This window comes from Dasypus novemcinctus, chromosome X, assembly GCF_030445035.2.
Source record: "Dasypus novemcinctus isolate mDasNov1 chromosome X, mDasNov1.1.hap2, whole genome shotgun sequence".
NCBI classification, from domain to species: domain Eukaryota; kingdom Metazoa; phylum Chordata; class Mammalia; order Cingulata; family Dasypodidae; genus Dasypus; species Dasypus novemcinctus.
Window position 1 is genome coordinate 47,305,137 of NC_080704.1, and position 60,948 is coordinate 47,366,084.

At 43.9% G+C, this 60,948-nt stretch overlaps 1 protein-coding gene across 1 annotated transcript; it reads left to right on the top strand.

Moving 5' to 3' along the window:
- The first annotated feature begins 30,875 nt into the window (after nt 1-30,875).
- NYX (nyctalopin) lies at nt 30,876-48,654 on the top strand. The gene is made up of 3 exons (XM_004461030.5): nt 30,876-31,079; nt 44,083-44,297; nt 45,129-48,654. The coding sequence occupies exons 2-3, from the start codon at nt 44,219-44,221 to the stop codon at nt 46,508-46,510; spliced, it is 1,461 nt and encodes a 486-aa protein (XP_004461087.1). The 5' UTR covers nt 30,876-31,079; nt 44,083-44,218; the 3' UTR covers nt 46,511-48,654.
- Nucleotides 48,655-60,948: the final 12,294 nt, after the last annotated feature.

Here is a 60,948-nt window from a genome sequence, read left to right on the forward strand (position 1 = left end):
AAAGAAAAACGAAAATTAAAACAATTTCAGCCTGTCAAATGGTCAAAGATTTAAAAGTTAGATAAAAGCAGGACAAAGTGGAAATAGAAATTTTCATTCTCTTTTGTTTTGCATGCAAATTGGCAAGCCTTCAGGAGACAAATTAACAATACCTAGCAATTTGGCAATATTTACTATAGCTCAAAGCTCACAATCTCTCTGACCCAGCAATTCTATTTTAAAGAGTTTATCCTACAGATATACCGAAACCAGTGGGTAAAGATAAATGTAAAAGGATGCTCCTTGTAGCGTTGCTTGTATTATCCGATGATAGAAATTGGCTAAGAAATTTCCAGTACGTTATTGCGGTAGAATGAGGCAGATGCACATGTACTGATGTAGAACGATCTCTGTGATAATCATTAAGACTGTTCCCAAAGGTTCTGTCTCTCTTCTCCCTCCCCACACAGAGTAACGCTGCGTTTTTTCACCCCCTTTGAAGATAGGGGTGTTCATATGGCTTGTTATCCAATGAAATATAAGCAGAAGTGACATATGTTTGGGTGGATACCTTAAGTGCTGGTGCATGACTCCCTTTTCTCCCTGCCCCGGTGATTGTGGACACAAATGTTGAGCTGGAGCCTGGGTCTCTGAGTAGCTAGATGAGCTTTCTTATCTACCCAAGTTAGCGCATAGCATGAGTAGGAAATACACATTTGTAGTTTGAAACTACTGAGATTGCTTATGCTTTTTCATTACCTCAGCATAGTCTAGCCTATCCTGACTGACATAATCTCCAAGATACTTTGTTAAATGAAAAAACAACAACAACAAAAAAAAACACAAAAGTGCCCAAAGAATCATTCCCTCCCCACCCCCGTGTGTGTTTACGTGCCTAAGAAATTTCTGGAAAGAGTTGAAAGGAGGCAGATATCAGGAAGGCAGACGTTATGTTGTTGTTGTTGTTTAAACCATGATCATGGTAAGTTTGAATTTAAAACCAGTTACTGTTCCCACACAAAAGATTTTTACAAGAATGTTCATGGCAGTCTTATTCATGATAGCTGCAAACTGGAAACAGCCCAGATGTCCACCTATAGGAGAATGGCTAAGCAAATTGTGGTATATTCATGTGATGGAATAATTACTATCAGCAGTAGGAACGAGCAAACCACCATACGATATGGATAATCAGATAGAACTTTGAGCAAAAGAAGCCATGCACAAAACAATATGCATAGTTTATTCCGTTTATGTAAAGAATAGAAACTGGCAAAACTGACTTATGGTGTTAGAAGTCAGGATAGTGGCTCTTTAGGTAAGTGGGCGAGTATTGCCTGGGAAAGGTGGTCAAGGGGGGCTTCTGGAGTGAGGGTGTGTGCACATCCAGGCCATTGTATATTTTGTCATAGCCTACAAAATTGTGCGACAGTGTGTAAACTGTAATGTGAACTGTATCCACGTTTAGTAGCAAGGCTTCGGTATGTGCTCATCAATTGAAACAAATGTACCACACTAGGGATTTTGTTGATGTGGGAAAATGTGTGTGTGTGGGAGCGATGGGAATCCCTCATCTTTTTTATGTAACGTTTATATAATCTAAAACGTCTTGAAAAATAAAAAAAAATAGTAATAAAAATAAAAACATTAAAAAAATGAAAAAGCCACATCCAGCCGATGAAAACAAAGAGAAGGCCGGGAAACCCGACACTGCGGGGCGGAGCAAAGGCAGGCTGGCGGGGCGCCTGCGCAGCCCGCGATAAGGCGGGGCCCTCCTTTCCCTGCTCCCACTGCGCAGGCGTGGACACGTTTGCGTCCTGCCGGCCGTGGGATTTCAAAGCGCTGTGAAGAGCCCCTGAATAACCCCGAGCCAGCTGCATTCCCCGCCCACACATGACCTCAGCACCGCCTGCCTATCCTTCTGTTTAAAAACAAACCTGCGCTGACGTCCTCTGCAGCCCTGGGCGGTGACCAGGGCTTTCCAATGAGGACGGAGCCTCCTTGGCAACCAGGGCGGGAGCCTCGCTCTGTTGCTAACGAGATGCAGAAACGCAAGTTCTAACTGGAACTGGCCTCTTGGCAACAATGCTTAATTAGCTTCCTACAGGACTCTTTTTTTTTTTTTTTAACATTTAAATTTTTTTCTAATTTAAGCAATTTTATAGAACAAAGAATCTACTGAAATACACTCTTCTTATTTAATCCATTGCTATATAGTCGTGATTCTGAAGTATGGTTCATGAGCCCTTGGGGATTTCTGAGATATTTTCAGGGGTCTCGAAAGGCTATAACTTTTTTAATAATGATACTAGAACATCGTTTGCCTTTTAAACTCTCATTCTCTCACGAGTAGACAGTGGAATTTTCCAGAGGCTGCATTATGTTTGCTATCATGACAGACTGAAGGCAGAAGCAGATAGAGAATCTTTCCTTTGTCAGACAGGAGAGATTTTCAAATATGTGAAACGATGCCACCCTTCTCACTAATTCTGTTTTTCATAAATGTATACTATTGATGTTCATCTGTAATGGGTTATTCGTATTTTTTAATAAGTTAGTGAATACACATTTGAAAATTTTCTCAGCTTTGATTTTTTTAAAAAAGAAAAAAACATTTATTGAGCAGTTAAGATTTGTACCAATTATTTTCATATATGATTTCCTATTTTAAATCCTGTACAACCTGATAATGGAGTTACTCTTACTTCCTTTATACAGATGAGAATACTGAGCCTGTAAAAAGATTAAGTGATTTGCCCAAGGCCATACAGCTTCTAACTTGCAGAGCTAACACTGGAGCCCAAGGCTCATAGATGTAACAGAAAATAAGCTCCTTGCAGAGGGTACTTTGTTTCCCTTGCTCATGGTGTCATCTCCAAAGTCCAGGACTGGGCCTTCTATGTTATAGGGACTCAGTGATTGTTTACTGAATAAATGGTAACAAACAGAACAGTCAGTATCAGAGGAACTGTTAGATGGAACAGAATATACACTCAGAATGTTCTGTCCATCAATAGGTGCATAGATAAACAACATGTGGTGCATATATACAGTGAATTTTTTTCCATCATACAAGGAATGAAGTTATGGTACATATTACAATATGAATGAACCTTGAAGATACGAGGCTAAGTGAAATAAGCCAGACACAAAAGGACACATCTTTTATGATTCCACTTTTAGAAAATATCTAGAATATGCAAATCCATAGAGTCAAAGTAGATTAAAGGGAATAGAGGGAATGGGAATGGGAATTATTACTTAATGGGCACAGAGTTTCTGTTTGGTGTGATGAAAGAGTTTTGGTAACAGATGGTGGCACTGGGTGCTCCACACTGTAAATATAGCTAATACCATAGAATTGTACACTTAAAAATGGTTAAAATGGCAATTTTTATGTTATATATATATTATATTAAAAAATAAAGTTTTCTGCAACTGTTAAAAGAGTAAGCATTGCTTTTGTAATTAAAAGTGAGTAAATAAATCCACTACATGCAAACTCTCCCTTTGATAAGCATGTAAAAATATTTAAAATTCATGGACATATAGGGAGAAGACTGGAAGAGAACCCAGAAATTAAAATCTGTCATTTTAGGGTGATGGGATTATGAGGAATTTCTTTCTTAAAAATATTTTCTTTAATGTTTTTGCATAATAGAGTTCACAGCAACTAACGTTTTGGGGGAATATCGCTTAGGCTGATCAATGAATTAAACACAATTAAAACCAGAAAGAACTTCCAAATCTTTTGTTGCTTTATAAAGACATGGCCAGGGAGAGTGGACGTAGCTCAGTGGTTGAGTGCCTCCTTCCCACATACGAGCTCCCAGGTTCAATTCCCTGTACCTCGCTTTATGGATTACCACACTTGGCTGCACTAGTTTAGACCCCAGTCCTACCGCTCCCTGGCACTTCCTCAGGGCCCGCTTCTGTTCCGGTTCATCCGTGAATTTCACAAAACCATAGTCCTTAGACATGACTTGTCTGGTCCAAAACCACCTTGCTTCCCCGACAGGAGGGGTAAACTTTGACGAAGAATTCATACAGCATGCCATCGTCCACGTCTGGGGTCAGGTCCCCCACAAAGAGGGGGTACTCAGGGCTCTTATCTGGTTGCTTCCCATAAGTGGCATAGTTCAGTTTAAAATGTTTTGCAGGTGTGGCTCCTGGAAGGGGTTTCCCATTAATTTTAGGCAAACGTGTCGACTACGGCCAAATCGGCAAATTCTACAAAGCAGTAGCCAGCTGGGATCCCAGTGAGGAGGTTTCGGATCATTTTGGCGCTCATCACGCTCTCTCCCACAGTGGCGAAGGCTCTGGAGATGAAGTTCTCATCCATGTAGGGCTCCACGTTCCCCGTTCCCCGTCCGCAGGCTGGGGACGGGGGCGGGGAATTTACAGCAGCTTTAATTTTTAATACAGTAAATACCCATAGCTATAACTCACATAAACTAAAGTTCTTTGGGGTCCTCTATAATTTTTAAGAGTGTAAGGGAGTCTGGAGACCAAGATATTTGTGAACTGTTGCTCAGTTATATCATTGTTGGTTTTTTTGGTAACTTTTAATTTTGCAATGATTTTAGATTTACAGAAAAGGTGAAGATAGTACAGAGTTCCCGTATACCCATAGCCCAACTTCCCCTAATGTTAGCATCTTACATAACAATGGTATATTAGTCAAAATTAAGAAATCAACATTGGCACATTGCTATTAACTAAACTACAGACTTCATTTAGATTTCCCGTTTTTCCTGTAATGTCATTTTTCTGTTGCAGAATCCAATCTAGGATATTGTGTTGCATTTATTGCATAGAGTTTAAAATTTTTTATACTTCCCTTTTTATTCTTACTATTGAAGCATAACGTATGTTCAGAAAACTACACAAATCATAAGTGTAGAGCACAGTGAATGTTCACAAGCAGCATCCAGAACAAGAAACAGAATATTACTAGTTCCCCAGAAGCCCCCACATTCCTTATGTCAGACACTACCTCCCCAAATGTAACCACTAGTCTGACTTATAACAGAATAGAATACCTTTGCCTGTTTTTGTACTTTACATTAATAGAACTGCACAATATGCACTCTTTTTTTGCTCTGTTTGTGAGATTCATTCATTTGTTGCATGTAGTCGTAGTTCATTCATTTGCATTGCTGTATAACATGGGCCACAACCTTTTTCTGCAAAGGGCCAGATAGTAGTTTGGACTTGTGGGCCATAGTGTTTCAGTCGCAACTAAAACTCTGCCATTGTTGCATGAAAGCAGTCTTAAGACAATATGTAATGAGTGAGTGTGACTCGTGTTCTAGTACAACTTTCTTTACAAAAATAGCTGGTGGACAGGATTTGGCCTGCAGGCCATAGACTGCTGACCTCTGCGGTATAATATTCCATTGTGTGAATAGCCATGATGTATTGCTCCATTCTACTGCTTTTGTGCCCTTGAGTAGGCTCAAGTTTGGGGTTTTAGGCCTGGTGCTGCTGTGAACATTCTAGTACATGAATTTCCCTTGGGTGCATACCCAGGAGTGGAATAGGGTAAACCTATGTTCAGCTTTAATAAATCTGCCAAACAGTTTTCTGAACACAATTGTACCAGTTTAAACTCTATGGATAGAATCATGTCACACACACCCCCCCCCAAAGATACATTCAAGGTACAAGTCATAACCCTCGGCTCTGTGTAGGTAAACTCATTTGTAAATAGGCTCTTCGAAGATCCAATTAGTTAAGATAAGGCCAAACGGAATCAGTGTGGACCTTAATCCAAGAGGACCAGAGTCCCTAGAAGCTGAGGCAATTTGGATAAGGTAGAGTAGGAAACGGGAGAGTTATGAGTTATGGATTCCTGGCAGCCACCACTAGAAAGCTACTGACTCCTGCTGACACCTCGATTTTGAATTTCTAACCTCCAAAACTGAGGCAATAAATTCCTGTTGCTTAGATTCCTATTGTTAGAGTAGCTCTGGCAAACTAAGACACACTCCCCACAGGTGTGTATAAGAGTCCTGGTTACTCTACATCCTCTCCAGTTCTTGTTTTTGTTTTTTTATTTTATTTATTTTTTATTTATTTCTCTCCCCTCCTCTCCCCCCCAGTTGTCTGTTCTCTGTGTCCATCAGCTGTGTGTTCTTTTGTGACCGCTTCTATCCTTATCAGTGGCACCAGTGATCTGTTTCTTTTTGTTGCATCATCTTGCTGTGTCAGCTCTCCGTGTGTATGACACCATTCCTGGGCAGGCTGCACTTTCTTTCGCGCTGGGCGGCTCTCCTTATGGGGCACACTCCTTGCGTGTGGGGCTCTCCTACGCGGGGGACACCCCTGCGTGGCAGGGCACTCCTTGCGCACATCAGCACTGTGTGTGGGCCAGCTCCACACCCATCAAGGAGGCCTGGGCTTTGAACCGCAATTGGGCCAAGTCTGCTTCCCTCTTGTTATTTTTAATTTGATCCATTCTGGTGGGCATGCAGAGGTGTTGCATTATGGCTTTGATTTGCATTTCCTTAATGATCAGTGAAGTTGAGCAACTTTTCCTAGGCTGTTGGTCATTTGAATATCCAAGTGTTTCATGCCTGTATACTTATAATCAATGTGTGCCTTCTATTTCTCTTGCTTTTTTCTCTTTGTGTTATTTTATATTAACATCTTCAGGTTTTACATGGTCCAAATATGCCACTAAAATTGTCACTTACTTGTCACCCCTACAGCTTTAGGTTATGTTGTTTTCAGAACTCATTACTATCAATAACCTGCTATGCACACTTTTGTTCAATAGTTTTGTTTTTTTTAGTTTGCATGTTTTTTGGATTACACGCCCCAGAATAAAATTATTGGGTCAAAGAGCATGAATTCTTTGACAGTTCTTGTTACATATCATCATTGTATATGTTATATTTTGATGATTTAAAAAAGATTTTTTTACAAAGTTGTATTAGTTGACTCTTGTGTACAAGGCATAGAAATCTAACTCAAAACAGCTGAAGCCCCTTCGGGAAGTTCTTGGCTACAGCAACCGAGCTACCTCCAAGCATGGCTGAATCCAAGGGTCCAAGTGATGTCATCTGGACTCTGGCCCCCTCACTCCCACATCTGCCATATCTGTTTTTTTTGTGTGTGTGTTTTGATTTCAAGTGGACTCTCTCCACATGGCAACCAGATGGTCACCAGTGTCACTAGGATCATGTCTTCCTTAACCCTTAGAATCTTGGGAAAGGGTTCTGATTGACCTGCTTGGAGCACATGCCCATTCCTAGACAATCATTATGTCCAGGAGGAAGTTCCTCTGGCCACCCGGGTCATCTCCTCATCACAGATCCACAGGATTGACAATTCCACCCCAGTCATGGGTTGTGGGGGAGGGGAGGATCCTCAAAAAAGAAATGACTTCTGTTACCAGAAGAAAGGGGAGGAGGTGGAGCCAGGAGAAAACAACAGATATCCTTTCTAAAGCATCATTAAAGAGCACATTTAAATGTGATTGGAGTTTTGTTTTGTTTTGGTTATGAACATTTTTTTAATCATATTTTGGTTTGTCCACTTGGTGGATGGTATTTCTGTCTTTATGTGAATATCAAACAACCTAGTGTGTTGAATAAAGTTGTTAATATATGCTGAATTAATGAAGGAATGAGTCTTTGTGGTACAATATAGGATCATAGTTTTTTCTAGGTTTGTGGATGGTATGAGCTATGTACGTTTGAAAGGAGACTATATAACTTTGTCTCATCTTTAGTCTCTCCATGTGCTTGTTAAACCCATTGTTTATAGAATTGTCTTCTAGCATGTAGCACAGACCCTGGAATCCAGTGAGCCCTGAAAAATTATTATTGAATGACTATTTCAATCATTGAGTTTTCTATACTCTATTCTTTGTCTATCATTTTCTGAAATGGAATGTTGAGGTTTCCAATGAAAACATTATTTGTTTTTATTTGTTTTTGTATTTTTTGTCCACTTTCTTTAATGGACTTGTTGGTATGGTCGTGGTACCACATTCATTCATTATTTTTCTATTTTTGTAATTGAATATACATTTTACCATTATATAATGACCTTATTTATTTTACTGCCTTTTACTATGATATTTGCTTTATCTGTTACCAAAATAGGAATCCCAGTGTTTCTTCTGTTCACAAACAAATACCCTCTTATACTACTACTCTGTTTATAAATTTTTTGGATTGTGTGTTTCTAGGCAACAGACTATTAGATTTTGTTTTGTAATAGCAAGTGAGCTGTCTTCTTTTCATCGGAGAGATCAGCCTGTTTACATTTAATGTTCTAATTGATGAAATTTTACGATATCCTATTTTCTTTTGAGTGTACTCTAATTTTTATTTGTTGTCTCCCTTTCAATTTATGTAGTTTATGTAGAGTACTTTAAACTTTTTGTTTCCTTTTGAATTATATCAGAAGATAACCTTAACTTGTCTGTTTTCCTAACATTTTAAATTTATTAGGCTTTTAAACAACCATTTAGTTTGAGTATTTACTTCAATTATTAACTTATAATACCTTGAACTCTCATGAAGGGATGTTAGACATCTAGTTCTTAAAAACGTTATTCTCTCTTCTCTGTTCCCCCAGTCATTTGTGATTGCTAGATAGTCTTATGGAAATTCAACCCATATCAAATGTCTCTCAAAATATTTACTGATTTATTTTACTTTTGCTCATCAAGCTTGTCCTTTTTTTATGATAGAATGTACTTGTCTCCTATTAGCGTCTTGCTGTTTGCACCCTTCTATTGCTTCCAAATTCTACTTTTGGATTAAGTCAGATCATTGAAGAGCTATGTACCTGTACTGCACCACTGTAGGCATTTGTAGAATGTTGTTTATGGAAATTTGCTGTGGTACTGTGCCCCCCACTTATGTCCAACACTGTTAGAGATGGTTTTGAAGGTATTGATTGATTGATTGATTGATTGAGTGAGATAATATGGCAGTGCCTGTATTTATGGATGGATGGATGTGGGCCTGAGGGAGAAAAATTTCCTCAGTAACAGTAAATTGTGTAATTGACTGCATTTCCAATTTTGAATTGGCTACTGGCCATTAAGTGTCAAGTTTGAAAGTCACCTCTAAAAAATGTACATAACTTTATTTAATGAATTTTATGCACTAACCTTAACTTCATCTTGGTTTTCCTGTTCTGTTCTCCCTCTTGTTCAATTTCATCACTGGTTTGATTAGAAAAAAATCTTATTGTAGATACTCAATTTATTTTATTTTATGTGTTACATACTACTGGAGATAGGGTTCAAATAAAAACATATAATAATATTCTTCTTTATAAATTCCAAGTCTGCTCAATAAATGTTTCTTGATAGATTGACAGAGCATGTCCAAATTTGTAGCTCATTACCCATGGAAAAACACCAGACTGCAATTATGTGAGACTGTAGCTTTGCTTGATAATCTACTTATGTGAAATAATACTCTTTAACCTTAATGAGCATCATTAGTGTGGAGTTCTGTTGTTTTCACAAAAATCTTATATCCAAGGAACACATTTCTGATATAATTATGTCATAAAACAACCTCAGAGATGGCCCTGAGGATCTGAATGACAAAGGATTTTCATGTACAACTTAATGTTTGAAAACTAGCAATGTTTTTCTGTACTTTCACCCAACTTGGTAGATCACATTGACTAGAAATTTCCAGGAGATAATTTTTTATGGGAAATCTGAGCTCCATGATTGAGACTCTGTCAATGGTATTGGGTCAAATTATGTGCTCTACCTCCTTATCATAGATAAAGCTGTGGCAGGAGAAATACATATTAGTTTAAGAGCTTATGGTCACACTGTTGTAGAGAAATCAGGTGTATGCGGTATTGAAGGCCAGGACATGAGAACTCTGAGAAGGAAGTTGGAAGTTAGTTTATTTCGACCTGCCGGACTCTGCGGACTCTTGTCTTAATAAAAAACTGAGCCCCGAATAGCATTTTTTTTGGTTTCTTTTATACAGAGGAAATAGGATTAGGGAGACAAAGTGATTGTATGCAAACAGACTTTTTGTTAGTTTCTTCAGTGTTTTATCTGAGTATCAGATAGGTTATTTCCTCCAGGTAAATTTGATTTAACACATATTCCCCACATTCCAAGCCAGCTTGGATTTAGCATATCCTCCACATTCCGTCTGGATGCAACCTTGAATACACATTCAGTCTTACATGCTTTCTGAACATTCAAAGACTGTAGGGCCTATATTACTTATTTGGACTTTTAGGGACTAGGTACACTTGGAAACAATTTTGAATTTATGCACAGGCTATATCAGCACAAGCCCAGTTTGTTGCCTACCACACAGTCAATCCCCCATCTACATTGCTAACAGAACCCCAATTTTGTTTGGACAACCATGTCTTACCCCCTGGGAATGAATGAAACCTGGTATCAGCCAATCATAACAGCCAAACCTAGCCAACCTGTTTCCTTTTTTCAGAGACTTGCTTTGCCATCTTCCTTTGCAGTTAAGAGTAGCTATGAGACTAGTCTGGGCCAGTGAGATGAAAGGAGAAGTCTGCTTGAGGGCTTCTGGGAAAAGAAGAGACAGAGATGAGGAGAAGGCTATAGCTTCCCTGGATGCAGACCTGCTTTCTTCCTTTGAAAGTGCAGGAAGTCATAATGCCTGGTACTGGGGCTCCCATCTTGCAACAGGCACGAAGAGGAGAAGTCAACATGCAATGGTGGTGGAATGGAAGATAGGAAAGCACCTGGATCCTTGATGACATTGTTTGTTACTTGCCGAACCAACTCTTAGCTCACCTACCTACAGACTTCTTGTTAGGTAAACAATAAATGTCCTTATGTTTTAAGATATCAGTTCTTGATGTGTGTTCTGGAAAGCTCTGCAGACCTCTGAGATGTTTTCAGCGGTCTCCCAAGGTTAAAATTATTTTTGTAATAACATTAAAACATCATTTGCCTTCCTCATTTACTCACGAGTGTACAGGGGATTTTCCAGAGGCTGTGTGAGATGTTTGCTCTTATAAAAGACCGAAGCGAGAAGGAGATAAGCGATCCAGCTGTCTTCTATTAAGTCAGACATGAAAGAGACTTGCAAGAATGTAAAACAATGCTATTCTGATCATTAATTTGTTTTTGTTTGGGAAAATAGAGCCTTTTTTCCCAGAAAAATATATGCTGTATGTTAACTTGTAAGGGCATATATTGTTGTTTTTATATGAATTAATGAATACACATTTAAATAAATCTTTTTAATTTCTAATATAATACTTTAAAAAATAATTTATTGACGTGAAGTGCCCATAACATAGAACTATTTTAATGTGAACATTTTAGTGGTATTTAGTACATCCACAAGGTTGTGCAACTACCCTCTCTATTGCCAAAACATTTCCATCACTCCAAAGCAAAGCCCCTTTCCCATTAAGCAGTCACTTGGTGGCAACCACCAATCTGAAATCGGAAGATGCTGGATTCCTCTAAGTTCTTGGCTAGGGCACGTAAAAGAATTTAAGAACAGGCCAGTTTACTTAGGCCAATAAAAAGAATTTATTGAGAGAAACAAGAGAAAAGTAGACACCCAAACTTGGAGGCAGGCTACCCCCAGGCAAAGAGAAGCAGCTGAGGCCCAGGGCTGACTTTAATTAAAACTGTCCTTCCCTCCCCTTTCCTGATGTCGGGGGAGGAGCCCCAGTTGTTTGCTGTTCTAATTGGTTGCCTCACCTGTTAGCTCTCAGGACCAATGAGGAGGCCTTTTGTTTGGAGTTATCCAGGACCAATGAGGAGGCCTGTTTGGAGTTATGCCTCCCCTTGACCCCAGGGGAGTTTCAAATGGGACCTTGTGGCCAGGGTCTTGGTGGGGTCTTTTGGGCTTTGTTCTTAGTAGCAGCTTTCCTTCAGGGGGTTTCTGGGTAGGGTCTCACAGCCAGGTTCTCTGCCAGGTCCCAGCTTTGACTCATCTTTCCTCTTCCCCTATACTAACCTGCTTCAAATCTGCTTTCTGTCTCTAAGGATTTACCTATTCTGGATATTGTATATAAATGGAATCATACAATATGTAACGTTTTATGTCTGCCTTCTTTCACTTACCATAATCTTTTTGAGGTTCATCTACATTGTAGCAAGTGTCAGAACTTCATTTCTTTTTGTGGCTGAATAATATTCCAATTTGTTTGTCCATTCATTCATTGACAGGCATTTGAACAGTTTCTACTTTGTGTACATGTGCTTGTTTGCACACCTGGTTCAATTCTTTGGGTATATGCCTAGGAATGGGATTGCTGGGTCCTATGGTAATTCTGTGTTTAAATGTTTAAAGAAGGAAGCAGATGTGGCTCAAGCGATTGAGCTCCCGCCTACCACACAGGAGGTCCTGGGTTTGGTTCCAGGTGCCTCCTAAAGAAGATGAGCAAGACAGAGGGCTGATGCAACAAGATGACACAGCAAGAGACACAGGAGGGGAAGCAGACATGGCTCAACTGATGGAGCATCTGCCTACCATATGGAGGGTCCAGGGTTCTAAACCCAGGGCTTCCTGAACCATGTGGTGAGCTGGCCCATGCGCAGTGCTGCCGTGCACAAGGAGTGTCATGCCATGCATGGGCCCCCCTGTGTAGGGGAGCCCCAAGCGCAAGGAGTGTGCCCCACAAGGAGAGCAGCCCTGCATGAAAAAAAAGCGCAGCCCACCCAGGAGTGGTGTTGCATACACGGAGAGCTGATGCAGCAAGATGATGCAACAAAAAAGAAATGCAGTTTCTCAGTGCTGCCTGGTAAAACAAGTGGATGCAGAAGAACACACAGTGAATGGACACAGAGAGCAGACAATGGAGGGGAAGGGAAGAGAAATAACTAAAATAAATCTTTTTTAAAAAAAGAAGAGACACAAGGAGGAAAACATGAGACACAACAAAGCAGGGAGTGGAGGTGGCTCAAGAGATTAGATGCCTCCCTCCCACATACAAGGCCCTGGGTTCAGTTCTGGGTGCCTCCTAAAAAGGAAGACAAACACACAGTGAGCACAAAACAATGAGGGGGTGGGGAGACATAAATAAATAGATAGATAGATAGATAATAGATAGATAGAGAGAGAGAGAGATAGATATTTTTTATTATATCCATTCTGGTGGATATGAAGTGGTACCTTTGTTGCTGGATTTTCCCTAGGTTCTTGGCTAAGCTACAGAAAAAATGAATTTTAAGTGCAAGCTAGTTTAGTTAGGCCAGTAATTTATTAAGGAGGGGAGGGAAGAGAAATGGGGGAAAATAATAGATTATGGGTCCCAGATAGAGAGGAAAGAGGCTGAAAAGGGATAAAGAGGGCTGATTTACAGACTACAATTCCCCATTACAGAGTACAAAATGCCCAGGTTTACTTGCATACTGTTCCAGGCAGGGGAAAAAGGCAAAAACAGGGGTGTTTGGATTTTCGTGCTTGCTTTTTAAACCGTTAATTATTCCACCTCTTTGGTAATGTCAGGGGAGGAGGTCCAGTTGTTCGCTGCTTTGATTGGTTATTCCACCCATCAATCCCCTGGGAGGCCCAATGATATGGCCCCTGGGGAATATCCAAGGCTTCTCCTGGATTCCGGTGGAAATCCTGGACTTAATGGAGTTTCTCCCAAGGTTTCCAGCAGTCATCTTGTGGGGTACCGATGGCCACATTTTTAATGGTGGTGGGTTTTTTGCCAGGTTCCAGATCCGTCTATTGATTCCTAATCTAGCCTGCCTCAACTTGTTCTAGTTTTGTTTGCATTTTCCTCATGACTATGTTGCTGGATTTTCTCTGGGTTTTTGGCTAAGCTACAAAACAATGAATTTTAAGTGCAAGCCAGATCAGTTAGGCCAGTAGTTTATTAAGAAAATAAGAAGAGAAATCAGAAAAAATAACAGATTATGAGTCCCAGGTACAGAGAGGAAAAGGGCTGAAAAGAGGTAAAAAGGGCTGATTTACAGACTACCAGTCCCCATTACAGATTACAAATCCCCAGGTTTACTTGTGAGCTGATCCAGGCAGGGGGAGAAAAAAGTAAAAACAGGGCAAACACATGGCTAGAACAGGGCTAGAACAGGGCACAGGAAAAAAGGAAAAAGGGGAAGGGCCGATTTAGCTACCATGCTTGCTTTTTTTGAACCATTAATTATTTCGCCCCTTTGCTAATGATGGGGGAAGAATCCAGCTGTTTGCACTTTTGATTGGTTAATCCACCCATTAATTTCCTGAGAGAGCCCAATGACAAGGCCCCTTGAGAACATCAGGGGCTTTTCCTTGATCCTGGAGGAAGTCATATTCCCAATGGGGAATTCTTGTGAGGTTCTTCCAGCAGTCATCTTGCAAGGTCTCTCCTGTAGGGGGCTTTCCCATGTCCATGTGCTTTCCTGGCCGAGGTTTTTCTGCCAGGTTGCAGATTCGTCTCTTATTCCTAATCTAGCCTGCCTCAACTAGAGATGTTGAGCACCTTTTCATGTGCTTGCTGGAATTTGTATATCTTCTTGGGAGAAAATGTCTCTTCAGATCCTTTGCTCGTTTTCAAATTGGGTTGTCTTTTTTATTGTTGTTTTTGAGTACTACAGTAAATATTGATAGATATAACCCACAAAAGAAAAGCTCTTCAGGGCTTCTCAATAAATTTTAAAAGCCTAATGAGTCCTGAGACCAAAGAGTTTGAGAGCCACTGAGTTAGGCCATTTTTAGAATTATTTGTCTGTTAATTTCTGCCAAAAGCACTCCTGAGTAATACAGAACAGAATTCTTCTTAGGGTGAGAAATGTCTTGGTTTAGAAAAGCAAACTGATGGGTCATTATGGTTGAAGAAAAATAATAGGGCTGAGGCCACCTGGAGATGAGACAAAAAGAAAGCCAAAATACTCAGCATAAGATAAGAATGGGAATTTGGGGTATTCAGGGTGAGTGAGCTGGGTTGAGGAACAAAGAGAGTGAGAGATGTGAATATTAAAGGGTACAGTTATTTGTCTGGGTTTTTTTGGTTTATTATTATTATTAATATTGGAATAATAAAAATACTCTAATGGCGATTGAATTGATGAATACACAACTGTGATTATACCAAATACCATTGATTGTACACGTCGGATAGATTGTATGCTTTACTAATATGTATCAATAAAATGGATTAAGAAATTTTTTTTAAGTTCTATAAGATAAAAACACTACCATCAAAAATAAAATCACATTAACTTGTGAAATGGAAAAAAAATAATAAAGGAGAGGGAAGAACCTTAGTGGAAGAGATGACCTGTAAAGGAGAAGGGAGGAAGGATGGCTGAAGGCTATCCAATATTCTGTTTTAAACTCTCTTCTGTGAGGTAGCACCCCATTGTGGCTTCCATATCCTCAAAGTCTGTCACACTTTCACAGTAGCCTTGGTGAGTGGTGTTTTGGGAAATCAAGGAAAAGAGGCTTTATTACATATTAGAGTGGACTTGGAATGGAGAGAGAACAAAGAGGTGAAATGTGGATGACCCAGGGAGTTCTGAGGAAACAAAGAGGTGAAATGTGGGTGACTGAGACAGTGCTGAGCAAGCTGGAAATCAGAACTGGAAGTCACTAGGTAAAATGTAAAGTTCTGTCCCACCCCACTATCCTGCCAGAATTCCAGTAGATATTGGAAAAGGATACAGGGTTTCTCACTGCAAGGGGATTTGAGGGATTTGAGCCCGTTGTATTTGACTACTGCAGTTGATACCTGGATTATAAATGCTCTAGTTGGCTCCTTCCCAGAGAGCTTGGCATTTAATGGCTGAAAAGTTGTCCATCACCCCCTTCCAGGTGCCAGGAGGCAGGAATTTTGAAGCTCCTCACCTCCTAGTGAGGACTTAAAAGTCAAGTAACAGTCTCTGGGAACCGTTTGGTAGTCAGGTCGATTTTCCAAACATGCAATCTCAGCTTTTTTTTTTTTTTTTTTTTTTTTTTTTAATACTGCTGTCCTCTGGGTTTTGGGTAGGTTTACATAAAGGTTGGGCACTTTTAGTGTTCATTTTTATGTTCACAAAGAAAAAGGGTTCTCTTTCTAGCATGCTCAGTATGGGGAATGTGTGCTTCTTTAATATGTTTCAAAAGTCTAATGAGGAGTTAGTATTTGAAAACTTTCCAGCTTTCAAGATGAAAGCAGCAATCTTCAGTTAGACATACATCATCACCGCTAATCACCGCTTTGCAAAAAGCTGCCTGAATGGAGAAGGGATGGATGTGTCTATGTGGGCATTTTACATGATGATTAAAATATATTAATTGACAGTTTTCACTTCTCTGGCATCATACATCTTAGGATCTTCTTTAAAAACGGCTTTAATTAGTCCTTATAACTTTAGGAGGAAGAAGGAAAAGAGCACCATTTTACAAAAGAGGAAAATGAAACACAAGAAGTATCCTGTTGGGGCAAAAGACTGGTAGAATAAAGCTGCCTCTCTACATCTCAACAATGGGCTTAATGGCTCTCTTGCACCTCAACCAACACTTGACGTTGACAGACTTAAATGAAGAGCACAAGTTCATTCACACCTTGACACCTTTGACTAATGAGCCAAATCAGCACATTTTGGGATCCTTAAGAAATCAGTGCTTATTAAAATCACCTCTTAAGGTTGTCTGAACAAATGAAAAACAGCAGCAGCAACAACAACAACAACAAACCAAACCAAAGCTAAAAACCTTCAAAGAATCATATAGGCCATATGTATTAGCCAGGGTTCTCTAGGGAAACAGAATCAACAGGAGATATCTGTCAAGAGGTATGTGATTTTGTAAGAGTCTCTCACATGACCGTGGGGATGCACAAGTTCAGGTTCCGCAGGCAGGCTGCAAACCAGGGGCTCTGATGAAAGTCCAGTGGAGGTCCTTGACGAGTTCCTGGAAGACATTGGTTGTCCAAAGAGGAGCTGGGAAATTGTGAATGCTGAAATCATTTCCCCATTTAAGGCATTCAACTGATTGGATAAAGTGTCACTCATTGCTGACGGCAATCTCCCTGACTGATGTAGATGTAACCAGCTATCTGTGCAGTAGTCACTGGTGACTAAAGTCCATAAATGTCCTTGCATTACAGTTAGCCCAGTGCTTGCTTGACCGAACAACTGGGCACAATTACCTGGCTGAGTTGATACATTCGCCTAACCATCATACCATACAATCCAGAAATTCTGACTCTCAGGTTCCTCTTTAGTTTAACCATTTGGAGTTCTGGATTATGCATGGAGCTGTTCTAGATAAAAAAATAAAAAAAAAGGAAGATATGATTGCAAACAAATTATCAACATTTTCTGTAATTTTGCCAATTATTCCACTTCTTATAGGTTATTTTCTTTTTCAGATGAAGGAAATACAGGAACATTGAGAGTTCCTATCAATTTGCAAGGAAGGAAATGCAGAAAAAAATAGAAAATTTTCTTTGTACCGCATATGTTTAGCTATGCAGCTGAAAAGGGCTAAATGAGGGACCTACTTTTTAAAAGCTATTAAGGAAATTTTCAAACACAAGCAAAAGTAGAGAGACCCCAAGGGTTCATCATCCAATATGAACTGTTATCAACTCTCTGCTACCTTGTTTCAAGTCTCTCCTACTGCATGTTGCTTTGTCCCAGTATTTTAAAGTAAGCCCCAGACACTGTATCATTTCACCAAAAATACTTTTGTATTTTTTTCCTAATGGATAAGAATTTAAAAACAAAGCTCTAATACCATGATCACACCCAGTAACAAAAAAAAACCCAAACAAACCCTCTTGAATATTATCTGATTCTCACTCTGTATTTCATTTGTACTGATAGTCTCAAAATTGTCCAAAAACTGCACTTGATTGATATGTCTCTTAAATCTCTTTTACTTTACAGGCTCCCTTCTCCTCTCCCTCCTCCCATTCCATTACTTTGTTGGAAAAACTCAGTGATTTCCCCTGGAGAACTTTCCAGTCTATGTTTAGCTGATTGTCTGTCTGGTGTGCCTTTTAACATGTTTCTCCATTCCTCCTGTCTCTTTAAACGGTAGTTAGATCTGGAGACCTGATTCGTTTTTTTAATTTTTTAATTTTTATTTTTTTGCGCGTGTGTGTTAAGAACAATACTTCAGCAGTGGTGCTGTATACTTTCTATTGCATCACATGAGGAGACACATAATATTTGATTGTGCCATTTTCAGAGAACGTTAAGATTAAGCAGTAGGATTCATAATCCCATTGCAGCATAGTGATTTTCTAATTCTATCACTTCTGCATTTACTATCTGTGACTTTTTCATAAAGGAAAAACTTTCACCTATTAACTATTGAAATTTTGGTTAAAATATAGCAGTCCATAAAGGAAAGGCAAGATAAATGCTTGCTTCTTTCCCTTTTCAGAATAATTCCCTTAAGAATAGGGCTTCCTATAAGGGTTGCTTTTGTGTGCATGTGTGTCATTATAAACTCATGGGGGAATGGACGTGGCTCAAGCTGTTGAGCACCTGATTCCCACATGGGAAGTCCCGGATTGGGTTCCCCTGTGCCTCCTAAAAACAACAAACAAAAAAACCCAAACAAGTCAAGAGAGGAAGAAACCAACTCAGGAGAGCCAGATGTGGCTCAGTGGTTGAGTGCCAGCTTTTCACAGAGGAGGTCCTGGGTTCAATCCCCAGCCTCGGTACCTTAAAACAACAACAAACCTCATGGATTTAAAGTATATATTTGGTGTGTTTGACTAATTCATTACAGTTAACTCTTCTTATTGATGTCCGTCCCACCTTTGGCCAGTGGACTCATTTGATTCTTTCAAGTTGACTCTTGAGTCCTTTCCACCGACCACAGTTTTCTGAAACGTGTTCCAGGATCATCATTTTGTACCTTCTCTGTCCCAGACCAGGAAGCAGCCTATTCTTCCAGGAGCTCTGGTCCTTTCACTGGGAAGTGAAGAAGGGAGTACTTTTGATGCCACGTAAAGAGTGATGATATCATCGGAGCCCTCCAATCTTTGCCGACCTCGCAGCAGGTTAGCGTTTGTTGAGTGGCATGGCAGGGTCAACCCTTTTTTTACAGATGAGCTAACAGGGTATCAGCCGTCCCCAGCGCTACTTGTCTGGGTCAGAAGGGCAGGGCACGCAGGGACGATCTCTGAGACCTTCCCCAGGGGGTGACTGTGGGCCAGGCACACCCCGTCCTGGCATTCCCTTCCAGCCGGACGTTTTGGGGCTCCAGCTGCGTGACTAACGTTTCCCCGCACTGACGCGCCCTGGGACTTTCCCCCGCCTCTGCCACTGCGGCGCTGGTGCTGGGCGGGGAGGCGGGGGCGGGGAGCGGGCGGAGGCCGGGAGTCGCCCCAACCCGAGCCGGGGCGCCCTCTGCCGGCCGCGCGGGGCGGGGCCTGGCGGGAGGGGCGGGGCTCGGTGGGAGGGGCGGGGCTGGTGGGAGGGCGGGGCCGGCGGGAGGGGCGGGGCCGGCGGGAGGGGCGGGGCCTGGCTGCCCTCTTCCGCGCCCCCGGGGTCGGGCTGGGATTGCTGGGAGAGGCTGTGGCGGTTTCGCAAGGAGGGGATCTTAAGGAGGCGGGGGACCAAAAAAGCCGCTGTGTCACGCGTGGTGACAAACCGTGGCGAGCGAGCCGAACGAGTTCTCCGATGCCCGCGGATGGAGGGAGGGGCCGTCGAGACCAGGGCCTCGCCGCCCACTGCCCCTCCCTGACTGCGGCGGCGCGCCCCCGCGCCGGGGGCCCGAGAAGGTTCTAGGTCGCACGCCTCCCCCCACCCCCATCCCCGGCTTGTGGTCGGGGCGACGTCATTCCACCGGCTGTCAGCAGAATGAGGGCACTGTCCCCTCCCCCTCCCCCAATTCGAGAAATGAGGCTCCCTGTTCCCAGGCCGATCTAAGCAGCCCCCGCGGAGCTGGGATTTCGATTGGAGATTGAAAGCGAAACGAAGAGAGGAAGGTGGCTGGCTGGCGAATAAAGAAAAGGGAGTCGGGTGCTTTAGCCACTGAGTGGGTTCAGCTAAGGTAGTTTAGGGGTTCCTAGCTACCCGATGCCATCTTGTTTTCCTCCTGCAGGCAGCGGGGGATGGGTGGCTCCAGGGCTGTGTCCTGCCCTGTTGAGAAAGTGTCAGAGGGTCTTCGGAGGGTCTCAGCAAAAACCCAGGGGCTGGGAGGCGGGAGGCAGGAGGCTTGGGTCCTCCACCGAACTCTCACCCCGGGGAGCCTGCCAACTTAGCCTTTCTGGGCCCCAGCCTCCTCATATGAAGAATGAGGTGTCTGGACTAGATAACCGAGTAAGTTTCAAGTACTGTAGCGCCTGGAAACTGAGGGTGCTGCTCTGAGCCACCCTGTAAATCAGAGAAAAAGGCCGGGGCCAGGGCCAAGGCTGTCACTCACCCCAATTCTCTTCCCGTGGCTCCCCACAAATTCTCACCGGAGCTTCACTTCTCTTCAGCAAACATTTGCGGACATCCTACTGTGTGCCAAGCATGACTTGCCCCTAATTTTTCTGGGACTTGGGGGAAGAGTATACAAGGAGGCCCACCTACTGTATGTCTAAATATTGGGAAATTATAAATCAAGGTAAAAAACAAATAAAATATGTTCTATCCTCCTCCCTTGACAGACTTCTGTGACAAATCCAGAAGGCCAGGGTCAAGTTTGGAATTCTTGTATTCCTCAGAGCTGTCAGCTGACCCTGGGGTGCCTTCCCTCTCTTCCCAGCCTGGATCCATCTCACACCGCAAGGGCCCTTTACCCACGTGTGGATTCCTCTTCCCTCAGGTCCAACCTCCTTCCTGCGAACAGCTGCCCCTTGGCCCTCCCTCCAGACCATCGGAAAGCTTTAAACTGCTAGGCAGATGTCGCAGAGGAAGAGGGAGGGGTCTGGCAAGGGGCCCATTTCTTAAAGGAGTTAACATTAGTGCTAGGCCTGGCAGAAGGGCTGTTATTTCAGCAGGTAGAGAAGGGGAGAAAGCATGGAGCAAAAGCAGGGGACTGGCCATCCACAGTCTGGGTGTCTGTGAATTGTGACTATAGCATCCTCAAAACAGCAGGCCAAGCCTCCAGCAAAGTAGAGTGAGCTGCCTCAGGTCAGAGTTGTTAGGTAGGAGTTGGATGGTGTCCTCAGCTGAAGACCTGAGGGGCAGCCTTCCTGTCTTAGTTTGCCACAGGGCTGCTGATACACCATACTAGAGATGGGTTGGCTTTTATAATGGGAAATTTAATAGGGGAAAAGCTTATAGTCCCAGGCCATGAAATGTCCAAATCAGGGTACCAGCAGAAAACACTTTCTCACCAAAGTCAGCTGCTGGTGATCTTGGCTTCCTGCCACGTGGTGAGGCAAGATGGAAGGCGATCTCTCACGAGGTCCCTGACTTTCTCTTCAGGCTCTACCGTCTTCTGGAGTTCAACTCTGGGCAATCAGGAATATGGTGCATCTCTTCAGCCTTGAGCGGCTCTGTGGGCTCATGGGGGCCCATGCTCTTGGGGGCTTCATGCTTTAGCTTTGGCTGCTAGTGAACCTTGAGTCCTCTCTCACATGGCAGGGTCAAAAATTGTGACTTCCTTTTTCTCTGTGTCTCTCTGTGTATTCTCAGTTTATATAAGGTCCCAGTAAGAGGATGGAGACCCAATTTGAGTCATGCCTAAATGATGTAGTCCAATCAAAAGTGATCTAACCCAGTGATCTAATCAAGGTCCCTTAACCAAACCTAATACAATCAAAGGGTCTTACACCCACAGGAATGGATTAGTTCAATAACATAATCTTTTTTTGGGATTCACCACATTCGAACTATCACACTAACTCATCAAGCAGGATATGACCCTGTGGCCCATCCCAGTGAAGCTCTGTACTGGGAAAAGCCCAGACACCCCTGGCCCACCATGCCACCTTAGTAAGCAGTATTTCTTTATCAATTCCAAGTTGGGGAGGCTTAGCGACTCACAGCTTTCATAAAGAATTCTCTCCTTCTGCTTTGCTATAAGACAGCCCTAGAAAGAAGTTTTCTTTAGGACTCTTAGGAATCTTTTTTTATTTCAAATTTTTAATTTTTAGGTACTGGGGATTGAACCTGGAACCTTGTATGTGGGAAGCTGGTGCTCAACCACTGAACCACATCAGCTCCCCTGAGTTGGTTTTTTCATTTGTTTTGTCTGTTGTTTTTGTTTTTGTGTTTTTTTTAAGGAAGCACCAGGAACCAAACTCAAGACCCCCCATGTGGGAAGCAGGTGCCCAATTGCTTGAGCCATATCTGCTCCCCTTTAGGAATCATTTTGCCTGGTAGCCAGAGGCTACTGGAGAATTACCACCCCTCCCCTGGGAGCACCCCTCAACCAAGGGGATATTAGTTTGTGGAGAAATGTGCCCAGCTCCCTGCCCCTCAGTTGAAGTAACTTTGAGATGTGTTCTGCATTGTCTTCCAGAGTTCCCAGTGAGACTAAGCTCCACTTGCCTACAGTGGGGACTGCTTTGATGACACCCTTTATTTTTGCCTTCCTTTCCCTGTCTTATGGCTCAACTACTGGCCTGGTGCTTCCACATTCACCTCTTAAATAAACTACTTACATTTGAACCCTTGTCTCACAGTATTTTTCTGGGGGAGCCCAAACTAAGCATAAGGACATTTCATCTTGAGTTTCTGGGCCCCAGTTAAATGAGACCATCACTGACTTCCCCTCCAGCTCTCTGCTGGGAGTTTGCTTTTCCTGCCTCTCATCAGATGAAACAGGGCATTTACTGCCTTGCTCCATTTGATGTTAAGCTGAACATGCCCATGCTGCCATCCCTAAAGAATGGTTTTGTCCCCAAGTGCTGTGTGTGCAAGCAGGAACAGCCTGGAGAAGAGAAGTAGAAAGGAATCAGATTGAGTCTCTGTGGCAGTTTGAGATTATTTTATGAATCTCCAAAAGAGAAAGATTATGTTTGTAAATTAATCTATTCCTCTGGGTCTAGAAACCCTTTGATTGTATTAAATTCAGTTGAGGGGCCTTTGATTAGGTCACCTATTGACAGTGATTTAGGACTTTTTATTTGATTGATTACATCAGTGGGTATGACTCAGGTTGAGTCCCCACCCCCTTGCATGGTCTGATATAAAAAGACACTCAGACACTCACACAGACAGACATAAGAAAAGAGAGCTTTGTCCTTTTTGAGCCTGCCATGTGACAGAAAGGAGAAGGCTCAAATGGCTGAAGCCCTGGTGAGAAACCAGCCATTTTGCCTGATAGCTTACAGTTGAGATTGGGAAGCGAGCAGAACAGCTGAGACTAATATAGGAGGTCCAAAAAGGAGAGTAATATAGGAGGCCCAAAAAGGAGGGCCAAAAAGGAGACTAATAAGGAGACCCAAAAAGGAGGCCCTATGCCAGGAGAGAGAGGATTACAGGATCACTTAAGCATGAAGCCTCAAGAGGCAAGGCCCACAGAGTTCAAGAGGAAAAGGTGGGGAAAAGCAGACTTGGCCCAGCGGTTAGGGCATCCGTCTACCACATGGGAGGTCCACGGTTCAAACCCCGGGCCTCCTTGACCTGTGTGGAGCTGGCCCATGTGCAGTGCTGATGCTCGCAAGAAGTGCCGTGCCACTCAGGGGTGTCCCCGCATAGGGGAGCCCCACGTGCAAGGAGTGCACCCCATAGGGAGAGCCGCCCAGTGCCAAAGAAAGTGCAGCCTGCCTAAGAATGGCACCACCCACATGGAGAAATGACACAAGATGATGCAGCAAAAAGAAACACAGATTCCTGTGCTGCTGACAACAACAGAAGCAGACAAAGAAGATGCAGCAAATAGACACAGAGAAACAGACAACCGGGGTGGGGGGGAAGGGAAGAGAAATAAATAAATAAATAAATAAATAAATAAATAAATCTTGGGGGAAAAGAAGAGGAAAAGGTGAGTTCAGAGGGGAAGGCAGAGACCAGAAAGCTTGCCTGTCATCTTGCTTCAACACGTGGCAGCTGACTTTGGTGAGAAAGTACCTCTCTTATGGTGCCTTGAGTTGGTCTTTCCACTTGAGGCACCATAAAGTTTGGACTGTAAGCTTTTACCCCAAATAAATACCCTTTATAAAGGCTAAAAGATTTCTGGTACTTTGCATCCGCACAGAAATTGGTACCAGAAGTGGGGTTGTGCTGCTTGAAATTACCAAAAATGCTAGAATGTTTTTTTATAAATGGGTAAAAGGGTATTTTCTGGAGGAATTGTGAGATGCTTGATGGAAAAGGCCTAGGTTGCCTTGAAGAGACCATTGGTGCAATATGGACCCTAAAGTTATTTCTGGTGAAGCCAGAGAAATGATGGCTGGAAAGAAAGTGATTCTTGCTTTAAAGTGGTAGAGAACTTGGCAAGAATTTGAAAATGATGAGCTAGGATATTTAGTTGAGAAGAATTCCAAAGTAAATGTAGAAAACATGGTCTGGCTACTCCTTGCAGCTTGTAGCAAAATGAGAGAGGAAAGAGATAAACTGAGAACTGAATTTTGGGGCACAAAGAAATCAGAGACTGATTTAGGAAATTCCAAGCTTCTGGATATCAAGGTCCCAGATGATAGTGCCCCATTTGAGGAATTAACTAAACTTGGAACTTGTAAATCAGGATTGAAAATGCAGTTATCCAGGGAAGACTTGTTGAAAGTCTTATTATCTGATGGCTTGGACTCCTGTTTCCTGCATGCTAAACCAACAAGTTTTTTGAGAGATCTGTATGAATGAAACCACTGCCAGCCTGGACTAAAAGGGACAGGGAGGGGAGAGATGGAAGGGAAAATGGCTTTAAGAAGAAAACCATGGAAGCTGAGGTCTAGAATTAAGGCATCTTCTTGGGTCAAGAGAGAGACTCCAACCATGTGTACTAAAAGGGTGAGTTTGCTCCAGCATCTAGAGAGGATGGATGCTACATCCTGCTGTTCAGGGAGAGTTTGGACATCCCAGGTTGTACAGAGAGGGTGGAGTGTATTCCCTGGTGGTTGGGCAGAATTAGGTTGCCACCCCACTTCTCTGAGGAGGGTGGCCTGTTCTCCATAGGTTAGGGAAAGTTAGGTCTCCACCCACTGCTCTGAGGGGGTTGGGCCTGTATGTCAGAGATTAGGGAGAATGTTGCTGTCACCTCATTGTACTAAGGGGTTGAGAATATCCCCCAGAAATTGGGGAAAGTGTGGCTTTCACCTCAGTATTCTTGTTGAGGTCCAGAGCTGGGTCCACCCAGTTGCTTGAAGAGGGTTGAAATGAAGGTATGGCCATTGGGCAAGCCTGTGGAAAGAGTGGGTCCCCATGAGGCCCCAAGGAAAAGAAGGATGATTCTCAGACTTTAAAATCTAATGGACTATGCCCTGCAGGTTTTTGGAACTGTTGGGGACCCATGACGCATGTTCCCCTCTGAAATTCTCCTTATGGTAATACAAATGTTTATCCTATGTCTGTACCTCATTTGTATACTGGAAGCAGACAACTTGTTCTGTAAGTTACACAGGTCTATAGCCAGAGAGAACTTTGCCCCAAGACAAACTGTATTCTATAACTGATTTTGATGTGATTTTGTAGTTAGTATTGCTACTGAAATGATTTCAGCTTTTTTGGGAAGTAATGTCTTTTGGGGATTCAGAGGGTAGAGTGTGGCAGTTTGAGATTTTTTTCTGAATCCCCAAAAGAGAAAGATTATGCTTGTAAACTAATATATATCTCTGGATATGATACCCTTTGATTGTTTTAAATTCAGTTGACAGGCCTTTGATTAGATTACCTATTAAGATTGATTTAGGGGGGAGTGGGTATAGCTCAGTGGTTGAGTGCCTGCTTCCCATGTACGAGGTCCCAGGTTCAATCCCCAGTACTGCCTTAAAAAAAAAAGGAATTGATTTAGGGGTTTTGATTTGACTGCATCAGTGGGTGTGACTCAGGTTGAGTGTCTGCACCCTTGCTGAGTCTGATAGAAATGAACACTCACACAGGCACGAGAGGAGATAGCTCTGTCATTTTCGATCCTCCTATGTGACAGAAAGGAGAGGGCTCAAACAGCTGAAGCCCTGGAGAGAGATGAGCCGTTTTGCCTGATAGCTTACAGTTGAGATGGGGAAGAGAACAGAACAGCCGAAACTGATATAGGAGGCCCAGACACTAGCCCTTATGCCAGAAAAGAGAGGACTCCAGGATCACTTAAGCATGAAGCCTCAAGAGGCTGGACCCATGGAGCTCAAGAGGAAAGGGTGAGCCCAGAAGTGAAGGCAGAGACCAGGCAGAGATTGCCCATCTTGCTTCAACACATGACAGCTGACTTTGGTGAGAAAGCACTTCTTATGGTGCCTTGAGTTGGACTTTCCACAGCTTTTGGACTGTAAGCTTTTACCACAAATAAGTACCCTTTACAGAAGCCAACAGCACCCCTTTGGCAGACTAACACAATCTCCAAGTTCTTTCTGAGAGTGCTCCATAGAAGGCCACCAGACATCCAAACCAGTGAATCCAAAGGAGGGATTTTGTCTTTTCCTTTTATTAGCAGCACCTTGCTGGGTTCTTGCTTACTGCCCCCAAACCAATGTAGCAGGGATTACAAAGAAACAGGAGGATTTATTTCCCCCCTCACTCCCTTTTCTGAACTTTTCTGAAAGGTGACCTGCAGTGACCAAGTGATTCATCCTGGGATATCTTTTTTTTTTTTTTTTTTTTTTTTAATATATATATATATTTATTGATTTTGTAAAAATATTACATTAAAAAAATATGAGGACCCATTCAACCCCCCCCCCCCCCCCAGCAACACTCATTCCCATCATCATGACACATCCATTGCATTTGGTAAGTACATCTCTGGGCACCTCTGCACCTCATGGTCAATGGTCCACATCATGGCCCATACTCTCCCCCATTCCATCCAGTGGGCCCTGTGAGGATTTACAATGTCCGGTGATTGCTCCTGAAGCACCATCCAGGGCAGCTCCAAGTCCCAAAGGTGCCTCCACATCTCATCTCTTCCTGCCATTCCCCATACCCATCAGCCACCATGTCCACTTTTCCCACTCCAATGCCACCTTTTCTCTGAGGTCCTTGGATTGGTTGTGTCCGTTGCACCTCTATGTCAAGAGGAGGCTCTGATTCCACATGGTTACTGGATGCAATCCTCCTGCTTTCAGTTGTAGGCACTCTAGGCTTCATGGTGTGGTGGTTGTCCTTCTTCAACTCCATCTTAGCTGAGTGAGGTGAGTCCAATAAATCAGATTGTAGGAGCTGGAGTCTGTTGAGGCTCAGGGCCTGGTTATCATATTGTCAGTAAAAAGATTCAATCCCCTAAATATATCTGAAACCCCAATACCAACTACAATTCCAGTAAAGTAGCATGATAGTCTTATGAAAAGAGATCCCCTCTGGGTCCAGTTTCATCACGCAGAAACACCAGCTCCAAAGAAGGGCCATCTGACATCATCCTGGGACATCTTGATTTCACATTCTCACTTAGCCTACTCCTCCTTCCTTCTCTTGCCCTATACCCACTCCAGTGTGACAGAGAGCCATTATGGGTACAAAATGGCCCAGCAGCCCTGAGTGACTGGGGATGGACTCTGAAAGGAAGGGGCCCTCTCACATCTTGATCTTTGGTTAACAGGGCCCTGTCTGGAGTTTCTTCCTGGGGGCATGTTAGTCAATCACACTTCCTGTAAACCCCCACTCCCATCCCTCAACCTGCCCCCTTGCTTTTCTTTCTGAAAGAAGGTTATGATTACAAGGGCCGTTTTGTCCCCATAGTTGGAGTCCAGGTCAGTGGCATTAGCTGCTGGACAGATGGGCTTCTTCCTTTCTCTCTTGACAGTTTCTAATGACTCTTCGTTTTCCACATGGGAAAAGTGTCTGAATTTCACAGGCAGAGAAGATCTTCCCCAGTGAGGCTCTTTGGTCTCCAGCACCCGACCCACTCAACTGGAGATGCTGACGGCAAGGTTGACCCAATAAGCTGTGGACAAGTGTTGTAGGTGCAGACAGGCTCGCTCTTAAAGCCAAGTTCAGCTCTTGTCTGTTGCTGGGGGAGTGGAGGCTTCATTGGGCCCAGGTTCAGAATGGAGGGGGGAAGGATGATTCCAACCTTGGTGGTCACAAGAGGGGTGCTGTCAATGGCTCTGATGTGTGCAGGGTGAGCCCACCCAGGGGACAGGGGATTCATTCAGGGAAACTTCAGCTACCACCTCCACCGCCTGCCTGGCAGCAGGATACGAAAGAAGTGGCCTCAAGGGCTGAGAAAAACTGCTGATGCTTAATGTACGTAGAAGTTTTAAATAACTTGACTGTGAAAGTGTGAAAATGGATAGAGTTGATGGTAACACATTATAGTGATTAGCAGCTGGTTTATAAATGGGATTGTGGCTGAAAAGGGTGGTCTAGGGATGTAAATGCCAATGGAAAGAAAGCTAGAGAATAATCTAAGGACTGAATAGCACAGTGAACCCAGAGGTGGATGAGAATTGTGGTTGATAGTACAGATGCAAGTGTCCTTCTGTGAGCTAGAGATGTACATCACTATTGCAGGGTGGTGGGAATGTGGAGAAGCATGGGAAAAATACACCTAGAGTGACCTATGGACTATGGTTAGCAGCAATGCTGTAATATTCATGCATCTATAGCAAAGATGTACTGTGTTGATAATGGTGGGTAGTATGGGAAAAGTGTGCCAAATATACACTATGGACCATGGTTGGTGGTAATAGTCTGATGATATTACCTCATAATCTGTAACAAATATTCCATCACAGTGTGGTGGTGACGGGGTGTTGTATGGGAATTCTACACATGTGCATGATTGTTTTGTAAGTTCACAACCTCTATAATAAAACCATATTAAAAAAAATAGGGTGGGTTGGGGGAAAAATACACCAAATGTAAGATATGGACTACAGTCAATAGTAATATTTTGACCATGCTTTTGCATAGTTTGTAACAAATGTTTCACAACAATGCCAGGTGTTGGTGGACTGGTGATGTATAGGACCCCTGTATGATGTTATGCTTGTTTATTTTGTAAGTTCACAATTTTTACTATAATTATTGTTTATGTATGTTCATGTACGAATGATATATTTCAATAAAAATACATTTAAAAATAAAAATGAAAAAATGACAAGAGATTGGAGAGAAAATTAAAGACACAGAAAATAAGCTTAGAAAAGATAATATTTAATACCTATCCCATCTAAGCCCCCTCTCAATTAGAGGTGGAGTGGGCATCACCATCCCAGAATCCTCAGGATTCTACTTACTGGTATTATAGTATAGACTAATTGTGATTCTAGCAATGGAAGAACTGTTATCATTGATGTGGAGGCAGTGGCCACTGGAGGTTCTGAGGGCAGGGAGAGGAAAAAACAGGTGTAATATGGGGACATTTTTGGGCCTTGGGAATTGTCCTGAATGACACTGCAATGATAGATCCAGGCCATTATATATCCTACCACAACTTACAAAATTATGCAGAAGAGAGTGTAAACTACAATGTTAACTATAATCCATGCTTAGTGGCAATGTACCAAAATGTGTTCATCAATTGTAACAAATGTACCACACTAATGAAGGATGTTGTTAATGTGGGAAAGTATGGGAAGGGTTGGGAGCGGGCATATGGGAATCCCCTATATTTTTTATGTAACGTTTATGTAATCTAACTATCTTTTTTAAAAAATAAAAAAGTATATGTTAAAAAATAAATATCCCAAACAACTACAGAAATGAAAACATAAATAAAAAGGAAGTGGCCTCCTCAAAACCCCCTTAAACTAGTGAGTCCCAAACTTTAACTGGCACAGGATTTCCCTGGGGATCTTATTAAAATGAAGATGCTGATACCAGGCTGCTGCTGCTGCTGGCCCACGGACCACACTTTGAGCACCAAGCTCCCTATATTAGTCAGCCAAAGGAGTGCTGATGCAAAATACCAGAAATCTGTTGGCTTTTATAAAGGGTATTTATTTGGGGTAGGAGCTTGCAGTTACCAGGCCATAAAATAGTAAGTTACTTCTCTCACCCAAGTCTATTGCCACATATTGGGGCAAGATGGCTGCCAACATCTGCCAGGGTTCAGGCTTCCTGGGCTCCTCTCTTCCCAGGGCTTACCTCTCTCTGGGCTCAGCTCCTCTGGTATCTCCACAAGGCCAGCTGTAGACTATCAGACAAATGGCTTGTTTCTACTCCCGGGGCCTTTTCTCTTTCCTCATGACCAAGCTCCTCTGTGTACTTACTTCCTGGGGCTCCAGCTCAAAAATCTCCAACTATTCTGCCATGTCATTTTCTCTGTGAGTCCCCACTCACCAAGGGGGTAGGGACTTGCCATCCTACTGACATGGCCCAATCAAAGCCTTAATCATTATTTAATCAAGTAAACCCCTGAATCCAATGTAATCTAATATGCCCAGAGGAAAAGACCAGTTTCCAAACATAATCCAATATTTCTTTTTGGAATTCATCAATAATACCAAACTGCTACAGTCCCAAACTGGGTTTTGCTGGGTTTGAGAAACCTCAGTCTGATTCTGCAAATGGCTCACAAATAGGCTGCCTTGGGCCATGGCTAACACAGCCCCAACTCCAAAAGTGGATTCCCCAGCCATAGTATAGTGGAAGGGCACTGTTCCACAATCTGTTTTTGGATCACTGTCCCTCCAAAGAAAAGAAACCAGCAGCCTGCATTTCCGGAGAACATAATTATTTTAAGTTGTCCTATCAAGTTATATAACATGCCCTTGTTGGAAAATGCTAGATAATGCTATTTGGGTGGCAGAATGCCAATTTCTGGCTGCATTTTGTTTGGGGGTGGGCTGGGAAGGGGCAGGGTTGGGTGAGGTTTTAAGGAGAGAAAGGGGCCAGGCAGATGGAGGGGGTGAGGAGGGTCAGCGTGGCCGAGGCCTGGGATACAGCCGATTGGTGTGTCAGCAAAATCTGTCACTGGCTTTGGTGATTCGAAGGGCAGACACATTCTTTCAGTTCTGTTAATCCTCAGCTGATACCGAGGATTTTCCTGCCATTAAATCTGGGAAAAGAAAAATAAGCGCTCGAACCTGCACAAGCAGCTCTTCCTCTTCACGCGTTGCCCCACCCCACGTTTCCTTCTCGGTCCGACCACTTTTTAGTGCCTGTGGCTGCCAAGCTTGGGAGATGGACGAGCTGAGGGAGCCGAAGGGCACCTCAGAGGAGGAGCCGGATGGTAAGCAACATTTACTACTGGGGACTAGTCACTGATGTTTTTCTGCCGAGGTTTCTTCTCTGCCCATTTCCTGGCTGAGTCGTCAGCGATTCCATCTGAGTTGCCCTTAGGGTTTTAGCCTGATGAAGGGATTCCAAATAGATCTAAGCTGTCCGTTTGGAGGAAGCTTCTGTATGGTTGTTCTTACCGGTTTCTTTTAGCCCAGCACCCCAGAGCATGGAGGAGAGTGAGTGTGAAGAAAGGAAAAAAAAAAAAAAAAAAAAAAAAAAAAGGCAGGGCAGAAAGGAGGAAGTTTGGAGGAGCTGGGAGGGAGTTCAAGTGTCCTGGTTCTCAAGGGGGAACCCTCTAGGGCAGCCGGTGACCTGTGCTTTCTCTCCTCCAGTAGGGATCCCACGGGTGGGTGGTTCTAAGCCACCAGGTGTGGGAAAGGCCGTCGGGATGCTGGTCCTGCTTCTGCATGGTGAGTCATCAGAGGCCACTCCTTCTGTGCCCGCAGCAGAAGCAGCCTGCCAGTGGGTGCTGGGACTGGGAACCTGGGGGAAGAGCCTTGGTCAGTACAGGGCTTCTGCCCTAGGAGCCAGGTTTTCAAATGGCTCCCCATAGACAGTAGTTCTCACCATTAGGTTTCAATGAAAATGTGAGTGTGGGGGAGAGGATGGAGGTGGTGAGAAAACAGCAGGTGGTGTGGATCCTTATAAACAGAATTACTGGATCAAATATAAAAAATATTCCTCCTGCTGATTTTCTTATTCTAATTTCAGAGATGAATTCCCTGGTGTCATCCCCCTAAAAAGACAGTGGCTTTCCAGTCACATTATCTTAAGCTCATTTCGCTTAAAAAAGAAAAATTCCCTTAACCCATCTTCCTAAAGAAAGAAGAAAAAAATGAAAGATATATTCAAATTGTAGGATTAAGGATAGTTTAAAACTTTTTCCACAGTTTTTTTTATCCTGTTGTTACATAGTATTTAATAAAGAAGACACATCAGAAATGATTTCCCTAATTCTCCAGCTCCAGCTGCTCGAATCTGACTGAGATAGTCCAAGGGAAAATTTTATTAAGTTCCTTAGTAAATGACTCGACACAAAGAACCTGTTTTTCTGACCCTTGGGTGAATTTAATTATTTGAGGTTATGACTATCTGTGTAATAACCTTTGCATGCAGTGCTGATATTATTTAGATAGATAATTCTAAATTGGTAGTGATATAACTTCTTAGTCTTTATTCTACCTTTTCGAAAAGTAGAAATGCTCTATTTGATCACTCAACAGGTATACACTGTGAACCTTCAATATGCTCAAGGGATATTATGTGGGATAAAACTGCATGGTCTTTGGCCCTGAGAAACTTATTCTGGGAAACTCAATAAATAAGAAAAAAAAACATTAGAACAAGGTACAGGGATCTCTATGATAAATAGGATCTGACTTTTTACATTGGGGAGCCTCCAAAGGACAGAAGTTGACATTTATATAATTATGAACTGCCAGCTCCTTGCCATTTTAGCCTACCTAGAAAGGATATGAAGTTGATTGACTCATTGGGACAGAATGTTTGCTTCCAAGGGCCAGTATTATTTTAATCGTGCTGCCTAGAAGCTCCAAAGAGCTACAGCTCATCATCCAATGCAGACAGCATTTGCGGCCCGCATACTGCAAAACAGAAACCCGAAACACATTCAGTCTTCTTGTGACCGGTTGGAGAGCTCAGCGGTGACATCATCTGCTAACAATAGATGCACTTAAAATTAATGACCGTCTCTCCATCCCCTGGTGCTTCACTTTAAGACACACTCTAGCGGCACAGCCGATATCATTCTGCCTACAAGTCACAAGCAATACGGACAGCCTGTTCCCGAAAAGGAGGCGGGGCTTATCCTCCATCTCCTTGGCTAGAAAAAGCGGCCAAATGAGCCTCAAAAAGCCAGGCCTTGGTGGAATCAGACGTGGCTCACAGAAGGGTAAATTTAGGGCAAGACTGAAGCAGAAATGTTCTCCAGCTGGCTGCTAAGGCCTCTCCTTGTGTTCTAAGTGCCAATTCCTCCCACCACACCGCCCATATTAACCCCTTCAGGGTCTTCCAGCTGTCCCCAGCATAAGATCTGAATTCCTTCACTTGCTTTACAGCCGGGCTTCTTAACCTTTTTTGTTCCACGGACCCCTTTGCCAGTCAGGTGAGAACCATGGACACCTTACTAAGTCCACACTCTACTGTGTATTATTTAATAAATATATCACACCCGCATCAACATGTCCCCATAAGAATAATGCTTTTTTAAAAAAATTTCAGTTCAAGCTCACAAACCCCTTGTTAAGAAGCCCTGCTTTACAGCAATCTGGCTTGCTCTCAGTTAGCTTTTAAAGGTGATCAGGGTTTGAGTTTTATTTATTATTTATTAGAGCCCAGGGCATAGTAGGCGCTTAATAAGGGGTGGTCTGTTGAATGCATGAAGTGACCTTGCGAGGTGTTACTCAGTCTGACACATTCATTTATACTAGGTATTAGGTATTCTTCTAAGTGGGTAAGACTTGTATTTTAAACAAAGGCCTTAGGAAATTAAAATTGTGAGATACCACTACCCAACCTATTAGAAGGGCTAAAATAAAAAAAATTTAAAAACTGACCAACACCAAGTGTGTGTGAGGATGTGAAGCAACTGGAACTCTCATATTCTGCTGGTGGGACTGTAAAATGGTACAGCCCCTTCAGAGACCTGTTTGGCTGCTTCTTAAAAACTTAAACATGTACTTACTACATGACCAAGCAGTCCTGCTACAAAGATACATAGGAAATGAAAATGTGTCCACAAAAAGACTTGCACCCAAATCTTTTTATCAGCTTTATTCATAATAGGCTAAAACTGGAAGCAATCCAAAAGCTCATCAAACAGGTGAATGGATAGACAAATTGCAGTATAGACATACAGTGGAATACTACTCAGTAATGAAAAGGACTGATCTACTGATATTTGCAACAACATGGATGATTCTCACAGCTAGCTAGAATGTTGATCAAAAGAAGCCAGACACACAGGAGTACATTTGATTTTTTTTTATAATGATGCCTGATTTTTAAAAAAAGATTTATTTTATTTATTTCTCTCCCTTTCTCCCCCCCCCTCCCGTTGTCTGCTCTCTGTGTCCATTTGCTGCGTGTTCTTATTTGTCCGCTTCTGTTGTCAGCGGCATGGGAATCTGTTTCTTTTTGTTGCGTCATCTTGTTGTGTCAGCTCTCCGTGTGTGCGGCGCCATTCCTGGGCAGGCTGCACTTTCTTTCCCGCTGGGCCGGCTCTCCTTGCGCGTGGGGCTCCCCTACGCGGGGGACACCCCTGCGTGGCAGGGCACTCCTTGCGCGCATCAGCACTGCACATGGGCCAGCTCCACACTGGTCAAGGAGGCCCGGGGTTTGAACTGTGGACCTCTCATGTGGTAGACAGACGCCCTAACCACTGGGCCAAGTCTGCTTCCCTTCATTTCATTTATATGAAGTTCTGGAACAGACAAAACTGATCTATAGTTCAGAAAGCAGATCAGTGGTTGCCTGGAGCCAGAGGTGGGGAGGAGACTGGCACCAAAGGGACATGAGGAAATTTTCTTGATGGTGGAAAGGCTCTAAATTTTGTTTGGGGTGATGGTTACAGGGATGTATGTATTTGTCAGAACTTACTGTACAATTGAAGTGGGTACATTCTGATGTATGCAAATTATACATCAATAAATTTTATTTAAAAATTTAAAAAGAAGATTGGAAGGAGAGGGCAGCTGTACCCTAAAAGAAATCCCTCCCTGTGGAGAGTCAGGCACTGTGGAGTGTCTGGCAGTGTTTGTGAGATCCACTGATGTGACTGTGTGTAGCAGTTCCTTCTTTTCGATTGCTGAGAAGCCTTTCCTTGTATGGGTGTACCAGTTTCTTTAGCCATTATCCTAGCGTTGGACATTTCAGTTGTTTCCAGTTTGGGGCGATTATCAATACTGAAGCCAAGGAGGCCTTTTCTGAGGCCTTGCATTCTACTCAGATGGGACAGCTCTCCATGCTTGAGTTCTACAAAGTCTGAGGCATAAAGTTGATTTCTGTACCCCCACAACTTCCACTAGCCAGCAAAGCTGCAGCTGGAATCAATGACCCTTTCTTTCTTGTCACAAAAGGTACCGAATGGAGTGAAAAGCAAGTACTGGGTTAACGGTGAAGTCTGAAGCCATGGGATGCTTTCCACCACTGAATTTCTAGTCCCTCTGGCCAGTTTTGTCCTGAAAATCCAGCCTTGGGCCTTGGCCTGAGGAGCAGTTGGGTAACAGTTGCTGGGAGGGGGTGGAGAATAACTTCTAGAGCCAAAAAGGCTGAATAGATTTTGCTGAAAACAGAAAATTGACCATATTTTCCCTTGCTATTTTGGTTTCATGAGGCGCAAGTTCTTTTCAAATGATGAGAATGAAGAAACATGCCAAACGATCTGTGGTTGGAAACTCCATGAGTAACTGTTCTCTAGCAGACCTCAAGGGAGAAAAACACATATTTAAAAAGCTGAGGCCCTATGAACAAGAAACTCCTCACTTGGTCTGCATTAAGACTTTCCTATGTGGCATCTGAGCCTGGCCGGAGTGGCCTCCTTGCAGGTCATGGGCTGTCAGTACAGCCCACCAGAACATAAAAGCCAGGACACATTTCTGGTGTTTGCCCAGATTCGGGGACACTGTGTAACATTTTATACTATGTGGGTGAATCCCATTTTTATAAAGTTGTTCCACAGGTGGTTTCTGACCTTGGCTGCATATTGGAATCACCTGCAGAGTTTAAAAAAACAAGATTCTGGGAAGCTGACTTGGCCCAATGGATAGAGTGTTCGCCTACCACATGGGAGGTCCGCGGTTCAAACCCTGGGCCTCCTTGACCCGTGTGGAACTGGCCCATGTGCAGTGCTGATGAGCACAAGGAGTGCCCTGCCACGCAGGGGTGTCCCCCACGTAGGGGAGCCCCACGCGCAAGGAGTGCGCCCCATAAGGAGAGGCGCCCAGTGCGAAGGAAAGTGCAGCCTGCCCAGGAATGGCGCCGCACACACGGAGAGATGACACAACAAGATGACGCAACAAAAAGAAACACAGATTCCCGGTGCCGCCAATAAGGATAGAAGCAGTCACAGAAGAACACACAGCGAATGGACACAGAGAGCAGACAACTGGGGGGGGGGGGGAGGGGGAGAGAAATAAATAAAAAATAAATCTTTAAAACAAAACAAAACAAAACAAAAAACAAGTTTCTGATGTAGCTGGACTGGCTTCTGGCACTGAGAATTTTGAAAGCTCCCAAGGGGGCAGCTGATATAGATCAAGTGGTTGAGTGCCTGCCTCCCCTGTATGAGGTCGGGAGTTTAATCCTCCTGTACCTCCTAACAACAAAACAAATGAAGAAACCAACTCTCATTGGGGAGTGGATGTAGCTCAAGTGGTTGAGTACTTGCTTCCCACATATGAGGTCCTGGGTTTAATCCCTGGTATCTCCTAAAGAAAAAAACAAAAGAAAAAAATTTTAAAAAGCTCCCCAGGTGACTCTAATGTACAGCCAAGGTAGAGAATCCTTCTAGACTCTTCACTACAGTCTATTTGCAGTAATATAACTTCAATTGTCTGACACTTGGTGTCTTGCTTTTCACTCTTGGGCAGATTTCCACATGGTCTTCAAAGGACTGGTCCCTTGATGAAATTTAATCCTGCGACAACAGTGGCTTCTGAAGTCCACTATTAGCTTTGCCCAGTGCATTCATAGCTGTTTCAAGCGTTACAACTCATCTGTTCCTCACAACTGTCCACATGTTACAGATGAGAGAGAACTGAGGTTCAGAGAGGTTGTCTAAGGGAAAGAAAGAGACAGGGAGATAGAGGAAGGAAGGAAGGGAAGGAAGGGAAGGGAGGAAGGGAGGAAGGGAGGAAGGGAGGAAGGAGCATGAGAGAGCAGAGATGACAGGCAGTGTCCTCAGAGATTATAAGAGAACTAGGTTGAGGCTGGGTCCTCAGGGTGAGTGGTTTCAACAATGAATGCTCTGGAAAGCCTCATGTATGAATCCTGGAGCTACGACAGAGGCTGGCTGAACAGGGGCCAGTCCTGTTGAATTTCTCACCTTCCCCTCCCTGCCTCATACTGGGAAAAAAACCACTGAAGCCTTTTTCAGATTTCCATATAGATCCTTCCCAAGAATACCGCTGTGAGAAGAGAAATAGCTAAGCAACTGCCAATTGAGTCTGACCTTCTCACAAAGTGTAATTTGCATTTTCATTTGGTAAGTGTTTTCCTGGCCAAGGTATTCCTGTGGCTCTGGACAGCCAAGGAGATTTGTTTTTGGAATGATCACTGCCGATTCTGGGAGAGGCCATTTTTCATTTGGATTTGGAAAAATCAGGAATGTCTTAGATAATTTTCAATAACTCAATTTTATATATTACTTGTCAACGAGTTTCTGCTCCCTGGCAAGGAGTTTCCTTTTGGTTGAGGGGGACAGACTGATCCCACAGTTGGGTCTTGTTTTTCTGTCAAAGTTCTTCAGGGTAGGGGCTGGAGGAGGGAAATGGTACTAGAGAGATGAAAGGAGTACCTCTCATTCGGGATGTTGGTCAGGATTCTTGTTGCAAACAATAGAACCCACTCTAGGTCATGGAAGCAGAGAAGGTGTTTATTTAAGAATAAGAGGCTTCCTGATTGGAGGCTACACAACTGGGAGCAATGCCTAAACCCTAGGGTCGAGTAGCTCCAGCAAAGACCCCAAAGCGATGGGCACACATGGTAGCTCGTGTGAATCATGCTGGGTGTCAGACATTCCCCTATGCTAGCCTGAATGCCTCTGCCACCATTCTTGCCAGAAAATGGTCCTTGCCTGGCTGCTGGGAAAGAGAGCTTCTGGCTGCTTTCTTGTGGAGGCAGGACTTACAATGTAGCAAATCCCTAAATGTAGAAAGAGTGCTTCAAAGGTGCTGGGGAGCCAGAAAAGGTACAAGATGTCCACATGAGTCAGAGGTGATTTGGATGCAAGAACCAGAAATCCCCTCAAACCACCTGTGTGGATAAGTGGATTTCTGTAATGGAAACAGGGAAATGTCACAGAAACAGCCCTTTCAGGGCTTTATGGGAACTACTGAGCCGGCCAGAGGCTTCTGCCTCTCTCTCCTTGGGCTGCCTGATCTCTGGGTCTGTGATTCTCACAGCAGATCTATTCCTCTTTATGCTCACCAGCTTCCTCACCTTGGCTCCTAATCCTTCATAACTTTGAACTGCGCATGGTTTTGGTATACAGTCCTTTAGTCCAAGCACTCACATGATCTCACTGGCTCAGGCTCTTGGCGCCTATTCCATTTTCATGGAGAAAGAATGAATCGGATGAGCCCTGCTTAGGTTGTGTTCACCCATGGCTCGAACAGCTGTGGCTGGGAGAAGGTGGCAAAGGCACATGGGGCTACGGGTGGGCTATTTTTTCTTAGAGGCAGTGGTTAACAACAGCTGCTGTTGAACCACGAAAAAATGAAAGCCAGAAGGGCCCTCAAAGATCAGGAAGTGCAGGCCATTCGGTTTATAGTTAAATAAATGTAAGCTTGGAAAGCCATGTGGGGTGGGAGATAGGACAGTATAATGGAAAGACAGAGGTTAGTGTCAGTTAACCACCCTGAACCTTAGTTTCCTCTTTTGTGAGGAGGGGGAGAATAATACTGACTTTGCAGAGTTGTTTTATTAAATGAAATAGTGTACGTAGCGAGCCTAGTCCTGAGCAAACATGTATTAAAAGTTGGCTGTTATACAAGCAAAAGGAACTCATGAACGTGATTTCATTTGAGCAGCATTCTTTTAGGTTGAGTATTTTTTAGTATTTCTATTCTATCTCCTCTATTGGATTTTTTTTGAGATTTATTTTTTTTATTTATTTCTCTCCCCTTCCCCGCCCCCCCCAGTTGTCTGCTCTCTGTGTCCATTTGCTGTGTGTTCTTCTGTGTCCACTTGTGTCAGTGGCACCCAGAATCTGTGTCTCATTTTGCTGCATCATCTTGCTGCATCAGCTCTCTGTGTATGCGGCCCCACTCCTGGGCAGGCTGCACTTTTTTGCGCTGGGCGGCTCTCCTTAAGGAGCGCACCCCTACGCGGGGGACACCCCTGCATGGCACAGCACTCCTTGTGCGCATCAGCACTGCGCGTGGGCCAGCTCATCACATGGGTCAAGGAGGTCCTGGGTTTGAACCTTGGACCTCCCATGTAGTCAGTGGACGCCCTATCCGTTGGGCCAAATCCACTTTCCTCTATTGGATTTTTAAGCTAGCTCTATCTTTTTGATCACGGTCTACTTTGAATTAATCTTATGCTGCTTTGTGTATAATGTAATATCCTCATAAGAGCATTATTCCATTTACCTCCCTTATGCTCCATGCTATTGTTATATACTTTTCATTTACATACATTATAAACTTCAATTCTTGCTTTTGTTTTAAATAAGCAACTGTTAAACAATTTAAAGTGAGAAAAGCATAGTCTTTTTCTTTTTTTTGGAGGTACCGGAAATTGAACCCAGGATCTTGTACATGCAAAGCTTTCTCTCAACCACTGAGCTATACCCGCTCCACGGTCTTTCATCATTAGTGACAAATTTACCATTTCTATTGCTCTTCATCCCTTCCTGTTGATTCAATTTTCATTTAGTATCATTTCCCCTCAGGTTGAAGGATCTCCTTTAGCATTTCTTTTTGTGCAGATCTGCTGGAGATGGATTTTCTCAGCTTTCATTTGCCTGAAAGTATCTCTGTTTTGTCTTCATTTCTGAAGATATGTTCATGGGATATAGAATTCTAGGTTGCCAGATTTTGCTTTTCTTTCAGCACTCTAAAGATATTTCATTGTCTCACAGACTCCATTGTTTCTTAGACGTCAGGCGTTTTCAGTGTTTTTCTCTTCTATGTACTGCATCTTTTTTCGTTGGATGATTTTAGGAGTTTTCTCTTTGGTTTTGAGCGGTTTGACTACAGGGTCAAAACTGTGTGTGCCTAGGGATGTGTGTGTGTGTGTGTTGTTATTTGGGGTTTGCTAAGCTTTTTGTTTTTAGTAAAATTTTGACAACTGTCTTCAAATATTTTTCTACCATACTCTCTTCTCTCCTTCTGGGATACTAAATATGTATATGTTAGTATAATGGCTTGATACTGTCCTACAGGAAGTGGAGGCTCTGATTATTTTTTTCCAATCTTTTTTCTGTGCTTAAATCTGGGTACTTTCTATTGACCTGTTCATGGATCTTTTCTTCTGCAGTGTCTAATCTTATTCAATGATTTTTAAAAATTTTATATATTGTATTTTTTCATTGCTAGGATTTCCATTTGGCTCATTTTTAGAGTTCTGAAATTCAAATTCCCCATCTCTTCACCCATTATATCCATCCTTTACTGTAAATTCCTTAACAAACCCTAAACCCAAGCTTCCCCAGTATCAATACGGTTCTTTAACAGCTTTACAATAAATCCTTGTTCCAACATCTGTGCTGTTGGACTGTTGGCTTCTAACTCTTTTCTTCTTGATTAGTGTCTTATTTTGCTGCTTCTTGTCTAGTATTATCTGATTGTACACTGGGTATTATCAACAGTCATTGTAGAACCTCTGGATTCTCTTCTCTTCCCTTAAAGAGTGCCGAATTTATTCTGGCAGCCAATTAAATTACTGGCTTTGTTAGGGTAGGTCTATTTCAGTCTTACCCTTGATTCTGGAAAATGACCTTTACTCCTCATGCATCGCCCTCATAGAGTTTCAGTTAGAAAGCCTAAGATATTTTACAAGCCTCTCTAACTTGGTGGACGTTGAACTCTTGTCTTCTATCATTGGGAAATTGTAGGTATCTCTATTCTGCTCTTTTGGCTTGCAGTCCTGCTTTCCCCTTGGGCTCCTTGGCATCATCCCATGCATGTGCACTTTAGGACTTGACCAAGGATTTAAGAGGACTCTGTATGCTGATTCTGGGACTTCCTTTTTGTGGCGCCCTCATGCTCATGGTTTCCCTCCTCCACTTCTAGCCACTGTGACAGCTACAAACTCTGACCTCTAACTTGTCAGCCTATTCAGACTGTTGTTTGATGCTTGAGCTCTACTCCCCATGTGCTGTGTGAACTTAAAAATTCCCTGAGAGGAAAAGTCAGTTAAATGTGGATCTCACCTAGGTTGCTTCTTTTCTTTCAAGAGCTGTGTCCATTTTGGTTGACTGTTTTGGTTGCTGCCATTAAAAAATATATATTGTCTAGAGTTTACAACAGTTATAAGCAGGAATGTTAGTCTGATACATGCTGCTCGGCCATTTCTGCAAGCAGAACTCACCCAAAATACACTATTATTATTTTTAAAAGAATTTATTTATTTCCCCCCTTCCCCTCCTCCTGCCCTGCTGTTTTTGCTATCTGTGTTGTCTTCTCATTTTCTCTTCTCTAGGATTCACCAGGATTCAATCCTGAAGACCTCTGATGGGGAGAGAGGTTCCTTGTCAATCGTGTTGATGTGGGCTATGGGTGGAGGGCTCTTTGTCTCTTCAGAGATAACTAAGTTGTTTGACTTGTGGGTGTGGAACGGTGGGGGGCTGCAGTCCTGCGCTTGGGGACTGGCAGCGGCTCCAGTCCCAGGAAATGTTTAACAATGCGGGGGCTATAAACTTTAAGTATTTAGGAGAAATGCAAAAACCAAATGTGCTAAAGGCTTATCTAGAATGTCTGGAGTCCATGCTAAAAGCTTACCTAAGATGTGGAAAATATATGCTAATTGAAGCCTATTGAGAACTGAAACAAAGGGACCATTTGGCCTTTCCTCTCTGTATAAAAGACGTTTGAAAATCTTGTTCAGGGCTCGGGATTCAAACTAAAAGCTCCCGAGTCCGGCCGGCCGTCAATAAACCATTTTTCCTTCTCAAAATCATTACTGAATCCTGGCCTCTCTATACTCAAATAATTAAACTTCTCTTAAATTCCACAACAGTGTCACCTCAGTTCCTGGTTTCTGCTGCACTTCACTTTGACTCTCCCCTTGTCTCTCTTTTGATACGTTATCATCTTGCTGCATGACTCACTTGCGTGGGGCACTGGCTCACTGCACTGGCACTCACATGGGCACTGGCTTACCACGCGAGCACTCACACAGGCACTGGTTTGCCACACGGACATGCTTTCTCTTCTTCTTTTTCACCAGGAGGCCCAGGGATTGAACCCATGTCCTCCCATATGGTAGGCAGAAGCTCTATTACTTGAGTCACATCCACTTCCCAAATTATTATTTTAAAAGAAAAAAGTTTTGGTGCCCCTGCTTTTCCGGTGCACTAAGTATATTCTTAGTCTTCATAGTGGATAAACCAAAACTGGAATTTGGTTGTCTGAGAATATACTCAATTTCATTAAAATTTCACTCAATAATCCAGTCAATTACTTATTGTTCCTAAAGCTTATCAAAATTTCAGAGGCTTGAAAATAGTTCTCTAATAATAGTGACAACATAGTTTGAGTGCTTTTTATTTTTTAAAATAAATTTTAGCTTAATATAATTTTTGAATTGGTAATACATTCACATGGTTCAAAATTTAAAAGATAAAAAGGGATATACAATGAAAAGCTTCCTTCCTATCCCTCTTGCATGTGTTTTTTAAAGATTGGCAGTTATATATATATATATATATTTTAAAAGATTTTTTATTTATTTCTCTCCTCTTCCCTGCCCCCCCCCCCCCAGTTGTCTGTTCTCTGTGTTGATTCGCTGTGTGTTCTTCTGTGTCCACTTATATTCTTGTCAGCAGCACTGGGAATCTGTGTCTCTTTTTGTTGTGTCATCTTGCTGCATCAGCTCTCCGTGTGTGCAGCGCCACTCCTGGGCAGACTGCACTTTTCTCGCACTGGGTGGCTCTCCTTACGGGGCGCACTCCTTGTGTGTGGGGCTCCCCTATGCGAGGGACACCTCTGCGTGGCACAGCACTCCTTGCACGCATCAGCACTGCACATGGGCCAGCTGCACATGGGTCAAGGACCACGGGGTTTGAACCACAGACCTCCCATGTGGTAGGCAGATGCCCTATCCATTGGGCCAAGTCCACTTCCCTGTAGCTATATTTTTGATCTCTTGCATTATACAAGCAAATTGGATATATCCTGTCTGTTATAACCCCATGAATTCATTGACAAAAGGGATTTTAAAATAAAGGACATCTTCCAGCAGGAATCCTCACAAAGGAAGGCATCAATTCCATTTAATTCTGCAAATGTTTATTGAGCCTACAGTGTACCCGACCCAATGTTAGCTTCTGTGGGATGTTAACATGAGTCATATGGTTGATCGTGCACTTTTCTTAATTAGAAAAGAGAGTAGAATGAAGGATTATTTGTGAGGAAATCTGACTCCTTCTACTTGACGCAATTGGAAGAGTTGGTAGAAAAAGGTTCTGTCTCTGTCCAGGTGAAGCCTGGAGTTAAAGTTACAGTTTTGGCCCTGTCTTCTTAACAGGGTATCTTCCCAGTCCAGCAGTGGCCCTGTTCACAGCCAAGTCAGCACCGGGGCCAAGAACCTTGCTGGAAGCTTCTTGTCTATCTCACCGTTTTTAGGGAGAGGGAAGGAAAAGCGTAATCAAGCCTCTTCAACATCAGAATGTTGAACTAGCTACAGTTTACAAATGAAGCGTTGCTCAAAGGACTGAGCATTTTGCAGCCAAGTTGGAAAAGGCTGAATCCCCTTCCCAGCAACTGAGAAAATATGAAGTGTCCACAACATATTGACTGAAAAGATACTGGAAGCTGAGCAAACCTATAGAGGCAGCAACAAGTGTCTTCTCCACACCCCTTTGTGGCCACACTTTTAGGTTCCTACCGGGCTTGGAGAGGCAAGGCAGGGTAAGGGGTACACAGTGGAAGGGACTGAATAATGGGATGGGTGTGTTTGCTAAGAATTTGGGAGTACTAATAGGGAGAGGTAGAAATTATGAAACAGTGAGCAGGCTTAAGACTGCATACCTTTTTGCTCCTCTGCAGGAACTTCAGGTTGCATGCACTCCATCTGTGAGCTACTCCTGACCAGAAACTACAAATGGTGCATCTATCACACGGCCTTTTCCACTGGTCCTCAAGGCTGGGCTTGGGGTCTCTGGCTTTCACAGTGTAACAGGCCATGCCATTCTGCTGGGGAGGGGGGACTTTTGAAGTCTTCATCTTATCCTCCATTGACATGCTCAGAAAACAATTAATTTGTAAGTACCTTTCTTTCCCATGACAATGTAAACAAGTTTCTAGAGAGTAAGGGCCTGGTGAATGAAATTATTCAGGGTCCACAATTATTTTTTTGAGATGTGTAAGATGTCATCGATGGTTTATTTAGTGTGTTGTCCTTATGGCTTAATTTTAGTGACTGTTAAAGGAAAACAAAAGGATTGATAAGGCTTTTCACAGGTTCCTTGTCAACCTCCTGCTTCCTAATTCTCCCTTTTCCATGATCGCTTAATTTTCCCAATGGGGTTTTTCAAGAATGTAATTCTTATAGTAGAAGGGACTACAGTAGCTCTTACAGCACATCTCACTTCCACCTAGCCACATTTCATATGCTCAATAGCCACAGGTGTTGCGCACTGTACCGCACAGGAATGGAGTATAAATTCTCCACATCCGGGCAAACAAACCCTGTAGCCGCATTCTAGCACACACGTGATGAATACAGGCAGGAGGGAGTTGAGAAGGGGCTCAGATGCCAGGATTAGAGCTGAGTCTTGCCAATTAAGATAACCAGAAAGCAAAGGGTGGGGAGTGGGGGGTGAGGGGTGGGGGACGCGTTTCAGGCCGAGAAACCCGTTTAAGGCCCTGGATGTGGGAAGAGGCCGTGTGGAGGACGTGGCCATGCAGGAGGTATGAGAGCAGTTACGGTAGGAAAGCGCATTGGGGCCACTTGGATGAGGACCCTGCATCCTGCCACGGTCCTGGTAGGCATTTACCTGGGGCGACCCTTTGGCTGACCGTTGCTCCACTTTTGTCTTTTCTCCTCTCCCGCCTCCCTGTCCTCCTCCACCCCCACCACTCCTCATCCCCAGCCGTGGTCCTCAGCCTGCCCAGCGCCCGCGCCACCGAGGCCTGCGTGCGCGCCTGCCCGGCCTCCTGCGCCTGCAGCAGCACGGAGCGCGGCTGCGCGGTGCACTGCGACCGCGCGGGCCTCCTGCGGGTGCCGGTCGAGTTCCCGTGGGAGGCGGCCTCCATCGACTTGGACCGGAACGGCCTGCGCCTGCTGGGCGAGCGGGCCTTCGGCACGCTGCCATCGCTGCGCCGCCTGTCGCTGCGCCACAACAACCTGTCCTTCATCACGCCCGGCGCCTTCAAGGGCCTGCCGCGCCTGGCCGAGCTGCGCCTGGCGCACAACGGCGACCTCCGCTACCTGCACGCGCGCACCTTCGCCGCGCTCGGCCGCCTGCGCCGCCTCGACCTGGCCGCCTGCCGCCTCTTCAGCGTGCCCGAGCGCCTGCTGGCCGAGCTGCCCGCCCTGCGCGAGCTCGCCGCCTTCGACAACCTGTTCCGCCGCGTGCCCGGCGCGCTGCGCGGCCTGGCCAACCTGACGCACGCGCAGCTGGAGCGCGGCCGCATCGAGGCCGTGGCCTCCAGCTCGCTGCAGGGCCTGCGGCGCCTGCGCTCGCTCAGCCTGCAGGCCAACCGCGTCCGCGCCGTGCACGGCGGCGCCTTCCGCGACTGCGGCGCCCTGGAGCACCTGCTGCTCAACGACAACGCGTTGCGCGCGCTGCCCGCCGACGCCTTCCGCGGCCTGCGCCGCCTGCGCACGCTCAACCTGGGCGGCAACGTGCTGGGCCGCGTGGCGCGCGCCTGGTTCGCCGACTTGGAGGAGCTCGAGCTGCTCTACCTGGACCGCAACCGCATCGTCTTCGTGGAGGAGGGCGCCTTCCAGAACCTCTCGGGCCTCCTCGCCCTGCATCTCAACGGCAACCACCTCGCCGTGCTCGCCGGGGCCGCCTTCCAGCCCGGCTTCTTCCTGGGCCGCCTCTTTCTCTTCCGGAACCCTTGGCGCTGCGACTGCCGCCTGGAGTGGCTGCGGGACTGGATGGAGAGCTCCGGGCTCGTCGCCGACGTGCGCTGCGCTTCCCCCGGCTCCGTGGTCGGCCTGGATCTCAGCCAGGTGGACTTTGGGCGCTCCCCCGGCGGTCTGTGTGTGGACCCCGAGGAGCAAAACCTCACCATGGCCAGTCCAAGCCCGACCCCAGAGCCAGTGGCCACCACCATCAGCAGGTTTAGCAGCCTTCTCTCCAAGCTGCTGGCCCCAAGGGCCCGGGTGGGGGAGGCAGCCAACACCACTGGGAGTCCGGCCAACACCTCGGTGTCTGGTGGCCTCCCCTCCCGGGGGGAGAGAGGCTTGGACCTCAAGACTTCCTTCCTCCTCTGCTCTTGTCACCTGCTAGGTTGGGCCCTATAATTGGTGTTTTGGCCCACACATAGACCGACCCTGCCACACTGGAGTGGTGCAAACTGCTTTGGCCTGCTGGGGTGTTTTTGGTGGGGGGAGAGGGGATAGGATGGGGATGCCAGTGGAGGATGGAAGGGACAGTTTGCCTCCAGAGATGGCCCTAGGAGGAGAAGAACCCTGGGATATGTTACGGGGATGTCGGGGGAGGGGTATGGATTTCTGTGCATGTTCCAGGGGCATCGATGGGAAAAGAGAAGCAAGAATAAACATGGACCCGCTGGTGGAAGGCTAGGAATTGGAAACAATCTTCCAGGCAACAGTGCCCACAATGCCTGAATTAGAGTCAGTCGGTTCGCAAAGTACTAAGAACTGTGCAAAATCTCCTGGCTGGGTAACCCATTAAGCCCAATCCCTTTGTTTTCTACCACAATGCTCCTATCCCTTCCCCAGGCGCCTGGAAACCCTGACACCCAGGAAGGTGGACAGGAAATGAATTAAAGGGGATGGCAGTTAGGACTTAGAGCAAGGGAGTGGCCATGGATCCTGGAGCCTGAGATGTGTTAAGAGGTGTGTAATGAGGCTTTGAAACAAAGATCCATTTCATTTACTCCGCAATTATTCCTAGGAACCTTTATGGCAGGATAGGGAAATAGAAGGGGATGGGGGGGGGCGTGGACAAATATGCTTATAAAATCCTAAAACAAATAAAATGGTTAAACAGGTTTTTCTACTGCAGGACTTTTCAGAGCCTTTCATATACTAAATGCATTGTGAATCTCCAGGGCGGCCACCAAATCCCTTTTTCTCAGTGTTTTGTGGGAGGAGTGTCCAGAGGACACAGAAATGCTAATTTACCATGGCAGGGAGTCTCCAGCTTTGATGATCCTGTTAGGTATGGTCATTATTATGGGCTACACACTTTGGGGCTTACTAACAGCCAGGAGGGAAGGGTGCAGCCAGTTTATGGGAAGTGGGGCTGAGCGATTTTTCCAGGGTGGGAGTGTGTCCCCAGGCCTGACTGCCAGACTAGCCCCTGCAGCCAGCGGGCATGGCCTCTGGGTGGGCTGTGTCTGAGAGCCACCCCTGGGGCCCTAACAAACCAGCCCTTCTCAGGGTTGCTGATCAGACGTTGTTCTGTCAACCTCAGGACTGGCAACTCTTTTGGCCCTGCTGCAGGGGTAGACTTTGCAGGCTGCTTCTCAAACGCTGGCTCTGCCTTCTTCCCCGGGCCCACCTCTGCGTGAGCTGGGCACAGCAGGCACAGCAACAAGCACAGCTCATGGCAGATCACAAGGCAAACCAGTCAGGAAAGGTGCCAGCTAAATACCTGCTCTGGCTGTTCCTCACACCATGGGCAGTGATGGCTGCATTCGTCACCATCCTGGAAATCTGTAATCTTCATGTCCTAAGTTCCCCTCTCTGCATGTAAAGAGGTCATTTCGCAAAGCCTGCGCGGATTCAGGGTACACTGAGCGGTCAGTTCTTCTTGGTGACCATACTTCTTTGTCTCCAGGTTTAGTATTAAAAATGTTGCAGAAAGCACCCCAGAGGGCAGGAGTTTTCAAATGGGTTGTGACCGTAAGTGGTCATGTAGTCAATTTAATGGGTCCCGACCAACATCTTATAAAATATGATAGACTAGAGTAGAAAAGTCAACAGAGCAACACATGTAATATTATAAGGATAGGTATTGCTTTGTAAAATTTCTTTATATGTGTTTGAGTTATACATGTATGAATGTTGTGTACTGGGTTACTATGTACATTTTCTATTTTATTTGGGTTGTGGTTTAAAAAGTCTAAAGGACTGAGGCATGCGTGGGTTTCATTTTTTTAACTTTTTATTTTGAAAAATTCCAAAAGCTACAGAAAAGCTGCGGGAATAAGTACAACAAACACTCGGGCCATTCCCCTAGGTTCTTGAGTTGTTAACGTTTTACCATATTTGCTTTCTTTCTCTCTCTCTCCGTATTATTATTATTTTTTAACAGTTTGCGTTAGTTGCAGACATCATGATGCTTCAGCCCCTAAATATCTTGGTGTGTGTTTCCTAAGAATGAGGACATTCTCTTATCCACAAAACCATTATCAAAATCAGGAAGTGTATCATTCACAGAATACTCTTATTTAAAATACACTCTATATTGAAATTTCCACTGTTGTCAAAATGATTTTTAAGCAGTTTTTCTCTTTTTACTGTGGGCTGAAAATGAAGTTCTTAAGTTGTAGATTGTTTTCATTTTATTGCATTCCTCAAAACACTAAATCTTCCCATGGATTTTAATGTTTCTAAGTGAATTCATGCTCCAAATGTGTCCCTTTTCATATGAGAAAATCAGATGAAGTCAGAAAGGTTGTTTGTTCCAACTGTGTGTTGTGGCCATGGCAACTGAGTGAGGATCACGAGAAGCCTGGAGAACAAATCGCTGCATTTGGGTAACCATGGGAGTCCACAGCCCAGACATGCAGCCTGGGTTACTGAGGAACAAAATGATGCCCTGAGAGGAAAGTCCTTCCTTTAATTTGGAGCAGGTTTGTGAGAGTCAGCCTCAAAATGCGGCTCCAGTTCTGCCTGGTCTGTTAGATGGCCAGCTTTTTAATGAACGTTTGTTTGGCTGGATGTTTTTGAACAAGTATCAACATTGAAATAGCCTCCAGGGAGACAGATTTTTATAGATTTAACCAACCCAGTAGAATTCTGGGAACGTGGGAGCTACAAAACTGCCAGACAGATCCAGAGGTGTCTGGAATGAGATCCTGGCGAATTATTGCCATTATGAGAGCTCATGAGAGAACGGGGAGTAAAGAGTTTCCATTTTGGAGTCTATTAAATCTTCCACCCTAAGATGGGCTATTTAGTGCCTTAGGGAAGTAGCAAGTGCCATGGATTCTGCTAAGCAAAACTATGTGTACCAGTCAGGATGGCCCATGTTATGCTGTGGTAACAAACAACCCTCAAACCCCAGGGGGTTGCTGAGGGCTTATTTCTTGCTCAGGCTACATGCCCAGTGTGGCTCCTTAGTGGCTTTTTGCTCATTATATTCATTCAGTGGCCCAGACTGATGAAGAATCCCACCATCTTAAGACAGTGCTCTCCAAACACGAGGCTCAGGGTTTGGCACAGCAGAAAAGGAGAGCTTGGCAGAATCATGCATCACTCCTAAATGCTGCCACCCAGATGTGATACACGTTGCTTCTCACGTTTCCTTGGCCTGCAAAGACGCTGCCAAACTTAACTTCACAGAGATAGGGAACCATGGGCCTCCCTTGTGTCCAGGAGAGGAGGGCTCCAAAGCACCAGTGGCTCACCTTGATGTGGGCAATGGTTGGGAGGCTCTTTGTCTCTTCGGAGATAACCTAATCTCTGTCCTGACTTGTGGGTGTGTGATGGTGAGAGGCTGCAGCCCTGCCCTTGGTAACCATGGCAACGACTTCAGTCCCAGGAAACAGTTTAGCAATGCAAACTCTATAAACTTTAAATATTCAGGGAAAATGCAAACCAAATGTGCTAAAAGGTTATCTGGAATGTATGAAGTCCATGCTAAAAACTTACCTAGGATGTGGAAGATATATGCTAATTCAAGCCTATTGAGACTGAAACAAAGAACCATTTGAGCCTTCCTCTCTGCATAAAAAGAACTCCAAAATTCTTGTTCGGGGTTTGGGATTGAAACAGAAAGCTCCCGAGTCCCACCGGCCATCAATAAACCGTTTTTCCTTCTCAAAATCATTCCTGAGTCCCGGCCTTTCTATACTCAAATAATGGAACCTCTCTCAAATTCTACAACAACCTGATAGACGCAAACCCTGACTTTCAAGACAGTCAGTAAATAGAGACTTGAGGGGAAGCATGGCTGAGCTCCACTAGCCCCGGGCTTTCTCTTGTCTCACAGGACCGCAGCTAGGCTTCCTGCACACACCATTTGCTCTAGGCAATTGGAATGCTACGACCTCATTGTCTTGACTCTTCTTAGAAAGGGGGAGAGAAAAGGTAGACAAAAGCTTCCTGTTTTCAAACCTTTGCAAAATGTTTTCTATGCAAGTAGTCAAATTACAATATTCAAATTCACAGAAGGTTGGTTCCCGGACAGTAATTCCTCTCAGAAAGTCCTCCGGCTATTTCCCAGAGGGACCCCTGGGTGTTTCAGGAGGATGGGGAACAGACCGCCCCAATGCTGCCCTCTAGAGGATGCTGTCTGCCACGCACAGCTGTCCTCAGCTGTTGGTCCCCTCCTCCACCCTCACCCCCTTAATCCTTCAGAATACTGAAAAGAACAACAAGCCAAGAAGTGGACATTTGGGTAAAACAGAAGACAAGTAAGTAAGGATGGACATCGGATGACTGGTGGCCACGGTGTTGGCAGCCCCCCAGGCCCAAACCCCGCTCTGGGACCCGGCGATTGGGCTGGCTTAACTCCCTTCCCTACCCCCACACTGAAGCGCCCAGGCCTCCCTATGTTTCTGAGACCAATCTCGAGCAGGGAGGACTTTTTCCTGTCCCCCAGTCCAAGGCCCACCTCTGCAACCCCACGCGAGAAGTGCCACCTCATGGCATAGTGGTGCCACCTGGTCCTCTGCAGCACTTCCTATAAGATAGCACACACTGTCTAGTGTTGTGATCCCATCGGAGCCAAAGGGCACATCAAGTCCAGATCCTCTGCCTGCTTGCCTCCAGCCCCTTCTTTGACTCAATTGCCTCAAAATCCCGGCTGAGAGCTTCAGAAGAACAAAAGATAATTCAGAGAGCACCAGTGAGCCCAAAGTTGCCCAGAGTAAAGTAACATTTCTCTCTAAAGAAGCCCCGATATCCAGGAGTCCCAGAAGCATTGCTCTGATAAAAAAGATACAGCGCTCTCCCTCCTTTTGAAGCATTCCACGTAGGCCAATGTTTTTATTTGGAAAGATACTTCCTTTTTATATCATCCAACAGAATTCGTAACTTCTCCATCTGAGACTCTGTTCAGGTTTTCCCCCCAAGGGCCCTGGCTTTCCATTTGCTCTGGGCATGAGGTTTCACAGGGCAAAGGACAGTCTTTCCCATAGGCCCACTCAAGTCTGCTTGTGAGACTTTAAATGAGTTCTCTGGGTTCCAAAAGTCTGAGAGCAACATCTCTGCCCGGCCCACCGTGTGCCCAAGAATGTCTCTGCATCTACCGGCTCTCCTGGGTGATGGTCCAGCATGGGCCTTGTGGTCACTATTGTCAGGAAAGAAGGGGGACAGAGTTTTGGGTTTTAAACAGCAGTCACAGCTGGGTCACTACTTCCTGCCTCCTCCCCTACTTGCCCACCTCCATACATACTCAAAGGTGCTGGCTCATTTGAAAAGGAGTCTTCTGTCAGATTCTCCTCTCCCTGACATGCACAGCACCTGACCTCAAACACCACTTTGGCATCTGCTTCCCAGTGGCCAGGGGTGCCAGGCCGAAGTGACACATGGCCCCCATTGTGGCTCCTAAGCTGACCTCAGTTCCTGAATGAATGTCACTTAGATTCCTTCTCTTTGTGTTCCAGTCAGAGAACATTGAGAAGCACTCAGACAAACATTTGCAATATTAATGGGAGTTCCCTTGAAATTTTGCTGACTTTTATACAACTGACCCTGAGAGGAGAAAAAGAGGTTTTGTTCACAGCCATACTGACTGAGACATGGAGGTCTTGTCTTTGTGGTTTCCAGTGGCCTAGCAGGAGTTCCATGGGCTTACATTACCACATGGCTCAGGCCCACTCATGGGTCACTTGTTGTCCTCTAGTGGGTCATGGTGTCGCTAGTTGCAACTAGCATTGAAAAATAACAATAACAAAATAGATGGGAAAATTTCAGCATGCATCAGAGGTCATAGGAAGAGCATTATTTCATTAAACTTTACAATTTTTCTTTTACCTTGAATATTTTAACTCTCTAAGTCTCATGGATTCATTTGGCTTTGGCTTCAGTTATATATGCATGTGACCAAGTGTGAGTGTGTGAGTGGGTGCCAAGTGGGTAACAATATAAAAATATATCTCTCACTGGGGGGGGGGGGGCCACAATCATGTATATTTGAGATCAGTTTGGTTTCTTATTTGTTTTCAAGGAGTGTAGGGTTGGAAGTAAAGTGCGGGACCCCCCTTTCATTTGCTGATTATTATTCTAGCCAATTCATGTTCCCACACCACCACCAAAGAGTGAACTTGACCTATTTATACCCTGTTTACATCCAAAGAAGTAAGACGGGAAGTTTAAAAAATTACCTGGGCCATTCGGAGTTCTAATTGAGGTGCTCTTTCATTGGCCTGAAAATGCTGGGTAAAGTGGTATGTGCAGAAGAGGTGGCTAATGAGCACTGGGCTCCCACAGTGAGCTTCTGCAGAGGCCCAGGGAGCACTAATGGCTGTTCCATTTAAAAAGCTAATGAGAATGTCTTTGAATGACCTTCTTGGTGTCTTGCAGCGATACCTATCATCAAAGCACCCAGTAACATGAAAACAAAAAACCAAGGGTAAATGATTACAAAGATTGCGATCATTTAGGATAAACTGTGCTGACACCTCTGCACCCTGTTCCTGATATTACATGTACCTGCTTTTCCAAAACTTTCCTAAATCTAAATCTACTCCAAAATGCTTGTCCCTCTGGAACTCAAATGGGTACCACTATTTGACTACCTGTTATATGCCAGATAGACAAATCCTAATTACCTAATTATCTCATTTAATTCTCACAACTATCCTACCAATGTAGGTGTTTCCCACCCCCCTCCATTTTACAGATGCAGAAACTGAGGTTTAGAAAATGTAAGTGCTTGTCCAAGGTCCACAGCTAGTAGGTGGCAAAACTAGGACTTGAACCCAGGTCTCTGAGCTCCAGACCGCAAATAAATTGCTCTATCTGTAGATAGTGACAACATTTTCCACTTCCAGGAACATTTCTGTTCTGGACCAACTTCAAATGGTTGAAGTTGAGAGGAAATGACTTTAAAAAGAATCCAAAAAGAATTATACAACCATGGTCAAATGGGATTTATTCTAGGTATGTAAGGATGATTTAAAATTTGAAAGTCAGTTGGTGTTATCTACCATAATATCAACAAGCTAAAGAAGATAAATCCTATGATCATGTTAATCAATGCAGAAAAAGCATTTGACAAGATCCAACACCCATTCATAAGAAAAACGCCCCATATGTGAGGAATAGAGGGGAGTAATCTCAATTTGATGAAAAGCATTTATAAAAAACCCACAACTATCAGCATATGTAATGGTGAAAGACTGAATGCTTTCCCCCTAAGATTGGGAACAAGGTAAGGATGTCTGTTCTCACTATTTTTCTTCAACATAGTACTGAAAGTGCTAGCGAGAGAAATAAAGCAAGAAAAAGACATAAAATACATATAGATTGGAATGGAAGAAATAAAACTGCCCTTCATTGCGAATGACGCACTTTTCTACATAGGAAATTCCAAATAATTCTTTTTAAAAATTTCCTAGAACTAATCAGTATATTCAGCCAGGTTACAGGATATAAGATGAACACACAAGAACCAATCACATTTCTATATACTAATGATGAACATACAGAAACCGAAATTAAAAACACAGTACCATTTACAATTGCTCCAAAGAAAATGAAATACTTAGGCTACGCTTAACAAAACATGTACAGGATCTGTACAAAATGCTGATGACAGAACTCAAAACAGACCTAAATAAATGGACGGACATATTGTGTCCACGGATTGGAAGACACAGCATAAGAGAGGCATTGGGTCTCCTCAAATTCATCTACAGGCTTGATGCAGTTCCTATCAAAGTTCCAGCAAGATTTTTGTAGATATACAATTGTCCTACAAATTATATGGAAAGTCACAGGCCCTAGAATGATAAAATAATCATGACAAAAAAGAATAAAGCAAGAGGAACCACTCTATTGGCCATTAAGACTTATTATTTGGTTAGAAGAATCAAGACAAGACAGTGTGGTATTGGTGGGGGATAGAAACAAAGAAAGCTCAGTCAACAAAATAGAGAACCCAAAATATGCCCAAATATGCTTAACTGATTTTTGACAAAGGTACAGATGTAATTCAATGGAGGAAGAATAGCCTTTTCAACAAACGGTGCTGGAGCAATTGTACATCCATAGGCAAGAAACAAAACAGAACAAAACTAAAAAACAACAAAAAACTTGACCTAAACCTCACAACTTATATACAAATGAATTCAAAATGGATCATGGATTTAAGTCTAAACATAAAACTATAACATTTTTAGGAAAATACAGAAGAAAAAATTTGGGTTCCAGGGCTAGGCGAAGAATACTTAGACTTGATACCCAAAATACAGTTCATACAAAGAAAAACTGATAGATTAAAATTTTGCTCTGCAGAAGCTCATGTGAAGAGGATGAAAAGAGAAGCAGAAGCCTGGGAGAAAATATTTTCCAGCCACACATCCAATAAAGGACTTATATCTAGACTATATTAAGAACTCTCCAAGCTTAACAGTAAAGCAATGCAGTATAAAAGTGGGCAAAAGACATGAACAGATATTTCACAAAAGAGGAACTACAGATGGCAAATAAGCACATGAAAGATGTTCAACATCAATTAGCCATCAGGGAAATGCAAATTAAAGCCACAATGAGATATCAGTCCTCACCTTTCAGAATGACTAAAATAAAAATTAGTGATAACACCAAATGCTGGTGAGGATGCAGAGGAACTGGATCACTTGGGCATTGCTGGTGGGAGTGTAAAATGGTACAGCCACTCTGGTAAACAGTTTGGCAGTTTCTTATAAAACTAAACGTACAGCTACCTTTTGACCCAGCAATTCCACTCCTGGGCATTTATCCCAGAGAAATGAAAACCTATGTTCACATAAATATTTATCCGCAAATATTCGTATCAGCTCCGATGTCCTTTGACAGGTGAAGGGTTAAACAAACTGTGGTACATTCATACCACAGAATACTGCCCAGCAATAAAAAGGAAGGAACTACTGATACATGCAATGACTGGATGAATTTTCAGGGAGTTAGGCTGAATGAAAAAAGGCAGTCCCAAATGGTTGCATACTATATGATTCCATTTATGCATCCTTTTTGAAACGACAAAGTTTTAGAAATGGAGAACCGATTAGAGGTTGCAGGGGTTAAGGATGGGGCGGGATTTAGGCAGAGGTGAGTGTGGTTATAAAAGGACAACAGAGGGAATCCTTGTGATGATGGAACGGCTCTGTATCTTGTCTGTGGGGCCTGAACACAGAATCTACATGTGTGAGAAAATTGCATAGAACTAAACAAGTACACACACTGTCTCAAATGAGTACACGTAAACCTGGAGGAATTCTAATAAGATTGGAGGATTGTATCAATGTCAATATTCTGGTTGTAATGTTGTATGATAGTTTTGTAAAATGCCATCTTTAGGGAAATTGGGTAAAATATGTACGGGATCTCTGTGTATTATTTCTTATGATTGTATGTGAATTTACTGTTCTCCCAGTAAAAATTTCAGTTAAAAAAAATTTCCAACATTTGTGTCCTTGGTTTTCAAGGTGAAGGGTATTTCCAGCCATCTTTGCATTCCTGGCATGGTACCAGCTCAGTCCTGGCCCCCGGTCTTATTCGTCTTTCAAAAAAATTTTTCTGAGGAAAACAACCTTCATTCTTAAGCACAATAGCTTTTTTTTTTTTTTTTTTTTGGCTATCCCGGGCTCCCCACTAGTAATTTTCACTGCTGACATGTTTTTGCTTTCTCCTGTTTTTAAATATGCTCATCAGCAAAACAGAACAGTGTCTGATATGAATAGCATCATTGAAAGCTTACTCTGGGGGGTTGAAACTTTCTCTCTCAAGCTGAGAAGTGGCCGGGAATGTTTCTCCTGGCATTTCTGACCCGTTTTAACCTACTTTTTCCCCCAGTAATTTCAGGTTATGGCAAACTAGGAACGATTCGTGCTTTCTGCTTTCCCTGGCACATGGCTGACATCACAGGGCTTACTCATTGTGATTAGTACAGCAGCTGCAGGCACAGCCTTCTGGAAAGACAAAACCAGCATTGCTTGTCTCACCTTACCACTGAGGGCTGAAGTTTCCATTTCCTCATTGGGAAAATGAATGCTTTTTACTTCAAAGAGCTATTGTGAGGCATGAAGGGTAGAAATAGCTGTGAAGCAGTTTGCCAGCACCGAGGAAATGTGAATCATCATCACTTGAGTCTCAAGTAAAATTGGACTCAGCTGTGAGGAATGGCAAAACCCCAAAATATCACTGACTTAAACAAAATTGAAGTTTATTTCTATCTCATGATCAAGTCCAGAAGTAAGAAGTCGAGAATATGAATGGCAGCTTTGTTCCATAAGCTCTTACAGACCCAGATTCCTTCTATTTTATTGCTCCACTGTGTGATTTCTAGTCTCACAGTAATCTCATGATCCAATATGGCTGCTAGAGCACCAGCCAACACATCCACATTCTAGCCAGAAGGAGGTAGGAAGGCAGTGAAGAAGAACATGTCTTCTATAAAATATTATCTGTACCTCGATGTTCATAGCAGCATTATTCGCAATTGCCAAAAGAAGGAAGCAACCCAAGTGTCCCTCAACTGATGAATGGATAAATAAAATGTGGTATATAATACAATATTATGTAATGGAATATTATTCAAGGAATGTCAAGGAATGAAGCTCTGACACATGTGACAGCATGGATGAACCTTGAAGACATCATGTTGAGTGAAATAAGCCAGACACAAAGGGACTAATATTGTATGATCTCACTGATATGAAATAATTAAAATATGCAAATTCAAAGAGTCAGAAACTAGAATATCAGGGTCAAGGTAGGGTGGAGAATGGGGAGTTAATGCTTAATTGGTACAGAGTTTCTCTATGGGGTGATGAAAAGTTTCGATAATGGATGGTGGTGATGGTAGCACAACATTGTGAATGCAAATAACAGCACTGAATTGTGTATTTGGGAGTGGTTAAAATAGCACATTTTACATTTTATATATATATATATTACCAGGATAAAAACAACAGCAAAACACCATAGAACTGTACAACACAAAAAAATGAGTCCTAATATAAACTATGGACAATAGTTAATAGTATAATTATAACAATATTGTTTCATCAATTGTAACAAAGATACCACACTAATGCAAAATGTTAATAACAGGGAAAACTATTTGTGTGGGGTTATATGGGAACTCTTGATGTTTCGTAAACCTACCCTTTCCTAATAAGAAATGTATATACATACATGGAATATTATTCAACTGTAAAAAGTAATGAAGCCCTGAGACATGTAACACCACCGATGAACCCTGAGGACACCATGTTTAGCAAAATAAGCCAGACACAAAAGGACAGATATTGAATGACTTTGCTTATATGAAATATATAGAGTAAGGTTACCAGGGGTTGGGGTGGGGGATGAGGGGAAATTGGGGAGTTATTGCTTAGATGTTTGGGGTGAATTTCTGGTTGGGGTGATGGAAAAGTTGATAATAGGCGGTGGTGATGGTAGCACAATAGAGTGAATGTAATTAATAACATGGAATTATACACACAAAAGTGGTTAAAGTGGGAAATTTTGAGTTGTATATATGTTACCACAATCTGAAAAATAAACCAACTCTTTTGAAGTTGCCCATATCACTCTGCTCACATCCCATTGGCCAAAACTTGGTCACATGGTCAAATCTAAATGCAGAGGTTGTTGGGAAATATAATTTTTATTCCATTTGGCCACATACCCTGCTAAAAAAAAGGGGGAGGGGTTCTATTACTATAGAAATGGAAGATTTTAGAGAAAGAAAGATGGCCACAACTCTGTGCCTTAGGAAAGCAGAGGCCTTTTCTACAACTTCCACCGGAAACCTAAGGGAAGATTTTATCCTCTGTTAACAGACTTGTATCAAGTCGATGAAAACCTGCAGAAGCTTGCTTTCACACCAAGTCAACCTTCTCCAGGGTCATGTCTGGCTTAACCCTGGCCCCTGGGAGAACTCACCCCACTTCCCAATCTTGTGATCTATTTAGAAAGTTTAATGAAAGATTACTGAGAGCTGTCTTAGCAACCCTTGACTGGGCTCCCAGCCGTGCCCTAGGCCCTAAAGAGGCTGGTCAGTCCTGGCCTGAGCATGGGCAAGACATGGGGGTTTACCCTGGCCCACCCTTTTAGGGGTCCCTGTTCCCTGCTCTGAGGTGGCCCTCTGCCTCCTGCAGCTCCCTCTGAACTTACCTCAGGTTGTAGCGGGGAAGGACTGCTCACAAGACCACTACTTCCCCCATTCCTACCACTCCCTCCAGCCTTGGTTGGGAGCCACCAAGTTGTTTTTGAAACCACTTAGGGGCTGGGGGCTGGGATCCCTTCTTTCTAGAACTTGGTGCCTCAACATCTGGGCCAAGAATCCACATATGAGACAGTAAGCACATATGAGACAGCAAGTGACCGTGAAAAAACTACTTACCCACTTCAGGCCTTGGTTTCCGCATCTGTAAAGCAGGCATAATGAGCTGTTTTGAGGACTAAATGACATAGCTATGTCTGGCACACGCTAGGTACTGCTTAACAAATGTGGGCTTCTTTCTTCCCTGCTCTTATAACCACCCACACCCACATGTGGCACAGACGCTGAGAACATTTTCTTTCTTTTTTTTAAAGATTTATTTATTTATTTCTCTCCACCCGCGCCCCCCCCCCCCGCCCCCCGGCTTTCTGTTCTCTGTGTCCGTTTGCTGCATATTCTTTGTCCGCTTCGGTCGTTGTCAGCGGCACGGCAATCTGTGTTTCTCTTTGTTGCATCATCTTGTGTCACTTCTCCGTGTGGGCGGCACCATTCCTGGGCAGGCTGCACTTTCTTTCGTGCTGGGCGGCTCTCCTTAACGGGGCGCACTCCTTGCACGTGGGGCTCCCCTACACGGGGGACACCCCTGTGTGGCAGGGCACTCCTTGCATGCATCAGCACTGCGCATGGCCCAGCTCCACACAGGTCAAGGAGGCCCAGGGTTTGAACCGCGGACCTCCCATGTGGTAGACGGACGCCCTAAACACTGGGCCAAGTCCACTGCCCACTGAGAACATTTTCTTAAGGCAAATACCTATAATGACTTTTCAGTGGGGTCTGGGTCACAGCCGATTCTCCCTGTGCCCAGGGGAAAGTGCAAAAAAGGCCTGATAAGTCTGATCCTTAAAAAAAAACACACACAAAAAAACCCTCAGTTGTGAAAGGCAATGCAAGTCTGAGGGACTGTTCCAGAACAAAGGAGTCTAAAGAGGCAAGGCAACTAAATGTGATACATGGATTGAAAGAAACCTCCCTATAAAGGACCTTGCGGTGGTGGGACATTGGGCAAAATTTGAAAATGGACCATGGATTAGATAAGGGTATCATGCTAAGAGTAAATTTTCTGAATTTGATAGTTGCACTGTGGTTGTCAGAGCATGTTCTTCTTAGGAAATACACCTGAGGTATTTAGGGAGTGAAGCATCACTATGTGTGCAACTCATGCTTAACTGCTTCAGTGAAAAACCAAGCATGAGAATAATGTGTATATTTACATATATACATACAGGGAGCAGGTGTAGCTCAGTGGTTGAGCACCTGCTTGGCATGTACGAGGTCCCGGGTTCAAACCCTGGTACCTCCCCCCACCAAAAAAAAAAAGAGCTATATTTATATATACATACATATACAGAGAAAATATGGCAAGATGTTAATAATGAATGAATCTAGGAAAAGGGTGTCGATTGGGTTCATTGTAATGTCCTCACAACTTTTCTGTGTTTTTTTATTTGCTTGTTTTGTGGTACCAGGGATGGCTCCCCAATAAGAGTTAGATTTTTCATTTGTTTGTTTTTAGGAAGTACAGGGGGTGGAAACTGGGACCTCGTATATGGGAAGCAGGCACTCATTCACTTGAGCTACATCTGCTCCCCTCTGTGAGTTTTTAATGTTTTCAAAATATTTGTAATTTAAAAGGAGAAATAAATTAAAATAGTGTGCGTGTGCGTGTGTTTAAAAGGCCTGACATCTGGTTCACACCTGTATGATCACTTTCCTCTAGGTGGATTGCAATGTTTCTGTATTTCAAGTCAGGGCAAAACACCCGTTTATGTCCAGACGCTGGCACCTTGGAAATTGCAAGCAGGCCCTGGCCTGAGAGGCCCAGGGCTGAGATTTTGTGGGGCAGTAGGTGCAGGTGTGAGTGCTTGTGAGTAGAGTGGCACTGAGGAGGGCAGGGCAAACCTGACACCAGGTGTCCCTTCCCCCCTCCCCCCCCCCCCCCCCCCCCCGGAGGCGAGGGAGAGCCTGGAGCTAGGGCCACAGGTGAGAATCTCAGCGGTCTGGGGGAGAAGGAGCTCCGGGAGCTCTACCTCAGGTGCTCAGTCTGGTCCTATTCCCAGCGACGCTCTCGCACTTGCCATAAACTAGCTGCCCACCTCGCATTTCTTTG

Bases quoted from the DNA above. Each gene is read 5' to 3' on its own strand.
- NYX (XM_004461030.5), top strand. From the start codon at position 44,219: ATGCCATTCTGCTGGGGAGGGGGGACTTTTGAAGTCTTCATCTTATCC. The intron at 44,298-45,128 runs GTAAGTACCTTT...CCTCATCCCCAG, and splicing joins GCTCAGAAAACAATTAATTT to CCGTGGTCCTCAGCCTGCCC.